This window comes from Henckelia pumila, chromosome 3 (genome assembly GCF_033568475.1).
Source record: "Henckelia pumila isolate YLH828 chromosome 3, ASM3356847v2, whole genome shotgun sequence".
Classification (NCBI taxonomy): Eukaryota; Viridiplantae; Streptophyta; class Magnoliopsida; order Lamiales; family Gesneriaceae; genus Henckelia; species Henckelia pumila.
This window is the reverse complement of record NC_133122.1, coordinates 33712945-33785033: the sequence shown is the minus strand read 5'-3', so window position 1 is coordinate 33785033 and position 72089 is coordinate 33712945. Positions and strand designations below refer to the sequence as shown.

The following is a 72089-nucleotide window of genomic DNA, read 5'->3' as shown; positions in this document are numbered from 1 at the left end:
TTAATATGTTTAACAGTAACCTGCAAAGCATCATTCTCAAACAATTTAGAGAAAGAAGCAAAACTTAAAATTTTATTATTCTTTTCAATTTGAAAAGATTGCTGAGGAGGATACAAAGATTTCTGTATAGAACCAGAAGAAAGTTTATAAGTTCTTTCAATAACATTGATATAATCAATCACATAAGTTCTAATAAACCAAGGAACAAAAGGAATTAATTTATTATGCTTTTCGCAGAAAGAATAGAATTCATATCTTATGATATCATATTTTTTTTAGAAAAACTTTGAAAATACCAATTTCTGAAAAGATTCCATTTTGGAAGATAAAATTCAGAATTAATCTTTTGCCTAGCAAAAGATCCTTTAGAAAAATCAAGTTTGAGCGTACTATCCATAAAAACAACTATATAAAATTCATTTCTGATATTGTATCAGTGTCTCTAATGTTTTGAACATTATGAATACCATGAACAATATTATTCTTGTTGATAATTAATTCATCAACTACATCCTCTTTTGAGGATTGAGATCCATAGTCTTCTCTTATTTGAGAAGTGGATGCTCTGTATGATTGAGGTATATCAATCATATAGTCTACAGGAGAAATATGAGAATACATAGATCTCGTTCTGGAAAGTGATCTAGCAGAGGAAGGCAATAATCTTCTTTGTTCATTATGAAAACTGTATTTCTACAGATCCTTCATTATTTTGAACAATATTTTGTAAATCACTATTTATAATAGGATTTCTAGGAACAGCTTGTTCAATTTTCCAATTTTCAGGAAATATAATTTTTTTCCCATTTGATAGATCTACGAGTAGTGATCTTAGATCTACTAAAATTTGTCTCTATAAGAATTGTTTCATTCAAATCTTTATCTACTCTTTTACACATAGGATTTAAAGTAAATAAAGGTTTAAAATATATTCTATAACAGATACATATAACTTCTGTTCCAGGAATATAATTATAACCATGAGTTTTAAAATTTAATGTCAAAGCATCAAGAATATTTATATCAGATAAAGATAAAGAGAGATTTGGATAAACATCAAAATAGACTGGTCCATGAGCCAGACTAGACTGAATTATTCCCATAAGGGATTGTTTCCAATTCAAATTTCTACCATCACGTAAAGCTGCTAAAAGGCTTTCTGGTAGTCCTTCTAAAGTAAGAGGTTTAAAAGCAATTTGCACTAAACCTATATGTAAAAACTTATGAGTTTTTTGAAAAGGTAAAATATCCTTTTTGTTTAATAAACTAATTACCATCTCATTTCTATGAAGAGGAATAGATTCTTCAGTAGTTTTTACTACTTTTTTTAAACCTAATCGTTCAAAAGTTCCTAATTTATAAACCAATTTTGGTTCTACTTTAGGAATAGTCCATTTGTTCAATAATTCTAAATTATTAGGAATATCATATTCTTCAATAATACTGTTTTGAACAGTATCATTATTGATCTTAGAAAGATTCATTTTTATGAAACTTTTGTACTAAATCAATAACTAAACAATACATTATTTACCACCATGGCTCTGATACCATTATGGAACCAAGAAAACATAGATAAAGCAATATTATAGGATATTATAAATCATACATAGGATATTACCCTTTTAATTGATAACTACCATTCTGGAACCAGGAAAACATAGATAAAGCAATATTATAGGATATTATAAATCATACACAGGATATTACCAAATAATTTGATTATCAATTCTCGAAAAAAATCGCTCGAAAACGCCTAAACGCCTTCACATGGCTAAACGGCTAAAGAGCTAAAAGAGAACTTTTTAATCAAATATTTGAACCTGTGATTTAATCTATAATAACTTGATTTATGTTTTTATGAATCCATAAAAAACATAAGAACCAAGTTATAAATAATTATATTGTCAGATCATGATTTAGTACCAAATAGTTTAGCCTGCCATTCAGGCTAAATACACAAAAATAAAAATTTTAAATAACAAAATAATATTTAAAGAGAACAAGGAAACTTACAATAAAACCAGAAGAAGTTTTATTTTTGAAAGCTTCAAGAGTGTAATTACAAGAGAGATTAAAAGAGAGAGTAGTATTCTACATTGCAGTGTACTTACAAAACTGAAAACTATCCTATAAATAGAGGGAAGAGCCGGACATGAAACCCCGGATTCCAATAAAAAAATACAACTTTTCTTTATAAAAGTAAATAATTCCAAACTACTTTATTAAAGTAGTGCACCAATTTCTTTGTGGTCCTCACCACTTTGAGTGGTCCTTGATGGCCATCATAACCATGCTAATATATTACGTAAGCCATTATTATGGCAATCACATCATGCCATCACATCATGTCTCTTGGTAGTTGTTGATGAATGCATTCAGGAGTTTCCGGATATTTCTTCATACAATGCTGAAATTTAGCATTATGATATTTTATTGATTTCTTGGTGTCTTTGAGAATCCTCTTCCTTTGTAGATAAGAATAGTTTTCTTCAATACTCTTCTGCCTCTTATTATGGCCTTTAATAATGATTTGATCAAAATTCTTTTTCCACTGTATGTAGCAGAAACATCTGGGACAGATATCTTTGTGTTCATCCATTATAATCCACTCTTTTTAATATTCTCTTTTAATGACTCTTTTAAAGAATCAAAGACTTTATCAATGGAAAAGTCTATAATTTCTTCCTCAAGATCTTGTGCATCCTGTAACATTTGTCGATGGAATTTTGTATCACTTGATTCCGATGTCATAGAAGTGTCTGATTTTGAATCTGGGTATGAAAGATTTCTGCAAAGATCTTTCTTCATTTCTTCAAGATATAACTCAACCATTTTTTCTTTGGAATAAATCTCTGAATATTTTTGGGTAATAATTTTGAAAGGACTAGGAGTCTCTTTCTCTTTTTTATTTTCCAAGTCATGCTTATAAGCTTTGATTTTCTCATTAATACTTTGAATGGTTTCATCACCATACACTTTTCTTGTCTCTGGGTCTTCTCTTATCATTTTTTTCCAGAATTTTGTTAAAATTTTTCTCCATAAACAAGGGATTCCTCTGTCTGTATAACCAGCTTGGGGTTTCCATTTCCAAATCCATGGAATACCGAATTCAATAAAGAACATGCAAGATGTCTTGCCTTCAATAGTATTAGAAGATAATTCTTGAATTTTTGGAGAACAGTCAATCCATTCTTCCATTAATCCTTTAAGGATTTCAGAAAAAAATTTTACCGAGGGACCAAATATCTTCCACCAGTCTAAAAACCAGTTAGAAACTGGGTGATGAAAAACATTTTCGCAGACTTTTAAAAACCACGAATGTTTTCTTTTTTGATTTTCATAAAATAAGGTTTTATTAAAACCTTCTACATAATCCCAATAATTGAATTTAAAATTCATTTTATTGTATGAAAATTCTTTTTTAACTAGTGGAGATATTCCCCATTCTTCAATAGATATAATCTTTTTGACAATGAATTTTGAGAAGTTATAAACTTCTTGCTGTTGAGTATTACAAGAAAAATGAGTAATTTCCACGGTATTAGTGGACAAAAGGAGATTTTCATAAAATCCTCTTTGTTTATGAGATCCATTCACATATGATGTGTTGGATAAATATCTTTCCATGATAGTCCACGGAGTTTCCATCCATTGGATGTCTTTTTCTTCTATAAGAAGAATCAAGTCTTGATATTCACTCTCAATATATTGAGAATCATTATCATTTTCTTTTATAATATTAGCATATGATGCCGATGAATCTGGAATATTACCTTCTTTTTCTTTTTTCTGTTTCAAGAATTCTTGAAACTCATCATATAATGGATTATTTTTGTCTGGAGTATTACTCCCCGATTAACTAGCAATATTCTGAGCTATAAGCTTTTTATTGTCATGTTGAGAAATTATTTGAGGAGATGCTCCTCTTCCACCTCTTCCTCTATAAGAGGAATGATTTCCCCTACCAGGATTACTCATACCTGTAAATATGACAAGTATTCTCGAGTTAAGAAATCAGGCAGATTATTATCTTCACCTTTTTTATAAATAATTTCAAAATCAAAAGGCGCTAAATGAGCTTGCCATCTAGCAAACATTTGCTTAGAAACATCATGTTTAAAATCTTTTTGAAACATAAATTTAGCATATCTACAATCTGTTTTAATTATAAATTTTTTATTATATAAATCATCTTGAAATTTTAAAACACATCTAACTATAGCAAGAATTTCTTTAGCTATGATAGCATAATTTTTCTGAGCACCATTCCATTTACCAGAATAAAATCTAACAAGATATTCTTGTTTGGTATCAGGATTAACCTGTTTAAGAATTCCTCCAAAACCTATATCAGAAGCATCTGTTTCAATAATTTTTTCCCATTGGGGATTAGCCAACATAAGACAAGGAATATTTTTAACCTTTTCCTTTATTTTTCTAACAGCCTCAGTATGTTCTATAGTCCAAGGAGGGGGATTCTTCTTGAGTCTATCATATAAAATAGCATAATCATTAGTACGATTTTTAATATAGGAAAATATATAATTAAGACTTCCTAAAAATCTTTGTAACTGAGTTTTATCAGTTATTTCATCAGAAAATTTAGAACCAACTTCTATACTTTTTTGTATAGGAATAATTTTTCCTTTTTCTATCATATGACCAAGGAATCTAATATTGTTCTGAAATAAAGACATTTTTGGTTTTGATATAACAAGACCGTTTTGAATAACTACTTTTCTAAATATTTCTAAGTGTTTAAAATGAGATTCAATGTCTTTAGAAAAGACTAGAATATCATCAATATAAACAATGATAAAATTACTAAAAGGATAAAATATATCATTCATAATTTGTTGAAATTCTGAAGGGGCATTCTTCAGTCCAAATGGCATAACTGTCCATTCGTAATGTCCTATTGGAACATTAAAAGCAGTTTTGTATCTGTCAGATTCTTTTATTTGAATCTGCCAATATCCTGATTTTAAATCAAACTTTGAAAATATTAAAGCATTAAAAAGTCTATCTAATAAATCTTTTTTGTTAGGAATAGGATGTCTAATCCATTTCAAAACTTTATTAAGAGGTTTGTAATTTATTACTAACCTGAGAACTCCTCTTTCCTTCTCTGAATGTTTATTAACATAAAAAGCAGTACAAGACCAAGGAGACTGAGAAGAAGTTATCAACTTCTTATCTAATAAATATTTTATTTCATTCTTACATAATTCTAAATATTCAGAATTCATTTGATAAGGACGAGCCTTGGTAGGAATGGTTTTTTCATCAAAAGTTTTCTCATAAGGAAGAGAAACAATATATTTCTTTCTATCCCAGAAAGCATTGGGATGATCATTATAGATTTTTAAAGAAAATTTATTATGAACAAATTGAATTTTTTCCTGTAATTTAGGATTCTTCAATTTTTCTTCAATAGTTAAGGAACTGACTTCCTCTTTTAAAGAATTTATATGAAAAATCTTTCTATCAATTTTATCCTGCAACTCATTTAAAACTCTATTAATAGGTTTTGTAATGAACTGAAAAGAAATAGGTTTTCCTTCAAAGGTACTTGTGATACCTTTTTCATCTATGTGAGTTAAAGGATAAATTTTATAAATAAAAGGAAGACCAAGTATAAGTTGGCTAGAAATATTTTTAGCAAGTAAGAAGCTAATAACAATACAATTCTTATCCTTACAAATATAAGCTTTAGGTAATTTATAATTTATATCAAGGGGTTCTCCACCTGCATGAGATAAAGAATGAGTAGTCTTATGAAAATATTTTGTAGGTATAAGACCTTCTTGTATAACATTTAAGTCAGCACCACTATCAATCATAACAACAAAATTTTTCTTATAAGAGTTATCAATTAAAAGGGTAATATTAGTATACCACTTTTGAGATATAATCATGCTCAAAACAGAAAGATGATTGTCATCAAATAAAGATAATTTTTGAAAATAATTCTCCTGATCATAATCATTTTCAGTATTCTGAAAATTTCTTTGATCATAAACTTTTTTTTTCCTTTCTCAATTTGATTAATTCTTTTATGAAGAACTAAATTATCATTTTGTAAAATTTTTACTTCTTTCTTGAGATTATTAATCTCATGAACTAAATCCTGAATAGTCACCGGATTTTGGTTCTCATACTTCTGTTTAAGAAGTTTTTTGACTTCTGTCATAGAATAAGTAGGATTAATAAGACTTTCTGTCTTATTATTATCAGATGGATTACTATCCATTTTATCAATGATACTAGAAATTAAACTAGGATCCTTAATCCTCTTAAGAAATTCTAAAATATTATTATTATCGAGAACATTAATATTAATATCCTCAAATTGAGACATAAGTTTATAAAACTCATCATTATCATCTTTCCTAGTGCATACTTGTCCTTGAATATAAGCATTACAATCCTCAGTAACGGAATCTGAGATAATCGAATCATTTTCTAAGGAATTAATATCTTCAGAACTATAAGATTCTTTTTCTGAACTATTTTCAGAATCAGAAGTTAGAAAGATATTAAATAATTTTTCTTTAATACTATTATCTATATCAAGATTTTTAATCTTGTCTTTTGTCCAACACTTATTAGCATAATGACCTTCTTTACCACATTTATGACAAATAACTTTATATTTTTTCTTGGGATATGACTTTTTCTGTCTACGTAACTCTTTACGTTTTTCTTTCTTATCTTTTTGTTTTTCAGATAAGTGACGACGTTTTTTATAAAATCTGTGAGATCTATTAGATCTACTAGTCTCAGGTAAATTATTCTTATCTTTAGGCATATCAATACCAAATTGGTCACAAAATTTACCAAGTTGTCTTTTTTCTAATAAATTTTGTCTTTTTATTTGTTTATCTAGCTTTAATTCATTACAAAGAGCTAGACCTTCTTGGATACAAGTGCTAATAAGTTTTCCATAAGTATAACTATCATAAGAAATAGACAAATTATCTTTTCTTAGAATTTTCTAACTCTTTCAGCAAATAAACCTGGAAGACCATCAATAAATTTGGCTTTCCATTGACTAGTATTACAGTCATGTAATTCATAAATTCTAGATAGAAAAGTATCTTATACCATCTAAAATCAGTAAGAGTTTTGCATCGTAAATTACTAAGCAAAATACGAATATTCTTACTATTATCAGTAAATCGACCTGTAAAATGATCAATCATAGTCATGATTAAAGTATATACTGCATTCTCAGTGGGAATATTATTCTCAATTTTTATAGTTCCTAAAATTTCATCTCTATGAGTTTGAGATAAATAATTATCCCACCAACCTTTAAGTTGGCCAGTAAAGCCTGCTGTAAGCATTTTAGCAATATTTTTATCAGTATTACCATTATTCTTACAAACAGTGCTATACATAAGCATACGGTGAGCAATATTATAAATATGCTTATCTGCAAAACCATCAATATTCCATTCATAAATGCTTTTCCCATTATAATTATTAGAAATAATATATTCTTGTTCTTCATTAAGAACATCCATAGGAGTAGGTCTACTATAATAATATTTATTATGAGTAGGTCTATCAGCCCATTTTAATTTATTTATTTCATTATCTGAGATAGAAGAATTATCATCCATTTTGCCATCTAAAGTGGAAACATTAAAATTTTTAAATTTTTCTTCTATGAATTTTTCTAATTCTGACATGGAAGATTTTATTTTAAAATCTTTGATATCAGGAGGAGGCTGAATAGAAGAAGAAGCTATGGAGACAATGTTGGTCTCTTCCTTCTGTTGTATATGAACATCTGGTTTAATCTGAATTATAGCAGAAATAATCATTTCAATTCTATTATGTAAAGAAGTAATTTCTTCTCCTAAAATAGTCAAATAAAGATTAGTGTAATTTTGTTTTTCCAAAATTTGGTTAATATGTTTAACAGTAACCTGCAAAGCATCATTCTCAAACAATTTAGAAAAAGAAGCAAAACTTAAAATTTTATTATTCTTTTCAATTTGAAAAGATTGCTGAGGAGGATACAAAGATTTCTGTATAGAACCAGAAGAAAGTTTATAAGTTCTTTCAATAACATTGATATAATCAATCACATAAGTTCTAATAAATCAAGGAACAAAATGAATTAATTTATTATGTTTTTCGCAGAAAGAATAGAATTCATATCTTATGATATCATATTTTTTTTCAGAAAAACTTTGAAAATACCAATTTCTGAAAAGATTCCATTTTGGAAGATAAAATTCAGAATTAATCTTTTGCCTAGCAAAAGATCCTTTAGAAAAATCAAGTTTGAGCGTACTATCCATAAAAACAACTATATAAAATTCATTTCTGATATTTTATCAGTGTCTCTAATGTTTTGAACATTATGAATACCATGAACAATATTATTCTTGTTGATAATTAATTCATCAACTACATCCTCTTTTGAGGATTGAGATCCATAGTCTTCTCTTATTTGAGAAGTGGATGCTCTGTATGATTGAGGTATATCAATCATATAGTCTACAGGAGAAATATGAGAATACATAGATCTCGTTCTGGAAAGTGATCTAGCAGAGGAAGGCAATAATCTTCTTTGTTCATTATGAAAACTGTATTTCTACAGATCCTTCATTATTTTGAACAATATTTTGTAAATCACTATTTATAATAGGATTTCTAGGAACAGCTTGTTCAATTTTCCAATTTTCAGGAAATATAATTTTTTCCCATTTGATAGATCTACGAGTAGTGATCTTAGATCTACTAAAATTTGTCTCTATAAGAATTGTTTCATTCAAATCTTTATCTACTCTTTTACACATAGGATTTAAAGTAAATAAAGGTTTAAAATATATTCTATAGCAGATACATATAACTTTTGTTCCAGGAATATAATTATAACCATGAGTTTTAACATTTAATGTCAAAGCATCAAGAATATTTATATCAGATAAAGATAAAGAGAGATTTGGATAAACATCAAAATATACTGGTCCATGAGCCAGACTTGACTGAATTATTCCCATAAGAGATTGTTTCCAATTCAAATTTCTACCATCACGTAAAGCTGCTAAAAAACTTTCTGGTAGTCCTTCTAAAGTAAGAGGTTTAAATGCAATTTGCACTAAACCTATATGTAAAAACTTATGAGTTTTTTGAAAAGGTAAAATATCCTTTTTGTTTAATAAACTAATTACCATCTCATTTCTATGAAGATGAATAGATTCTTCAGTAGTTTTTACTACTTGTTTTAAAACTAATCGTTCAAAAGTTTCTAATTTATAAACCAATTTTGGTTCTACTTTAGGAATATCATATTCTTCAATAATAATGGCAGGCTAAACTATTTTGTACTAAATCATGATCTGACAATATAATTATTTATAACTTGGTTCTTATGTTGTTTATGGATTCATAAAAACATAAATCAAGTTATTATAGGTTAAATCACAGGTTCAAATATTTGATTAAAAAGTTCTCTTTTAGCTCTTTAGCCGTTTAGCCGTGTGAAGGCGTTTAGGCGTTTTCGAGCGATTTTTTTTTTAGAATTGATAATCAAATTATTTGGTAATATCCTATGTATGATTTATAATATCCTATAATATTGCTTTATCTATGTTTTCAATAAAATATTATATTATGTAGGTTTAGATAGGTTAAAGTAAACTAAATTCCTGTAGCGTTTATTTATTGTTTTCATAAATCGTAACATGCAGTTGACCAACAACCAATTCTATGGTGATTAAAATTATATTTCTGGATTATTTTTTTTATTTTAATTACTGTTGTTTTCTGGATTATTTGATAGCTCATGTGAATTTTATTTCATCACAAACCAATATTATTTTAAGTTGCTTTCAAAAAAAAAAGTTATTTTAAGTTAATAAATCATTATAATAAATATTATGCAGGAATAAGAGTTCGAAAATCTAATTAGTCCATACTATTTTATTAATTACACGGAATCTTGTGAGACGATTTCACAAGTCAATTTTATAACACTGATTTCTTATTTGGTTTATTCATACAAAGATATTTTTTATTGTAATATGAACAGAGTTGACTCGTCTTATTATAAAAATTCGTGAGACCATCTCACAATAGACATACTATTTACTAATTTACCCAGATGAAATTAAAATCATTACCTACCTATACATTCCTTTATCCTATTAAAATTTTTATTAAATAAAAGCAAAATGAGAAAATATTTTATATAAAATTTACCCTTCCAAACATTTTTTAAATTTGTGTGAAAACACACACCGAACCTAAATAAATTGGAAAAATTAAAAGAGAGTAAGCCTTTTTACACTTAGAAGAGAAGAGAAGAGAATTTTGGTCAAAAATTAAGAAACGTAAGGGCTAAGGCACCGAGGATAATTTCAAAAATCATCATCCATTGAATCATTTCTCAAATCAAATCTCTAGTCGAAACCGCAAACATTGATTTTCTTGGATATTTACCACTCCCCAACTTTTTAAAAAAAAATAAAAAACATTTTCTCGATAAATAAGCAAGCATAACATCTATATATTTGAACATTTGAAGAAGCATTTACTGATAGTTGATTTATTTATTTGAAATTTTCGAATAAGAATATTTAGCTATCGCATATTTTATTTTGCTTTTAGTCCATGCCCTTTGATATTTTATGGCTAGTTTTTTCGTTCATTTTTAAACCATAACTGATAAATTTTGAGCAGAGTAAACAAATTGATATTAATATCGTGCCCTTAAATCTTATTGAAGGACCAAGTCTTATCTTAATTGCTAAGAATCGAATCTTATATTTAAAAAAAAATTGGTAAGAATTGAAGGGACAGCTCTTGCTACATTAACAAGGTACAAACTACAAAGTCTTATAATAAAGTTGATTTCCCACTGCTTTTGTTAGAAAAATGAATAAAAGTTGACATCAAATTGACTAAAACAAAAAAAGAAAAAGAAAAGACCAACAAAAAAGAGATAATAATAGCAGAGAGAGAGGGAAAGAAGGCCACGTCACAATCACCATGTTATAGTTCTGTGCATCCTGCACACTATGCATGCATTGAGATAAAATCATGTACTAATTTTTTTACATGTTCCTTTTTCAAAAATAAATTTCAAACTATGTATTTAAAAAATTATATATATATATATATTCAAAAAAGGATCATTTTTAATATTTATAAGTTTTCGTGGTTTTTTTTATATAGAAAGTGAAGAAATTTCAAACTATGTATTTAAAAAATTATATATATATTGAAAAAATGATCATTTTTAATATTTAAAAGTTTTCGTGGCTTTTTTTATATAGAAAGTGAAGATAATATGAAGTCATCTATATATATAGGCTGCGTTTACTTGCCTTGATAAATGAAGGATAACATAGATAATACCAACTAATCCTATGTTTACTTGCAAAATTGAAAAATGGTATAAATCTTTAGGCCCGTTAATGATAGGATTGAGAGATGATTTTTAGTTCTAAATTTTTAATGGGATTATAAATATTATGGAGTGAGAGAATGAAAAAAATCAATTATGTCCTTCCTTTTTATTTTCCACCTTCTTTCCTTCTTTGCCGAACATATGATTATTATGATAGCTAAAGGGTGAAATCGTAATTTGTTCTTAATTATCATTTCAATCCCAAAATTAATACATCCAACTATACATATTATTATTTATCCATAATCACTCTCTATCATATCAAATTATATTAATAATCATACTTTAATCTATCATTGTTCAATTCCATTATTCAAAGTAAACGTAGCCATACTATACTATATATATAAAGCAATAACACCTTAGTAGTATCTTGGTATGCTCACTTTTAAAATATTTTTTTCAAAAAAAAAAACCCCACAAAATTATCAACTTGCAAAAAAAAAAAAAAAAAGTTAAAAAAATAAATTTATATTATATACACACAGAACATAATATATATATATATATATATATTATATAAAAGTCGAGACTAATTTAGAAACTGTTTTGATGTGTCTAATTGCACCAATGTAAATTTATAAATACAACTTTCAAACATACATTATACTTCACAAGCCACCGTGACACACACGATGCGTATCCCGTAAATATATAATTTGATAAAAACTCCAATTTGATAAAGTGGCTACAGATAAAATTTTAATTTGACAGTGAAGAAAAAATGAAAGAGAAAGAAGGAGGTTAGAAGAAAAACCGAAGAAAAAATAGGAGGAAATGAGACATTATAGTTTTTTTAGTAGTGTGGGGGTATAATCGAAAAATTTAAGAAAATTTATCATGACACCAAAAGCAGTTTTTTTAAGATACACACACTTAATAATATAGTAAAGATATAGATAATTATTTGAAAAAATAATAGAAAATACAATTGCATTTATCATCTGTACTATAAAAAATCACCTACTGTCTCTGTCATGCTAAAGTTAATGATTTATTTCAATTAATTTATTGTAGTTTTCTTTAATACTCAACAAACCCACATATATATTATTTGCAAAACATAAAAAAATTTCATATTTATTATAACTGTAATTAAATTATTTATATACACAAAAAAAATACGTTCATAGATTGCTAGTATTTATAAAAGATCAGAGAATCACCAATTTTTTCGATTTAATTTAATAACATTCATATATTTTTGACGAGATAAATCTACTTTAAAATTGATTGCATCAACCGACTTTTTTTAAAAAATTTGAAGAAGAGTTTGTTACAATCGAGTCTCAACATCTATATACCATTCTAACAAAATAAATCTAATTTAAAATTGATTGCATCAACCAAATGTTTTTTTGAATTTGAAGGAGAGTTTATAACAATAGAATCTCGAAGTCTAGATACCATTCTAAACTTGAGATGATACTATCAGATAAATTGTAAAGTTTTCGACATTGCACAAGCCAATTTAATTGCGCAATTTGATATTACCACAAAAATCTTGTATATTCTCATCTAAACAAAAAATACTCTTGAATATTCTTATTAATAAGAAGATATATATTAAATAGTTCAAATGTTCCCAATATATATTAAAGTAGTTCAAATATTTCCATTATAATCGATCTTTAGCTTTCGTTTGGACATGTACTTCAAAAATATTTTTATCGTTTTATAAGTTAAAAAAATTTGAAGTATGTGTTTGGACAAATTTTTTGTAAAATATTTTTGAAAAATGTTTTTAAAAAAGTGTTCTCCAAGTATAGTTTTTAAAAAATATTCGAGAGATATTTTTAATGTTTTTAGATGAAATTATGGAAGACAAAGAAGAAGAACATTACTTTTGAAATGTTAAAATATTTTTATAGACTAATTGTCCAAACACATATTATTGTTAAAATAATTTTAAAAATATTTTATAATTTTTTTAAAAAACACTTTTACATAAACATTTTACAAGTATATATCCAAACGAAACCTTAATAATTAGCACACATTTGTTGTACATAAAATGATTCTCCAAAATTCAGTAAACAACAAAGCAAATTTTTAAAAAATAAAAAGAGAAAAGTAAATAAAAGAAAAAAAGAAAAAAAATTCAATCAAATTATTTTACATAATATGTTTCGTAAACACATCCAACAACTAAATCCAATATACTACTAACACATTATTAAATATTAGATTATTATAATAATTACTTTTATTTCCAACAATTTTTGTCATTTTTTCCACACACACAAAAAAAAACCCTCCCTATAATTGTTTCTTTAATAAAAAAAAATACGATATATATAATAAAATAAAATCGAATACAATTGTTGTCAATTGTTTTTTTTTTTAAAAAATTTGAGTTGCTTTTATTTTACTCTCTCTCACACGAATCCCCAAAAACTCACTTTCTTACGCCAACTCTCGAGACTCTGGTCAGACTTTGGTTCACTACAGGTCAATCTACTGTCCGACGGCGATCACCACCGCCGGCACCGCTTGTATGGACGGCGGCTGCGGCAGTCCGCTCCACCGAAGACCGGATGTAGCAGACGGGATTTCGGAGCAGCTATCATCTCTTTCTCTCGAGGGTGATGAGGAACAGAAAAATACAAATAAGTCGGAGAAAGACCCCAGAACAATCGCCAGAAAGTAAGCTTTTTTATCTCGTAAAAGTTATAGTTTCTTCATAGTGCTGCTGCATTTCCTTTGTGGGTGTTGTTTGATTTTTTTTTTTTTGGTCCTTTTGATTTTGTTTGTCTCTGTTTTTTTTAATTTTAATTGTTGTGTATGGGAAAGTAGGAGAAGAGGGAAAATGAATAGAAGGGAGATGATAATGCTGGTAGGTTTTTTTGGCATGTCAGAGTCATGTGCGATCAGTACAGCATGCTGCACTGGATTTTGTCGAGAATGAAGCTGGCTGGACTTTTGCATGCTTGTGGAAAATCCGTCTCTTTATCAGCATTCTCAATTGTAGTGTAAATAATATAACATATTGGGATGTTACCTCGTTAATTATGTGAACTAGTTAAATAAAGGTTCAGGTACATATGTTCTTACGTGCAAAATCCAACCTTTGTACTTACAAAATTGGAAAGCTGCTTCTTGCAAGGTTAATTTTTGGATAAATTATCTGTTAATCCCACCCTGATATTGTGGAGATCCTTAAATATATGCTCTTGGCGCAATAAAACTGGTTAAATCCATCAAGCATGTGCAGTAAAGCACAAGCCTGCTAACTGCCAACTGTGTGTCGGCTCATGGTTTGGCCCTGAGAGATACCAAGCCAGCTATTCATTCTTCTCAGCGTGCTTGTACATGTTTACATACAACCTTTGTACTTACAAAATTGGAAAGCTGCTTCTTGCAAGGTTAATTTTTGGATAAATTATCTGTTAGTCCACCCTGACATTGTGGAGATCCTTAAATATATGCTCTTGGCGCAATATAACTTGTTAAATCCATCAAGCATGTGCAGTAAAGCACAAGCCTGCTAACTGCCAACTGTGTGTCGGCTCATGGTTTGGCCCTGAGAGATACCAAGCCAGCTGCTTGTACATGTTTATATACTTATCAATGGCATGCCAATATTTTTTTCACAGGCTAGTTAACCTTTTATAGATCGAGGTATCGATAACATCATCGTAATTGATGTCAAATTCGCCTGAGCGATCACTTTTTTTTTTGGGGTCCACCTGATAATTTGCTGACATAAAAGAAGAATACCAAAGGAATTTACTTCTTGTTGTTCCTTGCTCAGTAATCAGTATAATGGAGAAAGGCGATTTGTTGACCACAAAGATTGGAGTGTTATATCTTCTTGATATTTAGTGGGTACTAAGTGTTCCGTCTGCGGATATCTTATCCGCCTTTTGTAATTATCACATGATCCTTTTTATATATATATAATATGATCTCGATTCTTATTAAAAAAAAAATCTGCTGACTATTTTCCATTGTAAGGTTGTTTTTTACTTAAAATTTTAGATTTTTTTTCTTTGTTCTTTCACAATCTTTTTATCTTCCTTTTCTGGTTCAAGTAAGAGGTATTGTTATCATCACCTATAAGGAATGAAAGAAAGAAACGATTTTAATGTTTGTTTTACATGTTGCTTGATGTCATCTTAGTGACAGTCTATGACATTAGAACTCGAATGAATAATTACCCTCTTTGATGTATGTCTGAATTCTGACTCCGAATAGGTTGAGACAGAAAATCAAATCTAATTGATGTTTTGAAATACTCACAGGTACCAGATAGACCTTTGTATGAAAGCCGTGGAGGAGAATGTAATCATCTATCTAGGAACAGGCTGTGGGAAAACTCATATTGCTGTTTTACTAATATATGAGATGGGACACCTGATTAAAAAGCCTCAAAAGAATGTATGCATTTTTCTAGCTCCTACAGTTGCTCTGGTCCAGCAGGTTTTTCCCCATCCCTTTCTGCAGTCTCCATTATTTTTGGGTGTTATTGTAGATATTGTATCTACTCGTGCGCTGATATTAGCGGGACCATGGGCTGATATTAATGTGTGTGGGCCTTTGCTATTTCATTCAAGGATCAACATTACCAACATTACCATGAATCATTAGCCTTCAATAGTGAAAGTAGCTCTCTGTCCTCCCATATATGACGAATTCAAATTTTGTGCCTGCATTGTACATTTGATTTTCGAGAACAAAGAATGGTAAATTATGCTGGTGGTGGGGAGAAGAGAGAAATGGGGACTAGTTAAATTTTCTATGGCTTCTGCCAATCATCCAAAAGTTGCGTGTCACAAGATTTTTAAGACTCCCCAAAGTATCTTTTCTTGCAAAGCTGGATCCAAATTATTCTGACTGCCTATGATTACAAAAATTAGGTGCATAATTGCACATGCACCTGCGGTTTAAGTCCTTCCTCAAATTATGTTTGCACATTTCTGTCTCACATCCCCACAGCTTCTCTGCTGATAGCCTAATACCATCCCCCAGCCCTCAGTGAACTCTATCGAGTGGTTCCATGAAGCATTAACAATGCCTAAGAGATAAGGCAATATGCTGAGGCATGGTCAAAGAGAATAATTGCATGTGAGGAGAACACACAGGAAAGTAAAATTGGGCAGAAATTTAGAGGAGACGTTTCTGTAAACAAATATACTGAACACGGAAATTAAAGTAAATGATTTGAAATAAAGAGGGAAAAGACTAAATAAATTTGGAGGATGTGTATTAGAAGAAGGATTACAGACGTTTTCTTATGTTATATTTTCAAAATGAAACACATTTGTAAGTCTCGTAGGACTCGTACACCGTGTCTCGGTGCAATACTTGAACATTAGAACATATTAAATTGTTAGATCAAGGTTTGTTAGGCAGCATAGCATGATGTTTCTGTGAAAGTAATGATGCTTTTTTTCCCTTTTCGACAAAGTGAAATTAATAATGTCAGGAACATTTTATCATGTATTTTTAGGTTGACCTCTTCCTTTTCCTTTTAAACTTTCCCAATCACTTTCCTCAACTGGTGAGCCTTTGTCGAATGTGATGTAACTTTTTCAAACCACCTTAGAGAGTTAGATTTGAGTGCTCCGAGGATTTAATTTTATTAAAACAGGTTTCAGCTTGTGTACATAAACAGTGTCTTTGTTAGAGGAACAGTTGCTCCTTAAAGAAGTTCATCTGGAGTTTGTGATAATTTATCGAAATCTTAATGATTATTTTTTCTTTTGGAAATTAAAAGCAAGCCAAGGTCATAACAAAATCTGTTGATTTCAAAGTTGGCGCATATTGTGGGAGTTCAACGACTTTAAGGAGCAGATGTAACTGGGAAAAAGAACTAGAGGAACATGAGGTTAGTTTAGTAATTTGTCAATTTCTAAACATGTATATCAATATGTTAGAACTGTTTCTTTAATACGTTTATAGTTCATTAAACATGCTTGCAGTAAGTCTCCCTCTGGCTTGCCTTGGGAAATTATGTTCCTCTGGCTTGTGAAGGAAAATAGTTGAAGTGTTTTTGATTGTTTTGATTTCCAGATTGTACATGTCTTCCTTTTCCAGGTCCTTGTTATGACACCTCAGGTATTGTTGCATAATCTTTCACACTGCTTCATTAAGATTGAGCTGATTGCCCTTCTGATATTTGATGAGTGTCATTATGCTCAAGTTGAAAGCAATCACCCTTATGCTGAAATTATGAAGGTGGGTAAATTGAATTAATGAGTTAATCAGCATGCAGTGGTTGACAATTTATCCTTGTAGTTATAATAAGTGACATGCATTAATTTTGAAAATGTTACAGATCTTTTACAAAATGGATTCTGTGAAACTTCCACGTATTTTTGGAATGACAGCATCTCCAATATTAGGGAAAGGTAAGCTGTCCAAGTAACTTTTGAAGAACATTTCTGTTTGAGCAGGCTAAGAAACATCTTTCTTTTTTCCCCCTTGATATAACATATTTTGATTGCATTGTTGTTGAAGTTTTCATATCAAGCATGCTGTGTTGTAAACCAAAATGATGTATTTTATAGTGCTTCATTTACTGGGGAAAATGTTGTAGTTGGGGTGAGATATCTAACTGTGGCCGTCAATTAAAGCATTATCAATCTTCAGTCGCAAGAATAAAATGGTTGGATACAATAATCTTTGGATAAATAAATGTTATGTAAGAATTATGGCCTGATATCTTATGATTATGTTGGCTAAACCTCAATCATTCGTAGTTTTGTGATGTAACACATTCTATTGTGCTTTAATTCAAAGTGGTAGGATTAAAAAATAAACCAAACACGGTTGTTAGTATTGAGGGTCAAACTTTAAATATTTAGTGAGGTAAGTTGGATTTCCGATGCGTACATTTAGTTCCTATAATATTTTCAGAGGTGGGAAGGGTTAGCTGATTAGCTTGCAAACCAAGAGCATGCTGCTAAGTGAGATGAGCACTGTGAGGACATTTATTCTGATGGTGCCATAAGGTGAGTCTGAAAATGGACAAGCTGGAATTTCCTCCTTGGGGTTTAAATGAGTTCTCTTGTGTCTTTTTAGTTTCAGAAATCAAGCTTTTGCACTTTCACTTTGCAATCAATATTTTCTTGCGTTTCTTCTTCCATTACTCCTGTGATTTCCATATTTTTACTTTTATTTCTGAATTCTGAGCATCTGTATTTATTACGAAGTACTGGAAATTTTGTTGAATTTTGCACCCAATAGATTGTACCTTGATTTATTGACTTGTTTCCTGACATGGTTTCTTGTGTTTTCAGGAGGCTCAATTGATAGTCTCGAGGCTTTGTTGCGAGCAAGGGTGTGTTCCGAAGGATGAATATACGAATACCCATTTTTTTATACTTCAGTTTCATAAATTATAGGGTTCACTGCTGGGAGATGAGGTTTAGGGTTCCTTGGTGACTTCAGTTGTCTGCAGACTTTAAATCTTTTACAGTGTCAGACATGTATAGGGATTGGAGCATTATTATATATATATATACATATATATTACTTTTATAGGAAACTCGAATATTATAAATAAAAATATGGAAGATAATTACTAGTGTGAACCAGGGGACAACACACTACGATTAAATTTTGCACACTAGGTTGCGTGAGATCAAACTTTATACACACACACATTTTGTAGTACAAACTATACAAATTTAAAGTTCAGAGGAGTGGCAGATGAAGCAAGTCTCGCTCACTCTCTTCTTTTGAAATCAGTTTTCTAGATGTTATGGGATTAGCATCACGATGTTGTAGCTCTGGTGGCTGTGACTTAAATTTTTGATCATTTGACTTTCTTGTTGATAGGTTTATTCCGTTCAAGACAAAGATGAACTGGAACAATTTGTAACATCCCCCAAAGTAAATGTATATTATTATGGTTCTACAGAGAATGGCTACTCTTGCACTCACTCGATGTTCATTAGGAAACTTGAGGAGATAAAGAACCAGGTATTGTGTAATGATACATTTTAGTTGGTGAATTCGTCGCATTTAAAACACTGAGTTGATCCCTCCACGGTACCACAGAGTATGTCTACCCTTCGGATGAGCACTCTTGATCAGAATATTCTGAGGATCACCAAAAAGTCACTTCAAAAGAAGCATTCTGATTTAGTATTCTGTCTACAAAACCTAGGACTATGGGGGGCATTACAGGTAAGGTCAAAATATTTAGAGCACTGAGTTCTTTCCCATTCACAATTATTTCTGTTTATACTTAAATGCAATATCACTTAGTTGGTCCTCGACACTATTGCTTTTATGATAAAAGTAAAGAGTTGTTCTCTGTTTTTCCAAACTCAGTGGCATTATTGTTATTCTTTCTATTACATTGTGCCAATCCTCCAATTTTTTTAAACTTTTTGTGTTTCTAACTTTTGTGTTTCTAATTGTTAGACCTAATTTCTATTAAAATATCAAACCAATGCCCAAAGTGCTTTTGCATGCTGGATTTTTTAGAAGACATCCTGATCAACAAGGCCATTAATGTAAATTGACTTGACTGGTTGAATTGTCATGTCATGTCACAAACCATTAAATGTTTTATAAAATCAAAATAATTCAAAATTGGATCTATCTCATCAAATTCCACTGTCATTGTGGGATACCCCTGTCCCACATGGTAAAAAACCAAGGATTTAAAATGAGTTTATAATGGGCTACAATGATCTTCTATAGCAACTTGGGTTGATCATTTTCGTAACTCGAGGACGGATACGAAGTAGCTGCAATAGGAGCCTATTGTGCAGTCGGGGGCCTGGGCTCGGGGCGTGACAGAATGGTATCAGAGACGGTCACCAGCCGGCTAACCCTGGGAAATAAGTGTTATGCAGCGCAAAGTGCTACGTGCGAGGGAGCCACCTCTTGAACCTGCGGGGGAAAGTGCTACATGACAGGAGCCACCTCTTGAACCTGAAGGAGCCACCTCTAGATTCCCGGTGCTGGTGGATCGAGGGATGAGGTCGCGACGTCCTCGTCGCGTTCTGAAGGAAGGGTGATTGTGATATCCTGTCCCACATGGGAAAAAACAAAAGATTTAAAATGAGTTTATAATGGGCTACAATGGACTTTTATAGCAACTTTGGTTAATCATTTTCGTAAAGCGAGGACGGATACGAAGTAGTTGCTATAGGAGCCCATTGTGCAGTCGCGCAGGTGTCGGCCTGGGCTCGGGGCGTGACACATTGTGTATGTTTTCATCACTTTGATGGTTGATAATTATCATATGTTGTTGTGCTTGTATGTCCATTGTGACGAGACAGAGTGTGCCTTACATTAGTGCCATTTAGTCTGCATTTGTCAGTGTCATATATGATTTAAACTCATTTCAACTCTCGTTGTCGATATTTGAGAGTGTTATTTTGGCAGCCATTGGCGAAAACAGTTGGTATCATTAGTTTTCAGAAAATGTACAGCACCAACTGCGGGAAAAGGTAAAGATATTTCTAAGAACTTTTAAGGATTGCTGTGCTCATTTCCCTGCCGGAATTTCTTTGGGAGGTTGAGCCCTTGTAGGTTTTCACATCTGTGAATTTTGAAGGACCGATGCAGTCATCTGTGTTGATTTTACTGCTTGATATCTTGATTATTAATTATCCATCTCAATATCACTGGTTTAGGGTGTGTACCGTGTTTCTTAAAATCTGATGGGAGATGGCTAACCTTTTAATTTGCTCTTTCTCTTTTTCAAAGGCCAGCTACATTGCTTCAAAGGGTGATCATTGTGGGAGTACTGAAATGGTGGAGGATGAAAGGAGTTGCCGTGATCACTATTTTTGCAACAAATACTTGCAGCAGGCAGCCTCAGTCCTTGCTTCTGATTGCGCTGGAGGTAGTTTGTTGTTGATACAAAAGGTTTTCATCATTCATCATATGGCTTTTCAATGTTATATATATGTGTGTGCGTGCATGTGTATGTACATATGTGTGTGTGCGTGTATGTATGTGTGCGTGTGTGCATGTGCATGTAACCCACCAATGAGCTCGCATTCATATACATGTGTTGTGTGTCCCTGATGTTAAGCAGTGTGGACACTACCTCTATCACCATCTTTATTTCAGCTTTCCGCGGCACATAATATGCCTATATCTCATTTTGCTATGTTTGAGAATTCGTATTTTGCTCTTTCATGGGATTTGCATTTTTGCAGGGGTTTTGAGGGATGACGAGTTAGATGAGTTTGAGCGCGTTATTAAGTGTATTAAATAGGATTAGATTGTTTAAAGGGTAGATGATATCAGATTGTGGGTTGGGGAGTTGTCTGGTCTCTTTTCAGTTAAGTCTTTCTTCGAGTCATTATTTTCGAGCAGTAGCTTTCCCGTCTTTTCTTTTTTCCACGTTATTTGGAAGGTTCCGGTCCCAACAAAGATTCAAGTTTTTTCGTGGATTGCGATTCTTGGTAAGCTGCCGAATTCGGAGGTGATGCAAAAGAGATGGCCCACGTCTGCTCTGTGCCCAAATTGGTGTGTTGTGTCAGAAAGAGAGGGAGACGCAAGACCATATATTGTACCTTCACGAGTGGTTTGTGGACTAGAGCTTTGGACGAATTGAGACTGGTGTGGGTGGATGCCGAGATCAACGGAAGATTTATTCGCCACAGACTTGGAAATCTTCTTGGCAAGAGGGGCAGAATTTTTTGGAGGGTGGTGGTTCGTGTCATATGTTGGTCGGTGTGGTTAGAGAGAAATATAAATTTTTTTTATAACATTAAAGAGTCGAGTGAAGAATGCTGGGAAAGGATCAAGATTAAAACATCTACTTGGATTGGGTCTCATATAGAGTTTTAAAATGTCGCAATCTCAGATTTATTGAGAGTTTGGGCTTTTGTCTATGGTTGATATGATCAGGGTCTTGTTTAGCCTTTTGTCATCAGCAGACCACTAGTCCGCTTATTGTAATTAATATCTTTTACGTATAGAATAAAGTATCGTTTCTTATTTAAAAAAAACAAATATTACTATCATCTGCATTGCATGACTGCATCGATTGATACGGAGCCTAATATTTTCATCTATTTTGGTACAGATGCTTCTAGATAAACTTTTTGGCATGTGCATTTATCCTACCGTCGATGTATGAAATTGTCCTATTATTTGTGCAGATGGCATGCAAGCCAATATATCCGGTGTAGATGTTTTGAAGGAGCCATTTTTTTCTAAAAAGCTCTTACGGCTGATTGGAATCCTATCAAATTTCAGGTCGGTATTTCACTGGCGCAAAATTATAAAAACACTAGATCAACTTGAATCAATTCTCTAGAAAAGTTTTTTGCCAAAATCGAAGATAAATTAGTCTACATTTTGCTATCGCCACTGGAAAAGGATCATCATGATCTAGAGACAAAACTATTATGTGACAGTAAGGATCTGAAGTATAGATTTGTGGTAATTGCTTTGTGGCTTCTCTGAAATTTGAAGAACTTTTTTTACAGGTTACAACCGAGTATGAAATGTATAATATTTGTCAATCGAATTGTCATTGCAAGATCTCTCACATATATACTTCAAAATCTGAAGTTTTTATCTTCTTGGAAGTGTGGTTTCCTTGTCGGTATTCACTCTGGACTTGTCTCACGTAAAAATACGGACGTCATTCTTGAGAAGTTTCGTTCTGGCGAGGTAATACTTTCGGTGGCATGACATGTTTCTTTTTATTTCTGCTATTTATGCCCTGGAAAAACGGTTATCTTAGTAGGTATTGGGCATCTTTGAGCCTCTCCTTTCTTCACTCAGTATATGGTTATCTGATTGTTTGCAGAAAGAATCATGTTCGCATATCTTTTCAGTTTTTCTGATCAACTTGTTTTTGCAGCTAAATCTCTTAGTTGCAACAAAAGTGGGCGAGGAGGGGCTTGATATTCAAACATGCTGCCTTGTAATACGATTTGATCTTCCCGAAACAGTTGCTAGTTTTATACAATCAAGAGGCCGTGCTCGTATGCCGCAGTCTGAATATGCATTTTTGGTGGACAGGTGCTTTATTCAAATCCATTTCTCAGTTTCACTTTATGAGTACAGTTAAGATCTTATGAAATGCTACAGGGGCAACCCGAGGGAACTTGATTTGATTGAACATTTTAAGAAAGATGAAGATCGGATGAATGAAGAAATTTCCTCTCGAAAATCTCATGTGACTCCAACTGATTTTGAGGAAAGAACCTACAAAGTTGATAGTACGGGAGCAACTATAAGTACTGTTTCGAGTATTGCATTACTGCACCACTATTGTTCCAAGCTTCCACATGATGAGTATGATATTCTAGTTATTCAGTCTCTATTAGGCTCTCTGGTATTGAGTATTTACGTTATTCCATTTAGTTTCACGATCTTTTGTCCATTTACTTTTTGTCCTGATTAGGTACTTCAAGCCAAAGCCAGAGTTCTTTTACTATGATGATGCAGATGGAGTGGTTTGCAACATAATCCTCCCAGCCAATGCTCCAATTCATCAAATTGTCAGTGCACCACAATTGTCGACTGAGTTATCTAAAAGAGATGCCTGCTTGAAGGCATGCAAGGAATTGCATGAAGTCGGAGCATTGACTGATTACCTTTTGCCAGATCAAGATGATAAGTATGATGAGATGACTCAGGACTTATCAGACTCCGACAGCTGCGATGGTGAGGGGATGTTGGTACTCTTGAGTTTCACAATCTTTTCTTTGACAGTAGTTTCATTGTTTAATGAACGTGTTCATTGCAGATGAGGATTCGCGAGCAGAACTCCATGAGATGCTTGTTCCTGCTGCTCTAAGAGGACCGTGGAAAAAAGTGGGTCATTCCACTTATTTTAGCTCTTATTACGTCAAGTTTTCTCCTAATCCAAAGGATAGGATGTACAGACAGTTTGGTCTTTTTGTGAAAGAGCCACTACCCCAAGAAGCTGGGAACATGCAACTGGATCTTTGTCTGGCTCGTGGTAGAATGGTGACTACAAAATTTATTCCATCTGGAGTTGCCATATTTAATGAAGATGAGGTCAATTTCAACTTTCTATTTAAAATAGTTAAGCACACTAGCATAATTTATTATGCTTCAGAATTTGGAATTTATATTGCACAGGTTGCATCTGCGGAGAAGTTCCAGCAAATGTGTCTTAATATCATTCTTGACCGGTCTAAATTCATACCAGAATATTTTTCATTAGAAGAGAATGATGTCCATGAAGCAAACACTTCAACCTTCTATCTAACACTTCCCATTGTTCAGCATGATGATGACAAAATCTCTGTTGACTGGATGCTGGTGAACAGATGTTTGTCATCACCAATTTTTAGACACCGAGACAATGTTGTGGATGATGAAATTCCTCAACCCAACAGCCGCTTGCATCTTTCTAATGGTGGTAAAGATGCGCGTGATATTGTGAACAGTTTGGTGTATGTCCCATGCAAAGATACATTTTTCTTTATTTCTGATATTTGTCACGAGAAAAATGGGTATAGCTTATATGATGAATCAAAAACTCATGCGGAGCATTACATTAACGTGTAAGTTATTTCATTTCCTTATGACTTTTTATCGCTACTAATTCCTCATTTTTATTCTTACCATTGACTTCATTTAGGAGAAAATAATATTATATGAGTTGATTTGAAGTTCCATCCATGTGAGCATACTTTACTCGCATTTCAGAGTGAACTACAAATTTTTTTTTTTTTTTGATAAGAAACATATTATATTCATTACTATAAAAATGATGTACGATATGCGGACAAGTGATCCGCCAACGCCGAGAAGGCTCTCATGATCCTATCTTTCATGAACCTATCCCAATCAACAAAATGCAAATGCCCAGTCTCGTAATAAATCCGAGATGGACACACTCTGAAAATGTACATGAGATCCTATCCACGTAGAAACTCTAATTTTGATCCTTTCCTAGCATTCGTCGATCGACTCTTCAATTTCTTCAAAAATTCTGAACAGACGCCGTGAACGACCGCCCTCCAAAAGATTATCCCTTTCTCGCCCAAAAGATGTCCGAGATCTATAGCAAATAAGTCTTTCCGGCACATCACACACCAATTGGGGCATAGAGCACAAGTAGGCAACCTTTTTTGCATAATATCTGAGGTCGGCACCTTGCCCAACACTGCGGTCCAAGAGAAAACTTGAACCTTTGTTGGAACCGGAGCCTTTCCAAATGGCATTGAAAAATGAAAAACGGGGAAAACAGTACTCGGAAAGAAGGACTCGAAGAAAGACTTGACTGAAAAGACACCTGAAGAATCCCCATCCCACACTCTTATGTCGTCTACCCCTTCAACCAATCTTACCCTATCTAAAACACCTATCAAAGCATTTAGCTCATCTAATTCATCATCCCTTAGAACCCTTCTAAGATGCAAATCCCATGAAAGAGAGGATGAATGATTTTCAAAGGAGGCAAAAAAAGAGATAGGTAAATTATGAACCGACGAAATCTGAAATAAAGATGGGAACAAATCCCGAAAAGAAGAATCCCCCCACCACCTATCTTCCCAAAACCTGACCTTTGTACCCCCCTTAACCATTGTCCTCACTAATTGGTGAAAAACCAAGTAAGATCGAGAAATGAATTTCCATGGACATCTGAATGTGACATTCTTCGCTAACCCCGCATCCCATCCGTTCTCTTGTAACCCGTATTTACTCAATATGACTCTTTTCCACACCAATTCATCCTCAACATAAAACCTCCACCACCATTTTCCCAACAAAGCCCTATTCCTCAAACAAATATTCCCAATGCCCAGCCCCCCTCTCTCTTTGGGCTTGCAGACCTGCTCCCAAGCAACCCAGTGACAATGTCGGTCGCCATCAGCCCCATCCCAAAGAAAATCCCTCATTATCTTCTCCATCGCCTCCGCTATGCCCTTGGGTATCCGGAATAAAGACATGTAATACATCGGCATCGCACTCAGAACTGCAGCAATCAAGGTTAACCGCCCCCCTTTTGACAAAAACGCCTTCTTCCAACTAGCCAACTTCTTGGATAGCTTAGTTAACCCAGGTTCCCAAAATGATGCTTGTAATGGATTCCCTCCCAATGGAACCCCCAAATATTTGATGGGCCAATTCTTCCTGCTGCACCCAATATGTCGTGATAACTCTTCCACTATTTCCTCTTCACAATTGATGCCTAACAGGGCACTCTTCTCCAAGTTTATTCTTAAACCTGACATGTCGCAAAAAGCTCTGACCATTTCTACCAGAAACCGAAGATGACCCTGGTCTTTAACAAAAAAAAGAGTGTCGTCCGCGAATTGAATATGAGATATTTCTACCTTTTCTCTGCCCACCTCCAATCCCCGTATGAGATCCCTAGATTTAGCCTTATCAATCAATCTCCCCAACACATCAACCACCAAATTAAACAGGAACGGTGATAACAGATCCCCTTGTCTGAGCCCTTTCTGACCTCTAAATTTCCCCCTAGGCCTCCCATTGATCATAACCGAGAATGAGACACTCGAGACACAACCTTTGATCCATCTTCTCCATCTGTTTCCAAACCCCTTCTTCATTAGGACGAAATCCAGAAAGTTCCAATCCACATTGTCGTACGCTTTTTCGAAATCAACCTTGAAAACCCAACACTTGTTTCTTCCCCCTCCCCTCCTCTACTATCTCGTTCGCAATAAGACAACAATCAAGAATTTGTCGCCCATCTATAAAAGCATTCTGAGACTCTGCTATTGTGTAAGACAGACATTTCTTTAGCCGAGCAGAAAGAACCTTGACTATTATCTTGTATAGACTGGTAGTGAGACTGATAGGCCTAAAATCTAAAGGACTCTTGCTTCTTCGGTATTAGACAAATGTAAGTCTCATTCGTGATGCCGTTGATAACACCCCCTTCAAAGAATTCTTTAAACACCCTCAACAAGTCTCCTTTGACAATATCCCAACACCCCTGATAAAATGCCATTGTAAATCCATCCGGTCCCGGAGCCTTGCAATCGTCGCATTCAAACACTGCTTTCTTGATCTCCTGCATGCTATACATTACAATCACCAACAACACTGAAGTAAGAGTGAACTTCAGAAATTTAGTGACCTTCTGGGCATTGAACCCGTATTTTCTCTTCAGTAGTTTTCGTGCACTTTGGATTTTGTTAAGAGTGCATTATAAAATTATTTTACTTGTCTATTAGTTGGCATTATGTTTGATTTAAACACGGTGAGATTCATCTGTAGTTTACGTTTCTATTTCAAAATTTATGTAAAGGAACAACTGAAAAGTCTTTGAACAAGTAGCTTTTCTTTTACATTGATTTTTGTGACAAATATTGATAATCATTTTGTATGTGGATCAAGAAGCTGATTTAGTTCTTGAATAGAATTCTAGGTTGTCTCGTAGCAAATGAGATAGAGGATTTGAGGCTGAATTTCTTCAGTTTCAAATAAAAGGAAGCATCCTCTTCGTTATTCGGCCACCAAACTGCTTTATTTGCTTGGAACGGGAAAATCTCAATCTGCCTCTTAACTGCCTTGCCAAGAACGACGCGCACCAAATCCCAAGAGATATTAACCCTTTCCTTTGTGATAATAAGTGCTTTCTTCCAATCTTTAACTAGACATGGACGAATGTTATCATTAGCATCTATGTTTCCCGAATCTGTAGTATATGGTATAACTTTACCAATCTGCAAAGGCTCCCCAAACCGCTTCCTATCTTCTCTTGGATATGCTCCAATAACCTCCCTGCTCCGGAAAAATTTGAATAAGTGATTGGCCAAACATTTCCAAGACATTGTTTGAGTGTTGTAATAGTTGGGTGAGAATTCTTGGGCTCCCTTGGGATTTGTGGACGAATGATTTGTTCAAAAGTTTAAGGGAGTAGTGTGGTGGTTTGCTGGACATTAGCCAAGACACTATTTTGCTCAAAGATTTGTCCGCAGCCAAAATCAAAGTGGTAGGTCTCGAAGGTGGTTTCATCAACACCTTCATGCAGATTCAGACACATCGTGGCCCCTTGGTTGTCCGTATTGTTATTGATTCTGTCAACATAGCAGCATACGACATCTAGGAAAGACACTCTCATACTCAGGTGGTGGCTAATGGAGCAAGGGTGACGGTTGGGTGGGGTGTGAAGGGCCCCTTGGTAGTTGGCTATGTAGCACGGATACTTCAAAAAAAAATTTCCGAAGTATCGGACACGGATACGGATACGGATACGGCAAAATCCGTGTCGTTGACTTTTTTTAATGTTTGACCAGTCGGATACGTTTTGGACACGGCAAGGACACTTTTTTGGCAAAATTACAAATTATAAAAAGTTTTAGGGGTTAAATTGAAAAAAATTAAATTTCTGAGGACTAATTTATAAATAAATTAAAATGAATTGGGCTTAAAATCCCTAAATTAAATAATTAAAAGTCAGTTTCTGTTCTTTCCTGTTCGGCTTCTCTCATTGTCGATTATCACAACACCACTCTTTTTGAAGTTCGCCGCCCCATCCGCCGTCGTTGCCGCCTGCCGGTTTCTGGAAAAATTATTAAAATATGGTTTTTATCTCTACAATTTTATTTTTAATACTAAATTTATATATAATATTTATATATATTTTAATAATTGTCGTATCCTAGCCGTATCGTGTCTTATATTTTCAAAATTTGCCATATTGCGGTATCCGTGTCGTATTCGATACGATACCCATATCCGTGCAACACAGCTGTGAAGAAGAAGAAGTGGAAGGGTTAGCCAGTGAGATTGGGGGTGGGACAGAGTCTTGGTCTGTTAGATATTTGGAGGTTCCATTGTGTGGAAATCTGTTAAGAAGTCTTGTTTTGGGAGCCTGTCCTTCCCAAGATGTCCAAGAAGTTAGCGAGTTGGAAGGAAGCGTTTTTGTCTAGAGGTGGAAAACTGACTTTGATCTCAGCAGTGTTGAATGCTTTGCCAAGGTACTTCATGTCCCTTTTTAGGATTCCTTGGGGCACAACGGAGGTCATGGAGAGGATTATGAGGGATCTTTTGTGGGATGGAGCCGATGGGGATCTACATTGTCACTTGTTCACTTGGGATCAGGTTTGAAGACAAAAGAAAAGAGGGCCTGGTTATTGGAAACATCTGTCTGAGGAATAGAGCCCTTATAAGAAAGTGGTGGTGGAGATTTTCTTGTGAGAGAGAGCTGTTATGGAAGAAGATTATAATGGGTAAATATGGGTTACATGAAAATGGGTGGGATGCAGGTCTAGCGAGGAATGCTACATTCAGGAGTCTATGCAAGTGTATTTCTAGATTTATCCGGCTTTGCATCGGTTAGTGAGGGTTGTGGTAAAAGGGGATAAAAAGATTAGGTTTTGGGAGGACAGGTTGGCGGAGGGGGGAAATTCATCTTTTTGCGATCTTTATCCATTGTTATTCAGATTTATACGGCTCATTATAAGTATATTTCCTATTTTATTCATTTTGACACTTCTTCAAGTTCCTCCATTCTTTCTTGGGATCTGCACTGTCGTCAGTTTGGTTGATGGAGCTGCAGATGTTAGCAAATGGGTTTGGGATACCTCGGGATATTTTCAGCTAAATATTTCTATGAGTCTTTTATTTTTCAGGCAGTGGTTTTCCCTCGTTTCCTCTTTATCATGTTGTTTGGAAAGTGTCGATCCCATCCAAGGTTCAAGTGTTCTCATGGATTGAAGTGCTGCGAAAACAACCAACTTGAGAGATGATGCAAGAGAGATGGCCCACATGCTTTCTTTTCCCGAATTGGTGTGTGTTATATCAGCAAGAGATGGAAACTCAGGATCACATTTTTATTTGCTGCTCTTTTTCAAGCTACCTTTGGTTCAAAGCATAGAGGAGTTGGGTCTGGTTTGCGCAGCTCCGAGATTAATGAGGTACTCATTTGCGTAGATCTTGGACTCGACCTTGACAGAAGGGGTAGTATTTTTTGGACGGTGGTAGGTCACTGTATTTGTTGGTCAGTTTGCTTGGAGAGGAATAAGAGGATTTTTAACCATCTAGAAAAATTGTTTAAAGCACGCTGAGACAAGATGGGGAAGCATAAGGATTAAGGAGTTTGAGATATTTTCAGTTTCAAATATAGTTAGGGATTGGAGTCTTATTTGTTGTTAGTACGATGGGTTTTTGCTTTGTTTTGCATGATCCACTTGTCCGTTTTTTCTAATTAATATAACATTGTTTCCTATCCAAAAAAAAAGAAGAAAAACTACTTCTGGGATTCACTGCATTTCTCATGCCTAGTTCATGGCTTTTATTTCATTAGATTAATAGTATATTATTAGACTTAGAATATTTGTTTGATAATTTTTGTTGCTTTGTTGCTTATTGATTCTGAGATCGCAGGCCAGCGCATATTATTTGTTGTGCTGTTGCTACACGATTGATGGTGTTTGCATCATGTTTTAATGTCACTTCAGCAGTTGTGATTGTTCATACTTTACTCTGTAGGTTTGATATTCATCTTGCACACCCTGATCAACCACTACTAAAAGCAAAACAACTTTTTATTTTGGACAACTTACTACGAAAGAAAAAACTCTCAGGTATAGTTTGTAGAAGTCCGTGAATCTTTTATAATTATTTTGTTGGATTTTGTGTGCGTGGGTGTAGTGTGAGAAGAAAAGATGATAAAAAACTGTGGTTTGAGGTAAGTTTTTTACGAAGAAAAGAAAGCACTTGTCGCATTCGTTTGTATGTATTTCAACAACTCTAATTTGAGAAGAAATTTAGAATTTCCTCTTTTAAGAAATTTATAATATTCAAGGAAGGGAATTTTGTTTGTTTGTCCATCCTTCAGTTGTGAGGGCAAAATATATTTTTTTTAGTCCTGGCGCCCAAATTGTTTAATAAATGAGTATGAATGGTGGGGCAGCTGAAGTTCGAGCTCAGGACCTATTCCTACCACAGTTCACAATACCATGTTAGTTGACGATTTTAATTTTAAAACTTAAGTAGCTAGGAAATTGAAATTTATTTCTTCTGGTACTTAATGATGACTTTTATACGCCTCTAGAGTTTATTTTCCAATTTTTCTTTGAATTCGACATTTTGGAGTGTTGTTTTCTCAGAAAAATGGAGAGAAAAGGAGGAACACTTTGTTGAATTACCTCCAGAGATATGCCAATTGAAAATTATTGGTTTTTCTAAAGATATTGGAAGTTCATTGTCTCTATTGCCATCTATCATGTGTCGGCTGGAAAGCTTTCTGGTGGCCATCGAGTTGAGGGAGAGACTATTCTTTTCATTCCCTGAGGCAGCAGAAGTTACTGCGGATCGTGTAAGGTTTATTTGGGTTTATGGCTCAGCTTTTGTTTAAGGCCTGCATCAATCTTCTGTTCCACCATTAATTATCCAAGAGCAGGATATTCTGTTATATTCTAACCAGTTTATTATAAATTTATGTGATGAATGATTTAAAATTGGTTCAGATTCTTGAAGCGCTGACTACTGAGAGATGTTGTGAACATTTCTCTCTTGAAAGACTTGAAGTGCTTGGAGACGCATTCCTCAAGTTTGCAGTTGGGAGACATCTTTTCCTCGAGCATGATGCCTTAGATGAAGGGCAACTAACAAGAAAACGTTCCAACACTGTAAACAACAATAATTTACACAAGCTGGCGACACGGAATAATCTACAGGTAACTGATGTTAATTGTATTTTTTGTCATGTTGGGTTTTCTCTGGAATATCTGCCTTTAGAACGTGAATTAAAAAACATTGGGATTGCGCAATTGCCTGATTGTCAATAGCTTTTGTTTCTTATTAGAAAAAGAAATGTCAGGATAAAGATGTTAGAATGGAAAAAGGACATCCTAAAGGTAATAGTGGATCAAAGTTTTTTTATTAAAATAATAATTAAGCTATCAAGTCCATCTTCATTTTAAATCTGTAAAGGCTTCACCATGAAGAATGTGGATCCACGTGTTAATGAGTAGATTTAAAACTGTGGTTACTTTCAGTTGAAAAAAATTGTGGTTACTTCATATTTACTATGTTATTTTGTGCTGTTGGTTCACTGTTACTCAAATAGTTCTTTCTTTAAACTGAAATTTAAAAGGTTTAGTACCTTTCTGTACAAGATTAAAAGGAAAAACCTGAATAAGTGTGTGTTTCTGTTTATTATTTCTCTAGAATAGGCGCTATGTTGTGGGACTAATGAACTAATCATCTGCTTATTGGTGAAACAATATATATGACACTTAACATAATTGACAAATTATTATTCTGTTTTTGGATTTGGAATTTATTTTATTACTTGTTCAAAAGAATATAAGCTTATAGCATATTAAAGAGATAAAGCTGTTGCTCTATAAATCTGTATTTTCCCGCATAATGTACCAGTGCTTTCAAGCTGTACGCCTCTACGTTATTAATTGTTTCCCCAACAGGTTATAATTAGCTGACATAGTGACGTGTTGAATCGTATCCAAATACATTTTCAGGTGTATATTCGTGATCAATCATTAGAGCCAAGCCAGTTCTTTACACTTGGTCATCCTTGTCCTGTAACTTGCAAAAAGGAGACTGAGAAAGACATACATTTTAGATGTCCTGACAAGATAAAAGGTGCAAATACCGACCTTAGGTGTAACAAAGGTCATCACTGGTTACAAAAAAAAGTCATAGCAGATGTTGTTGAGGCACTTATTGGAGCGTTTATTGTTGACTCTGGCTTCAAGGCTGCAACTGCATTTCTTAACTGGGTAGGCATACAAGTAGATTTTTCGCCTTCTCAAATTCATGACATCCGCTCTGCTAGCGCAGCATTCCTCCCACTTGCCGATCAGATTGATGTTAATGCCATTGAAAATATGTTGGGGTACAAATTTTACCAGAAGGGATTACTCATTCAAGCTTTCATTCATCCATCTTTCAACAATCATTTGGGAGGTTGCTACCAGGTATTCCTCATCTGCTTCTCATGTATGAAAATCTGTAAGTTAAATTTTTTATCTCTTCTAACACATAACGGATCTCTTGAATCAGAGACTTGAATTTCTTGGAGATGCTGTCCTGGATTATCTGATCACTTCCTATCTGTATTCAGTGTACCCAAACTTGAAACCTGGCCAGCTAACAGATTTAAGATCGGCTTCGGTGAACAACATTTCATTTGCTGCTGTAGCTGGACGATGGTCCTTGCACAAATTCATTCTTTGTGATTCTAGTCCTCTCCTTGAAGCAATGACTGAATATTTGAACTCCATAAGGACATCAACATCAGCAAAAGGGCACATTGAAGAGCTAACTTGTCCAAAGGTTGAATTTATGCACTTTCTGTGTCCTTACGTGAAGCTTGAGTTTGTTTTCAATTGTATAATTGGATTCCACGAATCTTATTTTTCAACTTAAGTTATGCTTCTTTTTATGGTTTTGATGATTTAGGTGAACAGTTTGAAAAAATTGTCAAGGTAAATGTTGTCTCAATTGACTGCATCTGTTTTGGTCCTAGGTTTTTAATATCGTTGTGAGACGATTTAAGGGGTGATCATAATTCATGATTTTTTAAATTTGAGGCTTATTAGAGAGAACCTCTCGATTTCTTTGTTTTAAAGCTCGTTAGGAGAAAATCTTAGATCTCATAACATAATATTATGAATATTTTCTCGATGATTTTGCTAATGGAATTACACTTTATTTATAATAGAGTACAATGATTCAAATAAAGAAAGTCAAATCCTAATATAAATAAAAGCTCACTCCAACTATGGAATGATCCTATTTATTTAAAATCAAATAAAGGATAAGATAACAACAAATTCTATAAAAGATTATAGGAGAATAATCCTCGGGCTTGAACTTTCCAGTGCAATGGAGGCTCATAAAAGCATCCAATAAATTAAACTTCACTGTCAAAACTATTATACTGCATGATGTCTATGAATTGCTAGGGTCCATCCTATTATTATTGTTATTTATTAACTATACCCATTATCTCTTGCGGCGAAATTTCAGAACTGTTCAAGTTGAAGTTGTCACTGTGACACGACTTTCTCTTGAATTCATTGCTCTATTGAATATTGATGTTTGAGATAATATTTATCGTTCATCTGTATGTTAATTTAATTACTGAAACAATGGTGAACTGATTAAACTTGTATTCAGGTGCTTGGTGATGTGGTGGAGTCTTATGTTGGTGCCTTATTTCTTGATACGGGATTTGATTTGAACTGCGTTTGGAAAGTAGTATTGTCTTTGCTGGATCCTGTTGTTACTTTATCCAAGTTGCAATTTAATCCTCTCAGAGATCTACGAGAACTTTGTCAATTCCATAACTGGGAACTGCAGTTATCTTCAGTGAGGAAAGATGGTAAGTTCTTAGTCGAAGCTAAAGTGGATGAGAAAACGGTTTCGGCAACTGCTCGTGCCACTAACGCAAGCGGAAAAATAGCCAAAAAAGTTGCTGCGAGACAAGTATTTGAATGTTTAAAGGTGATTTTAGAAATCATTTCACTATTTTGTTTTCTCATTTCATTGTTTTCTTTTCTTTCTTTTTTTTTTTTTTTTCTGGATTGTTTCTGTAGCATATTAATCATTAGCATACGGGGTTATGCCTTTTGCTTTTGTTTGTAGGCTCAAGGTTACAGGTCCAAATCAAAATCACTTGAAGAAGTGATTAGAAAATGTGAAAAAAGAGAAGCCAAGTTGATCGGGTATGACGAGACATCCTCATCCTCTCTTGAATCCGTTAAATCTGGAAAGGTGAACATTCAAGAATCTCCTCGAATTGATTGCGATGTGAAACTATATCCTCTTAGTGAGGCATCCACTAGCAAGTATGATATTGTTTCGAGACCCTTGAGGCAGACTTCTTATCGGCACACTGCTTCAGAATTACATGTGACACAAATAATTCACAATAATGGCTTCAATGTTGAATCACCGGCTAGTCAACTAAATATTGACTCCGAGGTTGATCAACAAGGAACAGGTGCGAACCCCGTGTGCCTTGTAAAGTCTTGTTCTCAATTTTCAAGTTTCTTTAACTAAAAACAAATGCTTTAGGTTCTATCTGTAATGGAATGGCAAGGTCGTGCCTGTACGAGATGTGTGCTGCCAACTGCTGGAAACCACCTATATTTGAATGTTGCAATGAGACAGGTCCAAGCCACTCTAAACAGTAAGTTATATTTTCTATATCTGAAGTTCATTTCGTAAGTATATCGAGTAGCTCGAGTTAAAAAGAAAGTAGATATGGTATTGTTTGTTTTTGTTTGGGTTTTAGACATAGAAATTTGGGGAAATGTTTTGAGCTCAAGTTTGATTCATTCTCTGTAAAAAAAATGTTAAAGTCGAACTAATTTGCGCCTGTGAGATTATGAAATTTTCTCAAAAGGTTTCAATTATGGTGTATCCCGTATTTTTTAAACTCGTCACTGCTGAAAGAATCTCATTATGCACATTGGCTCTCGTTTCCTGCAGATTCATCTACAAAATTGTGTTGGACATTGAAGAGATGCCAGATGAAACTTTCGAGTTCTATGGCGAACCTCGAACAAGAAAGAAAGATGCTGCTGAAAATGCTGCACAAGGGGCAATTTGGTTTTTGAAATGCCAAGGCTATTCATGGGATCAAAAATTAAACAAGGGAAAAGCTAAGCAAACAAATTGATATGCTGGTGTTTTGATAGGAAAATATGAAGTGTGATTGATCTTCATAATGTCACATGTAGATATATATACATATATAAAGTTTATTATACGGAAGACAATTATTACCGAGTTTTTTTTTTTTTTTGAGGAAATTATTATTACGGAGTTCTACTTCAATGTTATTGTAATATTATTTTGCACCTGTCATGTGGTGCTGAATTCTTAAAATTCGAGCTGTTTTAGACTTTCTTCTCCAAAGAAGCTAAGATTAAAACACATACTAAACTTTCCTCCCCAAATGAGGCTAAGTAGGCTTAAAACTCACAAGAATACAAGAAAACAATATAGTCTTTGAGAGACAGCAATAAAAATAACTAGAAAAATTAATTATTATAAATTACATTAGTTGGAGTAAATAACATAAAATTCTCTTTATGTTTAAACAACCACATCGGATGCATAACAAATGAGAGATATACATATAGTCTATGGAACGCAATAGTTTCAAGCTCAGGACAATTAAAAAAGAAAAAGGATATCATGTTGAAAAATCCATTATAGTAAAACTTCTTTAAATTAATACTCAATAAATTAATATTTTTTTTAAAATAATATTTTTTTCAATTCCAACTTGGGCCAGTTTATTAAATCATAATTTCGATAAATTAATAAGATAATAAATTTTCGAAAGACCTTAATATAAATATATGGTCCCATCAATATCATAAATTAATAATTCTCTAAAATTACAAAATACAACTAGAACAAATTAGTAAAATGTGATTTTATTGTTATTTGTTTTTTTTTCTTGAAGTTCAAATCTAATTGAACTGTTATTCGAATTAAATTTCATCTCTATATTTTCTCATTTTATTCAAAATCTCTGGTGTTGTATTATCGGACTGTCACAAAAAATTCTGAAGAGTTGTTTTCCTGTGATTGTTTTTCTTTTGGATAACTGGTTTCAAAGATAATGTATTATCATCAACTTTATCATTAATGTGTTTTTCAGTTGCGCGAGATGTAATTTTTTTTAAACTTTGCTATTATTAGCACATTCATTTTCACCTAAATAATATGAAACATTTTTTAGTACATAATACAAAAACTTCTAGTGTTACATCACTTTAATTACTATATATTAATTATATCCAAAATACACTATTTAAAATAATAAATTATTAATTTATCAATTAATTAATACCTCTATAAATTAATAAAATTTCATGACCCAACATTATTAATTTACTGAGGCTTTAGTTTTTACTGTATCACAATTAACAAACAAATCCATCTTCCTCAACTAAAAAAAGTAATTCTTCTAGGCTGCGTTTGGTAGGGAGGATAACCGCGGGATTGTAACATAATTTAATGTTTGTTTCGTTTTTTGCATTTGTTGGGATAACTACGGGCCCGACATTATTCTACTGTATGGGCTGGAAAACATTGGGTAATTAAACTCAACTGGGAGCAAGTATTATGAATCCTTGTTGCTACAGGGCGTGGAAGAATAATATCAATTTACCAATTTGTCCCTTTGCCCCCAACGAAACCCCACATTTCAAAATCCCTCCCATGGACAATACATGCATTCTTCTCTCGTGAAGACTTCTTCAATTCTGCTACATATCTTTGCCGATTTCTTCACATCTCAGGTAGGTCAAGTGTAAAAATTTTGTCCACTGCTTTTGTGTTCAAAATGAAATGCGTCGCCTTCCCAAAATCACACCTCCCGGACAGATTTCCTGATGCGGTGATTTATGGCCTGAGCAGAAATGAATCCCTATCTGTAGCAGTCAAATAAGGTTGCGTTCGACAGTGCAGGTCATACAACACCTGCATTTAGTAAAAAAAAAAAAAATGAAAAAGTCAGATAAAGATTAATAGATCTGGAAATTTTCAAACACGTATACTTGGCAATCTAGGTTTTGGTAGTTATACAAGCAGATGAAAAGGGGAATCGTTGCCTCACATCGGTATTTTTTAGATGATGAGTTTAGGGTGACATACCTGCAATCGGCGTTGCAGATCCATTGAAACAGATCCAGAAAATCAAAGTAGGGATTATATTTGGTAATATTGAGATGGAAGCAGGGGTATTTTGGGAAGTTGAAAACACATACTCATTTTTATCCATCAAATAAAAAACATACCAAACATATTTAACTTTTATCATTTGTAATAATTATCTATACATATCCATAAAATAATCCACCAACTCCCATATTTTACTTATCCTATATCACCGTTACCAAACGGAGCCTAAAGGCTGTGTTTGGTATGGGTGATAGTGTTCGATAAAATAAATTTTATGTCAATGAGGTTCTTTCGCAATTTGATATAAGCCTCAAGTTAAGGTTTATGGCTTGAGTGGAGTTGAAATCGGAGATTACATGGGTTTCAATTTCATGCTACTTTTTCTTCAAACCACAGATCTTGGTCTGGAATCGAGCTAGTTCGGCTCACTCCAACATATATGATCTCTAAGGCCCTCAACTATTCCGCTGCAAATCTTGCTCTGTAACCATGAAGTTGTTTGTGATTTTTTTTTCTCTAAGGATGGAGCTGTTTATGATTTGCAGATATGGAAAAGGTTGAAAAGATATTGTCAGGCTTGGAGAGTATTTTATTTATTTGTCTTTTTTTAAAAAAAAAAATAGGGGTATTTTGATCATATTAGAATACCATATTCACATCATTTTAAACATAAAAATCAAATTAAACATAACAATATTTTATCACACCTATTACACATCCTCATCTATCAATATTTTAGTCACTCATTATTAATTATTCAATAATCCCATCAATCGTACCAAGCGTGATCTTAATTTAATAAAATTTCAGTAAACTGTAAACTGAAACTTGAAAGTATATTTTTCACTTTTAATTTGAATATATATTACATACATACATATATATACACACGAACTCTTAAATAGTGATGAAAATTTTCAATAAAACTTTAAGATTTAATTAATTCATCGTATTCTCATGTATTAAATTGCATAGTCAACATTTGCTGCAAATGAAAAACATTAATTAAATGATGGGTAAGTTTCAAATCAATATCTAAACCTATTATTAACTTACATTTTAATACCTATTACATTAAAACTTATTTTCTACTCCCTGAAGAGAGAAAATTTTGTTTACAAATACCAATTCTACCATTATCCAAATAAATCACTAAAAAAAATAAAATAAAATGAGAGAATGGATACTAAAAACAAAACAAATTCAAATAGCATTTATATAAAAATTCAAATTAAAATTAAAGAACATAAACCATATCATATACATGCTTATGTTGATATAGGATCAAGTATGTGTCTAGCAAGTAAACACATACTCCCAAATCATTATTGAAAGAAATACGATAAATGATTAAAAGTTCGAATAGGAGATGGATCAATAATCATGCTTGATACAGTAGCAGAAAAATTAAAAATAGAAATTGAGGAAACAAAATTTTTAATACCCATTATATACCAAATAAAATCAGGAATTGACATTATAATAGGAAATAACTTTTTAAGAGAATATATTCCTTTTACACAGTTTGAAGATCACATAACTTTAAACAAAGGATCATCAATGATCTACATTCCTAAAATACGAACAGCATTTCGTGTAGGAAATGAAGGATTTACAAAGAATTTTCATAAACGAAATACAAATCCAATAGAACTAAAAATAGAAAATATTTTAATGATTAACCCTGAAAAAGAAATCATGAAGAAATTTTATGATATTTTTCTGAAAATCCTCAGGACAAAATTAAGAAAAGAAAACAATTCATTGCTTCAATAAAACTCAAAGACCCTAATATCACAATTCGTGAATCACCAAAAAGATGTAATATGGATGATGTAAAAATATTTGAAAAAGAGGTTCAAGAATTATTAAAACTTAAGATAATCATCCCTAGTAAGAGTCCACACTCTTCATCAGCCTTTTATGTCAGTAAGAAAGATACTGATAAGAAAAAAAATGGTAATTGATTATCGAAAAATGAATAATGCAACAATTATGGATGGATACTACATCCCAAACAAGAATGATTTACTATCTTATATAAGAGGAATGAAATATTTCTCCGGTCTAGATTGTAAATCAGGATTCTGGCAAATTCAACTAGAATCACAAACACAATTACATACAGCATTCAGTTGTCCAAAAGGACAATATCTGTAGTACCTAAAATCCAATCTACTAAATCGCATGCATTAAATTAAATAAATATTAGGATTATTAATTTTTAAGTTTAATTGATTTAAATTCTTTATTTGAATCTATGCTAATAAAATACTTTATTATTTATTGGAATGATTTTATTTTATTGACTATTTAATTAATATTTTTTATTGTTTAAGTTTATCTGTCTAAATGATTTTATTGTGCAATTTAAATTGTTTGTAATTATTTTAAAGGTTTGAGATTGCTTATTTAAATGATTTTAATTGTTTAATTTATTCTTTTAAATGATTTTAACTGTTTAGTTTAGTTATTTAAATATTTTTTAGTGTCCAACTTATTTATTTTAAATAACTTAAGTTTAGCGGTTAATTATTTTAAATTATTTTAAATGTCTAGATTATTTATTTAAATCTTTTTTAATTGTCCAAATTATTTTAAAGGATTTTTATTTTCGCTTGTGTATTTATTTAAATTGATTTTAAACGTTGGTTTAGTATGTTTAAATTATTTTTTTTAATCGCTTTGCTCGTTAATTAAATATTTTACTCGTTGTCGTGACATCCGAATATTTAAAGTATTTAATTCTTAAATTTTTTTCAAATTTGAGTATTTGCGGAATTTTGGCCTAACACTTATAAATACTGCATATTATATTTTATGTAATATGTTAATTACCAACTTAAAATATGTGCAGACACAGCCCATAGGGTTTTCAGCCGGCCAATTTGCATCGGCCCAATCTCTATTTTTCCTAGCCCAATCTTGGCCCATTTGCATTTCCCCTTCTTCAAGCTTTACCCGATAGAATCGATTTCTTTCATCCCTCTCCATCTTTCTTACTAGCGATCGGCCTCTCCTTCCCTTGCTGTCCCGATCGCCGCCTACACCGCCGAGAGCCACCATTTCCGATCAAAGCTCAAGCTTAGTGAGCTCCTTCGTTCCAGTCACTTCCGAGCTTGTTCCAGCTCGTTCCAGCTTGGATTCGGCCAGCTCAAGCGAGCTCTGGTTCTTCGATTTTCTTTTAACTTAGGCAAGATTATGGTTCATTTGCTCACTTATAGATTATTTATGTGTGTCTTGATTGATGTTAGGATTTGTGCACCTCATTTTTCTGAAAATGGTGTATGCGTGCCCTGTTCATGATTCTTCTTCAAACGGCATTTCTTTTTTTTTGTTTTTCTGTTGTTTTGTTGCTTATGATTTGGGTTCAAAATTTTCCAGAAATCGTTCATGTGTTATGGTTCGAATTTTTCCAGAAATCGTTCATGTGTTATGGTTCGAACTTTTTTTCCAGAAATTGTTCATGGGTTGTGGTTCGATTTATTTGGTGATTGTTTGTGTTGGTTGGGATTGGCGATGTAGGAGCTACCATGGATGATATGTAGTTCACATGGTAGTGTTAGAATGGCTTGAAGATTTGTGGTGATTTGGGAGTGAAGGAACTTTGATTGTGGGAGTTGTTAGGACACGGTTTTGAAGGTTTTTAGGGGCTGCCATCTTTGAGCTAAGTCGAAGTGTTTGGGGTGAGATCATAGGGCTCGGGTTGAGTCTAAGGGTTGGTCTTGGTCCTAGTCTAGTAGCTTGGGACTTGGGAGGCATCGTGCTAAGTTTTTGAAGTGAGTTTGAAACCAGGCTTGAGCAGAATTTTATGGACTTAGCTGCTGTCCAGTAATCGATTTTTAAACCGGGGTTTAACTCGGGTTTTGGTCAAGGGCTCGGGTTTGGGAATGGTTTAGGATGTTAGGAATACGTCGGTTCAAGCGGAAATCAATTCGACTAGGATTTGGTCGAGTTCTAGGCATACAAGTCATGGTGTGCATAATTTTGAGTCTTAGGAGGAGGCTGTCCGGAAACTGTTTTAAAACCGGGGTTTAATTCGGGTTTTGGTTAAGGGCTTGGGTTTAGAAATGTTTTGGAATGTTAGGAATATGTTGGTTCAAGTGGGAATCATTTCGGTTAAGTTTGGGTCGAGTTTTAGATTTTAGTTGATAAGACGCAGAATTATGTTGAAGCTAAGGGGCTGCTGCCCGGAATTCGTTTTGTTGTAAAATGATCGCTTAGGAAATAAATTCCGAGGATGATCTCCGTACTTAGTTCTAAGTGTCATGGAGTCGTGGTTTCAAGCAGAATCTTCTTTGGATAAAAATTGAATGAGTTATGGGTTTTACAGGCGAACCGCTCGTAGTGCCATAAGTGCTAAATGATGGTTTAGAATTTTTCCATCTTTTGGTTTAGTTCCTAAATCACCATCCCGATCATCTATGTGTGAGTCATATGCATGATTATTTATTAACATTTACATGTACGTCATATTTACATATGCATGCTAAGTCTCATATTCAATAAAGGAAAGAAGTATATTTTGAACGAAGTGAGATGGTTGTGACTACATATTCATGTGTTCGTGTGGGGTTGAAAGACGTTTTGGCCTCCCTTACCAATTCATTATGGGTTACCTTACCTTAGCATGTGTTCGTGTGGGGCCGGAGCTATTCTGGTCTCCCTTATTAATTCATTATGGGTTTCCTTACCTTAGCATGTGTTCGTGTGGGGGCGGAGCTATTCTGGTCTTTCTTACCAATAGGGCAAGTACGGGTTGGGTTTCATCTCGACCTTCTTGCGGCATTGTGCACTATAGTCATGATCATGATCGAAATCACAGAGTCACAATCAAGGATCTAAGTTCACAGTTACAGTTACAGATTCAGATACAGTTTATGCAGTTTCTTTGATTATACATGACTTAGCCATGCATATGTTTCATTCATGTTCTCTCATTCATTTTGAAGTTTATTTACTTGTTTAAAGTAAGGGCACAAAACAAAGGTATTTTTAGTATCAGCTATTTTTAATTTGTGTGTGCTTGTATTTACGTAGTACTCGTTATCCCCCCATATTCTTGCTGAGTTTTTTAGACTCACTACACTCATTGTTTTCAGGTGAGGAGTATTTCATTTAGATCGAGGGGCAAGACTATCGAGTGGACTGCGATGCGGGCACGGCACATCTCTCTGACCAATGCTCGTCTTCCGCATAGTTACTAGAATTCTTATGTTAAGAAGCATTTATTTTGCTTAATTGTCAGATGTATATGTAATGTTTTGATAACATTGTTTTTGGGCATGCAAACATTAGATTTCTAATCTTGTGGACACTTGTTATGCCGAACCTCTCTTGGGCCTCGTTCTTGTCTCGGTCTAGTTTTTGTGTCGTCAGTCGTCTATTTCTTTTATTTTATTTTGATTGTTGTATGTTGGTTGTAATATAAACAGAGAGGTCATGCCGAAATTTTTATAAAACTTTTGAAAATCCGTATTTTTATTCAGCTTAATTAATTTAAAAGTTGAGTCTGAGTCGTTTCAATATCAATGGACTGTATTACCTTTCGGACTTAAACAAGCTCCATGTATTTTTCAAAGATACATAAATGAATCTTTTAAACCTTATGTAGATTTTTGTTATGTTTACATAGATGACATATTAATTTATTCAAAAACATTAGATCAACATTATAAAGACCTCATGACAGTACTAAATATTTGTCATAAAGATGGAATTATAATTTTTGAAAAGAAAGCACAATTGTTTAAAACAAAAATAACTTATCTAGGATTACAAATAAAAAACGGAAAACATTGTTTATAACAACATATACTCAAGAAAATTTATGACTTTCCTAGTGAAATCAAAGATAAAGATCAATTAAAAATATTTTTAGGATTATTAACATATTCTGAAAATTATATTAAGAAACTTGCAGAGATAAGAAAACCTCTACAAGTAAAACTTAAACAAGACTATAAATGGAAATGATCGAAAGAAGATACTAGTTACATAGATATTATTAAAAATAAGATAATTAGTAATCTTCCTGAATTATATTTTTCATCAAATAAAGATATAATAATAATTGAAACAGACGCATCAGACGAATATTGGGGAGCATGTTTAAAAGCCTATACAAGAGAAAGAAATTTAGAAGAACTTACTAAAACAGCTACCGGAAATAATGAAGAATTATGTAATTATACATCAGAAACTTTTCAAGGAGCACAACTAAATTATCACTCGAATGAAAAAGAATTATTAGCTTTAATATTTACAATTAGAACTTATGAAATTTATCTTATCTCTAAACCATTTCTAGTAAGAACAGATAATATGATTTAACATATTTCAAGACAAGAAAAATATCAAGAAATGCAGGGAGAAATGCAGCAAGATTAATTAGATGACAATTGGAATTGAACCATTATCAGTTCGAGATCCAGCATGTCAAAGGAACGGATAATTCATTATCCGATGCATTTACCAGAGAACTTCATCCAAATTATACTATCTGTAGTAATTGAATAACAAAGGAGATCATAAGTGATCCAAAAAATGACTACGAGTCATCCGAACATGCCTTAGAAAGCATGATGAATATAAATTGATGAAAATGAGATTTATATTCAGAAACATTAATTACTCTATGAGTAAAACAATCAATCTCATTTATGAAGATTGGTTCAATTCTTGCAAAAGAATTTATAAATGCAATGATACGCATAATAAAACTATCCGAGTTACTCACGATAAAAAGTTAAATTTCTAACCATTTATCTATATATATGTTTTATTGTGCAGGATGGAGCAATTAAATCAATTAGAAGAACAATTGATTGACATAGAAGAAGAAATTCAGATTCTTCAACAAAGGAAAAAAATATAAATGAAAAAATTCAAAAGATAAAAGAAAATATGACAACCTCGTCGTCATCATCCTCACCAAGCACACCAATCAAGTTAACATCTCCATTTGACAAAATAATGGAGATAAATGAGAAACAGTCAGTGGTCACAGCCAACACTGACAAAGAAAAAGAAAAGAAAAAAGAACCGGTGGACACAGCAAGCACCGAGAAAAATAAAAAAGAAGAAAGGACGTTTAAAAGTGCTCTTGAAAAGAAAGAAAGAAAGATGGTCAATTTACGACCACAAAATCCAATTTTTGAAAAAACAAATTTTTCAGAAAAATACATGACTGAATTCTTTGAAACATTAAACTATTTGAGAATGGCCAAACCATCTGCAGGATTATGGCTACAAACTTGTGACACACAGAGCATATCAAGAGCAAGAACACTGCAAGGTGCTCCAGTGCATGAAGTCTCAAGATTCTTTTCAAATGGATTATTAAGCGGATTGGAAGTCAGTCCCAAGAATCAAGAAATAGAACTATTTCCATATCAATTAAGAAATAGTATCATCCAATCCAAGAAAGCAGTCTTTAAGGACGATACAATATTAACATTGAGTATTCACTCAACCCTTCCAGATTGAGATAATAATAAATTCTATCAACCAATGGTATATATTCAATGTCGAAAACAAAAAGACAAGTTCTTATTCGAAGGATCAAATGAAAAGAAACCAGTAATGGATATCTCAACACTTCCTGAGATAAGAATAAAGACATTGATTGACATGATCTCAAAGACGGGAAAGATTGATGTAAACTCAAAGGTTAAAATAAATTTTGCAACCAGTAAAATTTTATTAACCACTGGATACAAGGAGACAATTCAAAAGAAAGATCAAGCCCTGTTAGCTCAATTCGAAGCTCCGATCTACGAAGCAAGAGTTGACATGACCAGAGAAACTCAACTGTAACGACCCACTGTATCAAGACGAGTCTTTTCAGCATGCTTATGTCCTCACTCACACGCACCCTGAGAAACTTTCCAGGGGGTCACCCATCCTATAATTGCCCCAAGTCAAGCACGCTTAACTTTGGAGTTCTTATGTGATGAGCTTCCGAAAAGAAGATGCACCTTCTTGATATGAGTTGTACATATCAAATCTTTTGTACCTCTCATTCCGGTGTGGGATCAGTTCATTCATGTCACCCGTCGCCCATTCTTTGGTGGGGTTTCCATCTTTTAGGTATTAACCACCCATATTGCGGACCATGTACCGCCCTAGGACTTTTTGGCTCCGGGTGTCACATGCCCACCAGCTTCCGCTTGGTTCGTCCCCGAACCACACCGTACTGGGAGAGGCCAGACTTTGATACCATTTGTAACGACCCACTGTATCAAGACGAGTCTTTTCAGCATGCTTATGTCCTCACTCACACGCACCCTGAGAAACTTTCCAGGGGGTCACCCATCCTATAATTGCCCCAAGTCAAGCACGCTTAACTTTGGAGTTCTTATGTGATGAGCTTCCGAAAAGAAGATGCACCTTCTTGATATGAGTTGTACATATCAAATCTTTTGTACCTCTCATTCCGGTGTGGGATCAGTTCATTCATGTCACCCGTCGCCCATTCTTTGGTGGGGTTTCCATCTTTCAGGTATTAACCACCCATATTGCGGACCATGTACCGCCCTAGGACTTTTTGGCTCCGGGTGTCACATCAACAAATGTTATGTCAAAGACTAAGAACAATAATTTCTACTCACAAATGTGGACATTGCCAACCAATTCAGACAGAAGAAGCAGTTGTCAAAGAGGACAAACCAATAAAGAAATGGTCTGAATGTGCCAGTGATTCAGATAGTGACACAATGTAAAAACAAAAGAAATCGTGGACCACACCACATGTGTCCACTCAGATGTAAAATGAGCTGTTTTCCATTATGTAGTGTCGGGTGGTCCCCCTCTTCCTTTATTTTAAAAGTTTGTATGCGTTTCTCCACGCCTATAAAAGGAGACGTTTATGTTGTAAATGAAGAAGTGAAGTTTGAGTATCTCTCTCTTCTTAAGTTTCTTACAATCTGGTTCATACAAGACGTATGAAAACTATCAGAAACTAAGAAACATAAAATCAGAAACAAAATTAAGCCTTATGACTAATAACTAAACAAGCAGGGCGTAAGGAGGATAAGGTTGGAAGCCAACCATTGAAAATTCATGGTTAGAGTAAACCTGGAAATCTATAGAGCAAGTATCAGTTGATCAAGTGATCGTTAAGGGAAAGCAAGAATTTGACCTCTGCTCAAAACCAAGACTCATTCAATCAAGGTAACCTTCCCAAATCTCCTGCAGCCCTTAATTTAAAGAAATAGTCAAAATATATTAATCATGTCATCATCCTTTATAAGAAATGGAAGATTAATAATAAAAAACTGGTTTGAAATAGAAGATGATCATGAATATGATACATTTCATGAATATCGTTTAAATACTTCTGATTTAATCATATTCGAATCAATTTATCAACTAAAATTTGTAATAATAACCTATGAATGGAACCAAATTAATCTGAAATCATTTATCTGTTATAAATGAATCAGATCTGTAAAACATGTATGAGAAATTCATAAGAATTCCGCAACCTGGTATCAGAGCGGTTAAAATAGATTATTAATGCCTAGATTAACTTTAGATATTGAGATTAAAAATTTATTTGATAAAATAATCTTATTAAAAGATTCACGCCAAATAAATGAATATTGGAATAGAATAAAAGATCTACAAATCTTATATTTCAAAAATCATAAAAAGAAATATTTTTCAAGCACCAGGAAAATGATAATACAAATTTCTGAAAATGAAGAAATTGAAAACATAACAATCTGTTATGAATAAGAATAAACTTTGTTATCGAAATCCGATCAACAAAAATAAAATAATAAAAGTAACAATTTTTAATAAATGGAAAATATATGAAAATACAAAAGCAAATATCTTTAATTTATATTCTCAAAATATAAATTTTGATATAGAAAATTGTGAAAACAATTTGAAATATTTCAAGAATTGTCAATCTTCAATTGATAATTTCGAAGATTTTCAGAATCTATTAGAACAAATAGATTCAACAAAAAGACTTCTAATAGCTTTAAGAAAATTAAGAAGTTCTATCATCTGTTAAAATGACAGAAGTAACAATTCCAAATCAAAACAGCCAGATTGATGAATCTGAAGAAAACCAAGAGTATAATTTGAATATTATATTTAATCAAAGTAAGTTTGCTGAAATACAGAAAACATGATTTTCTAGTTCAAAAACTAATCTAATAGATCAACCGGGAATATTAAGTAAGATTTCAAATTTTATTAATCCTAGGAAAAATTTAATTTATTATTCGATTCGTACAAAATAACGATCTTGTAAAATAAACAACGAATTAAGGTCCAATACTCTGAATTTATTAACAACTCAAGATATTGATACCATCATGACAAAATTTAGTGAAAAAGAACGATCTGAACTAAAATATGTTCATATCGGAGGAATTGAAATAATAGTATCAGCTCACTACCGAGAAGGATTAGATACACCAATTGAAATCACAGTTTGAAACATCCTAAAAGTATTACTGATTTTTTTTTTTTATCTCTATCTCTAATTATAAAATAATGAATATAAAAATATATATGCAATACATATATATATATATATATATATATATACATCATACTTAAAAATAACTTTTCTTAATTTAATATGCATCTACACGATAAACATAAATAATAATAAAAGTACAAGCATGCAACTAAATACCTAACATTAATTACTAAATAATCATTTATAAAAATTTTCATAATAAAATTCCTAAATAATATCTCTTTCACAAAAATCCATGGAAACTTAGAAAATAAATACTTAAATCTAAAATCCATGCATATACTAACAATCCAAAATAATAAAACATGTGCGGAAATACATATTTTATATCTCAACATAAATATCGTGATAGAGCTATGGTCACGGGTTCTAGCCGCCTGGATACTCATACGCCCTCGCCGCCAGTCGGGAACACATTAACTTCATTAACATTCCGCTCACCTGTACCATTTAAATCTAGTGAGCCTAGAGGCTCAGCACGTTCTATCCTTATATAACAAAATGAAACCACACACAAGCACACATCATATAAAATACGTGAATATAAATATACGTGCATAATCTTAAAATTATATACATATAAACATGAAATAAAATAATTATACTGATTTATCATAATGCTAAACATGTATCATCATATTTAATAAATCTCATAAACTAACTTATCATGATTTCTTAGCCATGTAGCAGCAGGCTTTATGGCCTGCTGTCAGCCAGCTCCGGCAGCCGAATGGCCGGAACTCCACCGCCCAGACGTAGCCCACGTCTGGGCGGTTCCAACGAATCAAGTCTCGCCTTGAACCGATCCCTACACCGCCCTAGCGACACACTATTCGGGAATCCCGAAACCGCCGCGATTTGCTATACTATCAACCCTTAACCATATGCTGCTTGACTCACGCCCAGCCCCTTCTCCTGCCTTCTCCAAGACCGATCCACCCTCTAGACCATCCCCTAAGGACCCTAACTCGAACCCTTAGCCCTCGGTCCATCCCTGGTCCGATCAAGGACCAACATGTAGAACCCGATTCCAAGTTCTCCCAACCTGCTGCTGCGTGGCCTGCACATCCGAGGAGCCACGCCCAGCCATGGTTCCAGGCCTCTACAAGGTCGAAACCCCACACCAAACCAACCCTAAGGACTCTAGATAGGACTCCAAACCAGTAGGTAGCAGTCTCGAACAACCATGCAAGAAAATCAAGTCAAAAATTGTGTCATCTCACTCAAAAACGTGAATCATGCATGACTATGAAAAAATATGATTCAAATGTGAATAACACATACATTAACAGATCACTCATGCTTAAAACAGTGTATATGATTTAAACGGTGGCCAAGAATGGATTCGAAGCGTGCCTTGTTGAAGATTTGGACAAAACGAAGAAATTGACGCGTATCGGGCTCGCCGGGACGAACGGCTTGAAAATTCCTTGCCGAAAAACCTCAAGAAAAATCGTGTGTTGTGTTCTCTGACATAGAACATGAGAGATGGGGAAGAAGGATGAGGGAGGCGGCTTAGAGAGTTTAAGCGTGAGATAGGGTAAATCTTTTTTTTTAAAAAAGATAATCTGGGTTTAATAAATAAATAGATAATTAAGATAAATATATACTCTAAACATATAGAATTTTAAAACTCTTAAATACAATATAAATTTGATATTTAACCTTAAATCCCGAAATTATAATTAATGGGATTTTTAAAGCTTAATAAAAGTCATTAAAATGACTTATCTTGGGTAAAAACGGACCTATAAATATATATATATATATATAAACACTATAATTTTCTTGAAATAATACCTTAAAATAGTATTTTAAGGCTACTAAAAATCTCATAAAATATTTTGGATGAAAACAACATCTCGTCCGTCCACTGTCCAGCCTACGCGATCATAAAATAATTTTTCTCAAATAAATTCATAGATCATATCATATAAATTTAAATGCCGAAACAATATTTAAAGCATGCAAATAAATCACATAATTCACATACTAACTCATAAAAACAATTCAACATATTTTCACATTATTTTAAAATTATTAAATCTCCTAGTTATGCATGCGGATTTACGTGACGAATTTTCGGGCGTTACAATTCATTTGTAACGACCCACTGTATCAAAACGGGTCTTTTCAGCGTGCTTTTGTCCTCACTCACACGCACCCTGAGAAACTTCCCAGGAGATCACCCATCCTATAATTTCCCCAAGTCAAGCACGCTTAACTTTGGAGTTCTTATGTGATGAGCTTCCGAAAAAAAGATGCACCTTCTTGATATGAGTAGCAAATATGAAATCTTTTAAGCTCTCCTCAACTATGCAGTTCCATACCTACACAGTCTCAGAATCCCTCTCATTCCGACAGAATCTGTTCATTCATGTCTCCCTCCGCCTAGAAGCCTTTCAGGAGCCGCTCATTGTCCGTGCAACCTCTTGGCACCGGCGATCACTCCCCGCTTCCTCAGCCCCGGGCGTCACATGCCCACCAGCTTCCGCTTGGTTCATCCCCGAACCATATCGTACTAAGAGAGGTCGGCTTTGATACCATTTGTATCGACCCACTATATCAAGACGGGTCTTTTTAGCGTGCTTTTGTCCTCACTCACACGCACCCTGAGAAACTTCCCAGGGGGTCACCCATCCTATAAACTTCCCAGGGGGTCACCCATCCTATAATTTTTCCAAGTCAAGCACGCTTAACTTTGGAGTTCTTATGTGATGAGCTTCCGAAAAAAAAATGCACCTTCTTGATATGAGTAGCACATATGAAATCTTTTAAGCTCTCCTCAACTATGCAGTCCCATACATACACAGTCTCAGAATCCCTCTCATTCCGGCAGAATCGGTTCATTCATGTCTCCCTCCTCCTAGAAGCCTTTCAGGAGCCGCTTATTGTCCGTGCAACCTCTTGGCACCGGGGATCACTCCCCGTCTCCTCAGCCCCGGGCGTCACACAGTTCGTGACAAAAGGATACGTAATTTTGAGGATTCTATCCTTGAAAAAATTGAAGGAAACTTATGTTACAAAAAGATGAAATTTTGTATTTATCCACAATACAATATATCTTTTTTTGATAAAAACATAAATGACGTTTTAACATTAGATTATTACTTTTATAGAAATAATTTTATGTTAACAGGAAACCATCCGATCAATATAAACTATGTTGTCGGTTTAGCAATAAGTAATAATTCTCAAAGATGAATAATTTCAACAAAACCAACTATTTCTGTTGAAAGAATGTTTGAAAATATTACAAGAATTGAACACCATCGAAAAGCATTTATTGAAGAAATAAATCCATATAAAAGATGGAGTTCAGATGACCTCCAAATCACAAAACAGTCTGTACCAAGAAGATCATTATCATTTGCTAGAAATGATGAAGATATTCTTGAAAAGATTGGAACCATGAATCAAAATATTTTTAAAATTAAACAAGCTATTGTTAATGAGTCAACCTCATCGCAATGACGTCCTTAATAAAATTAGAAAAAAAATCTAGGAGATTTAGAAAATAATATTAATAAGATCAATCTATCAATACAAGAATTAGAAAAAAATTTCAAAGAATATATTGATTTAGCAACGACTAAATTAATAATTGAACAAGAAAGACATAGTAATGAAATATTAAACTATCTTAAAGAAGTTCTTCCAATAGATAAAGGAAAAAGGAAAATGGAAGAAGAACCACCATTCAAAATTAAATCATGGTATAGAAATCCCCTTAGTTATGGCAAACATAAGTATGGAGATGTTTAGTGAAACAGACCAATCTGATTTTGAACAAATAAGAGTAAATACAGAAGAATTATATCATTCACATCAGGAATCAGAACAATACAGAGATATGGATATTTCAAAATCAGAATCTGAAGATGATTCTAGACCACGATTAAATCTACGAACGAATGTAGAAGGTAGTGGTGGAAGAGATGATGAAGAATTTAAATATAACAGAGACCAATACTCTGGATCTTATAAAGATGTTAGAGATATTCTTAGAGAATCAAAAACATCAGGGTTTGTGAAACAGAATATCTTAGATTTAGGTTGTTCAACAGCCAAAGAAAGAAAATCAAAGATAGATCATTGGGCAAATGAACTATCAGTACAAATTCAATTAACATAATTATTAGATAAAAGTGAGAATATTCAAGTCTTAACTCATGGGATGATAAAAATGACATCGGTAGGAGCAGTAAGAACTTGGGCTGAAAACCTAGTAATTACTAATCTACCACAAGGAATGACATGACATCGATATTTCGAACTATTTGTTAATGCCTTGTACCAAGAATTTTTAGGAGTTTCTAATAATGACGCTAATTTAGTAGCCAAAAATATAGAACAAAATAGAGCAATCTTTATTCTAGATAATATAAAATTATGTAATTTATGTTATCTAGAAGAATTTATGTGTGATTATGAAACAAACTATTATTAGTTAATAGATGCTGATAAAAAAAACATTATAAATTAAGTATTTTTAATAAAATACCTAATATACCAATAAATAGTAAAGATGAATTCTTAACTAGCGCTTATGCTAAAACACTAGGAGGAGCTATTAAATTTATTAAAGACGTTATAACAAAGAAATGTCATGAAGTAACATTAAATAAAAGAATATTCAAATCTTACAAACAAAACAATAAACTTTGTTGTGACAAAATGGAATTCACATTAAAAGAATACGGTTGTAAAACAAACGTGTCACACAAATATTTAAAACGACAGAAACAAAATAAATTTAATAAACCTTATAAATCTTTTAACAGGAAATTTATTCCCTATAAGAAAAAGAAGTTTAGAAGGAATTTCTTCAGAAAACCTTATAAAAGAAAATTTTATAAAAAGTTTGATAATAAAAAATCACCTTGCCCAAAAGGTAAATGAAAGAACTGCACATGTTGGTTGTGCAATGAAGAAGGTCATTATGCAAATGAATGTCCAAAACGAAATGAAAAAAAAAAAAAACAAAGTTAAACTATTAGAAGAAATATACACTATTGGATTTTATCCAGTAGAAACAGTTGAATTTTAATCAGATGATGAAAATATTTATTATCTTGATGAATTAAATGAATCAGATTCCGAATCCGACTCTACACTTGATAATTTCGAATTCAAGATAAGACAAAAGCATTTTTGGAAAATGCAACTTTATGTACTAAACTCAAACTTTTGTTTGGCTTGAGTACCTATTTCCAAGTTGCCCTTAAATGATTACACATATTTATCCCATTGACAATTCAAATTTTACAAATGATTAGAGTCATAATTCATTATGTTATCTGTGTATGTATAGACGTATTTGCTCTAAATTAAACATTCTTCATCATCTATGTTATATTATGAATACATATTTTCTATTTTTTTACGACCTTTAAAACAAGTATAACAAAATCTATTCCAAGATCTTCATTTCAAATTGAGATCAGCATAAAAATTTATTGGTTCCATAATTCCATTAAATATTACACATATATCAGTACCCAACTGTATAATAAAATATATCATATGTGCATGTATACACTCTAATCTAAAATATAACCATGATATTACGTAGCATTATAAATTATTTTCATACTATTATTTACGTGATTGTATGTAAGACCAATTCTTGGCCGTAGAGCCGAAATTTCACCGTTTTGATATTTTAACTATTAATTCTACAATATTTTCTGGCATTGTATTTTAATTGTTCAATGGCTCTCCATATTTGAAGGCCAAAACCCAAAAAGCCTTTAATTAGGTATATTACACAAAAGTTTAAGGTTCAAAAAAATTTTCCGAAACAAGAAGTTGAAAATGTGTGATCCTCCACAATTTTAGAGAGCTCAAAGGGCACAAGAATTGGCTAAATATAAAGAGGAAAAAGGCCTCTAAATAGCCAAGGCTTCCCCTTCTACATTGTGTACTCGTTGCATGGAGGCCTAGGGAAAGTTGATAGGTGTGTGGAAGAAAAAGTGAGAGTAAGAGGGAGGGAGATTGAGAGAGATTCTGAGTTCTCAATCTTTCTTCCTTGATCCATTTTTTTTAATTTTCTTTGATTGTTTTCCCTCTTCTAGTGAAGAAAAAAGAAAAATCATGGCTTCGGATATTTCACTTGAGGAGATCAAGAATGAGACCGTTGACCTTGTAAGTATCGTTTTTCGTCCCAAAAGCTCGTGAACTGGCTCGCGAGTTTTTAACTACTAGTGCTATTTATTTGTATATTCTTACATGTATAATATATCATTTCTATAATTAATGAAGTTCATTTGATATTCAAGAATTGATTCAATCTTCTCTTCATGACGCAATGCATGCTGTAATAATATATATTGCTCAATTCGACTCGTTTCCACACCTATGTCTAATATATGTTTGTTGATCAAATATGAATCTTGAACAATATGGTTTTGGATTCAAGAGAGAGGAGACGAATGATGGTAATCTTGTTATTCATACAGGAGAATATACCCGTGGAGGAAGTGTTTACACAGCTGAAATGTTCAAGAGAAGGTTTGACATCAGAAGAAGGGCAGAAAAGGCTCGAAATTTTTGGCCCCAACAAACTTGAGGAGAAAAAAGAGAGCAAGTTCCTTAAATTCTTGGGATTTATGTGGAATCCTCTCTCATGGGTCATGGAGTGTGCTGCCATCATGGCCATTGTTTTGGCAAATGGAGGGGTAAAATTGTTTCAGGCCTCTAGATTTTCTTCATATACTTCGAAATATTAGTGCATGAACTCAAGTTTTTGGATAAATGCAGGGCAAGCCTCCAGATTGGCAAGACTTTGTCGGTATCATCGTGCTGCTCATTATCAATTCGACTATTAGTTTCATCGAAGAGAACAATGCAGGAAATGCAGCAGCTGCCCTTATGGCCGGCCTTGCTCCCAAAACCAAGGTACTACACTTTGCATTTCACTAGGAGAAAAAGGATTCTAGCTTTGATGTTTGTTCCATACCTGGCTAATTGCATGATTTATTTGTCGAAGGTTTTGAGAGATGGTGCCTGGTCCGAGCAAGATGCTGCAATCTTGGTTCCTGGTGATTTGATCAGTGTCAAGTTGGGAGATATTATCCCCGCTGATGCTCGTCTTTTGGAGGGCGATCCTCTCAAGATTGATCAATCGGCCCTCACTGGTGAGTCCCTTCCTGTAACCAAGCACCCAGGTGATGGAGTCTACTCTGGTTCTACCTGCAAGCAAGGTGAGATTGAGGCTGTTGTGATCGCCACCGGTGTCCACACCTTCTTTGGCAAAGCCGCTCATCTTGTCGACAGCACTAACAATGTTGGACACTTCCAAAAGGTATAATTTCATAAATAAAACATGAAAATGGACACTTTGAAAAGCTGTCATCTCTTGAATGAAAACATGAAAAACTTACTAGTTTGGGATGGGTGCTACTAACAAAGACTTGAACCGATAAGGGTTATCAAGATTCTCGTTTCATCCCTGCTGCTAATTCATGTTTCTTGAAATGACAGGTGCTGACTGCTATTGGAAACTTCTGCATCTGCTCCATTGCCGTGGGAATGGTGATTGAGATCCTAGTAATGTTCCCAATCCAAGGCAGGAATTACAGGGAAGGAATTGACAATCTTCTCGTGTTGCTCATTGGAGGTATCCCAATTGCCATGCCGACAGTTCTGTCCGTAACCATGGCCATTGGATCTCACAGGCTGTCGCAGCAGGGAGCCATCACCAAGAGAATGACTGCCATCGAGGAAATGGCTGGCATGGATGTTCTCTGCAGTGACAAGACAGGAACACTCACCCTTAACAAGCTCACAGTCGATAAAAGTTTAATCGAGGTTTTCCCAAAGAACCTCGATAAGGATAGTGCTGTCTTGTTGGCTGCCAGAGCTTCCAGGGTTGAGAACCAGGATGCCATTGACGCTTCGATTGTTAACATGCTCGGTGATCCAAAGGAGGTGAGTTTTGAATATTCATCATTTTGCCCTCGCTCGTTAGACTTGTACTCCTGGTTATAAAAATGAATGGTTTACTGTTATGTTCAAAATTGTGTAAAACTTTTCTTTTGAACACTTTAGGCAAGAGCAGGAATCACAGAGGTGCATTTCTTGCCCTTCAATCCAGTTGACAAGCGCACTGCAATCACATACTATGACTCGGATGGAAACTGGCATCGATGCAGCAAGGGTGCTCCTGAGCAAGTAACGATGATATCAAATTTGTGCAGTAACTAATAAATGGTCTTCATCCATTCAATAATCTTGGACTTAACTTTTTCATTTCTATGATTTGACAGATAATCGAACTTTGTGAACTCACTGGAGAAGCAAGCAAGAAAGCCCATGAGATCATTGACAACTTTGCAAACCGTGGTCTTCGTTCTCTTGGGGTTGCACGACAGGTGAGATATAAAACATCATTATACAAAGGAACTGGTATGAAATAAATTTTTTAAATACTGAACAGTGTGTAAACTTGGTGCCTTCACAGGCAGTCCCCGAGAAAACCAAAGAGAGTGATGGTGGACCATGGGAGTTTGTTGGATTGTTGCCGTTGTTTGACCCTCCAAGACACGACAGTGCAGAGACTATCAGAAAAGCTCTCGATCTTGGTGTCAATGTCAAGATGATCACTGGTGATCAACTAGCCATAGGCAAAGAGACTGGTCGTAGACTCGGAATGGGAACCAACATGTATCCATCATCTTCTCTTCTTGGACAGAGCAAAGATGAGTCCATTGCTTCAATCCCAGTAGATGAGCTCATTGAAAAGGCCGATGGCTTCGCTGGAGTCTTCCCAGAACACAAATACGAGATTGTGAAGAAACTGCAGGAAAGGAAGCACATTTGCGGCATGACTGGAGATGGTGTTAATGATGCTCCAGCACTCAAGAAAGCAGACATTGGTATTGCTGTTGCAGATGCAACTGATGCTGCCAGGAGCGCATCGGACATTGTTTTGACAGAGCCAGGACTTAGTGTGATAGTCAGTGCCGTGCTGACCAGCCGAGCCATCTTCCAGAGAATGAAAAACTACACCATTTACGCAGTTTCCATCACAATCCGTATTGTCATGGGATTCATGCTCATTGCACTGATCTGGAAGTTTGACTTCTCACCATTCATGGTTCTCATAATTGCAATCCTGAATGATGGAACCATCATGACCATTTCAAAAGACAGAGTGAAGCCATCTCCATTGCCTGACTCATGGAAGCTTAAGGAAATCTTTGCCACAGGCATTGTCCTTGGAACGTACATGGCTATCATGACTGTTATCTTCTTCTACCTCGCAGCTGACACCGATTTCTTCTCTGTAAGCTCATTAAAACTCAAGTGTCATTATTTTCTTGTTTGAACCTTAGGAACATAAATAAAAATTTGCTTATTGACAAAATATTTATTGTTAATAGGAAATCTTTAAAGTAAAACCTATAAGAGACAGTCCAGATGAGCTTACTGCTGCCCTGTACCTTCAAGTTAGCATAGTCAGTCAGGCACTCATCTTTGTCACAAGGTCACGAAGCTGGTCATTTGTCGAGCGCCCTGGTCTCTTGCTTGTGAGCGCATTCCTGATAGCTCAACTGGTATGGTACAAGGAAACCAAAATTCATCAGTTTCATTAGAAATCACAGCTGATCAGATCATTCTCCTACTCAAGTTTTAGAAGTTTTAACTAACTGTAAGTTGTGGGATTTCAGTTGGCTACAGTTATTGCCGTATACGCATCATGGGAATTTGCAAGAATTCAAGGCATCGGATGGGGATGGGCAGGAGTCATCTGGATCTACAGCATTATTACTTACTTCCCACTTGACATTCTCAAGTTCATCATTCGATATGCACTGAGTGGAAAAGCATGGGATTCCATGATCCAGAACAAGGTATGTACGTGAAGCAATAAATCATATCTATATCATACCAGGAATACGAAATAAATAAGTTTGCCTGCTCTCAAATATTTAATTTCATGTTTTTTTCCCCTTGAACAAATTAGACCGCATTCACAACCAAGAAAGACTACGGAAAGGGTGAAAGAGAAGCACAGTGGGCAGTGGCACAACGCACTCTTCATGGTCTCTCGACCACAACCGACACTTCTGGGCTGTTCAACGACAAAAACTACCGTGAATTGTCTGAGATAGCTGAGCAAGCCAAGAAAAGAGCCGAAGTTGCAAGGTATCCATATATGATTTACAGAAAAAGTTCCACTTTTGAGCATGTTTTCTTGAACTTTCTTGATTAAAATATATTTTCCTTGATCAGTTTTACCCTTCTGACTTCATTTGCTTTTATGAAAAAACATATTGCAGGCTGAGGGAGCTTCACACTCTTAAAGGGCACGTCGAATCCGTTGTCAAGCTAAAGGGATTGGACATTGAAACCATACAACAACACTACACTGTCTAAGGTCGAATGAGTTGAACTGGGCGACCAAATTCACCGTCAAACAGGAAAAAATGGAGAATATAGATTCACAGAGAACATGTTCGTGACGTGTGAACATTCTTTTGTATATCAAGGCAGATGTCTTCGCTAAAAATCACATCTATTTTGCACAATTACATTAATTGTACCATTAAACTTACATTTTTAGTAATTACTGTATTTCAAAATATGCTTTGAAGTGGTCATCAGGGAAAGAGCATACAAAAAATTTTGGTTGATAAAGCATTCTTTTGGTTGAATGTGTGTTATTTCACAGGGTAGGGGCAATTACAGTAGGACATTATTTTCACCATTATCAGGGAAAATAAAAAATATTTAACCATGTATCATGTGTCCGGGTTATCCACAATGTAAATGTTGAAAACAAAATAAGATTAAAGTTAATTCTTATAGATGGTCCAACAAGTTAAGCATAGCTGCCGTACAATATTTCAAACAACAAAAGGGGAGCAAAGAAATGTTCAAATAAATTTGAAATGTGTTGATTAGGTATTGTTGGTGTCTTAATTTGTGTCCCACATCGATCTAAATAACTTGGGAGCCCTTTTATATAAACAAGGGGTAACCTACTTTCGCTAGCTTTTGGAGTGAGTTAGATCGAAGTCTCATTTCTTAACATGATATCAGAGCCCGGGTTCCACCGTTATGTGTTGGACGACCTATAGTTGATCTCACCCGTCCCATAGTTGATCACCCGTTAATATCTTCACGGTACTTTCATTCTTAAGTGTGAAAGGAATGCATTGGTATCTTAGTTTGTGCTCTTTATATGAACAAGGGAAAAACCTATCCTCTTGAACCATCTTTTTAAGGAATGCATTGGTATCTTAGTTTGTGCTCTTTATATGAACAAGGAGAAAACCTATCCTCTTGAACCATCTTTTGAAGTGAGTTACGTATAAATTTATTTTTTAACAAGTATTAATCGTGCTAATGGAATTTCAAAGTATTCATTCAACCATGTTGAGCACATGGAATGATTTTGCAAATAATTTACTTGAAAATATGCTTGTACGCGAAAAATCCTGTTCTTCGGATTGCGTAAAGTTTATAAAAGCCAACTTTTGGGATTTCCTACAGCGTACGTTGAAAATTCAAAGCTGGGCTCAAGCCTCAAAAGTTACAGCAACAATGATTCCTTAGTCCTTACAAGAAAGGGGATGACCGGTCCTCTGTAACTCAGGTCCTCTCAAATCAATGGAGAAGGTTCACTGTCGCGCCGAGCTTCAGCACTTTGTATCAGAAGCACAGGACAGAAAAGCTTCATCGCTTTCGTGCTAGGGAATGCTGCAACTTCATGCCATCTTCACAGTTCCGGTTTTTTCAACTTGAGATTATTTGGGATTTTCAAAGCATTATCTCAGACGATTGCTTGTGCGATTTATTCTTCCAAGAAGTTAATTCAGAAGGAAGTAAATCTTCATTACAAGATAGGACAGCCTGCGCCATTAATTTGCCTAGCCAACCATGGAACAACAGACCTCTTGCACCAAGGCCTGTGAACAGCCAATACTTGCAAGCATGAGTCCCATTCACAAATTCATCCACAGAACCAAGAAGCGGAAGTGATCCTTCGGCAGTCAGTGGGGGCATCGCTCTCAGTCCTGCAACTGCTCCAGTGACAGTCCAACGTTTAATAGCCGGATATACTGCAGATGCCTTTGAAAGAAGCAGTTTCATTGCCTCGGAAGCTTCCCCCGCGGCAACTTCCCTTGAATAATTCCTTGATCTCCAATCCCATGTTGAGCCAAGGTCAAGACGTCGAGCTCCTTGCACAGAAAGCCAGGCATCTGACAAGATCGAGGGACTGTGTTCTGGATATGCTTCTCTAAAAGGTTCAGTCACAAACATCAACAAATGAAAAACATAAGAGGTAAAAAAAATTTTAAAACACGCGAATAATAAATCCAGAAAAATCCTTCAAAGCATAAGAGGTAAAAAAAACTTTAAAACACGCGAATGATAAATCCAGAAAAATCCTTCAAGGGATCAAATAAAACAGGATTAAATGTGAATCCTGATAAAATAAATACAAGAGCTCATATGAAATCCTAAATATGTTGAACACTAATTTCAGAATCTTAACAATTAAAATCAATGACCTGCAGATGTGCTTCTTTTGGTAGAAAAATATTTTTATTCCGGCGTAATTACCAAGAGCCAAAGTAGCAGTAAACCGATCTAAATTAACCTGATATCATCTCCAAGTTGTAGGTGCGAGATGATTCCTCTACACGTCCTCAGAGGCAGCTTTCCAGACAGCTCCGGCAGAAAAGCTGCTCTAGCTCCAATGCAAATAATCACACCATCATAGTACCCTGTACAAACGTTGAAAGAAAGAATTTGCAGGGAATAATTATTCTCTATTATTGATCATCCTTTTATAAGATTTACAACCTAAAGAGCATATGTAATGCTACAAATCAGGGATGTCAATCACTAATATTAGGCAAAGAATATTTCCTAATTAGTTACTTTCCTATAATACAAAGATCTTAGCTAATTTACATATTTACAACAATTATTCCTAAATTAATTTCAATCTTCCAACACTCCCCTCAAGCTGGTTTGAAGATATCTTCCATAGCCAGCTTGCTTACAAAGATATCAAACTGTTTTTTGTGTAGTCCTTTGGTGAACACATCAGCCACTTGTTCCGTTGTGGGGATATATGTCACGCACACCTCTCCATTGTCTATTTTCTCCTTAATAAAATGCTTGTCCACTTCCACATGTTTTGTACGATCGTGGAGAACTAGATTTGTGAGAAATAGAAATTGCAGCCTTATTATCACAATATAACTTCATAGGAGATGATCCCGACACCTTTAACTCCTTCAAAAAACTTTTAATCCACATAATTTCACAAATGCCATGAGCTACTGCTCTAAATTCTGCCTCAGCACTGCTTCTAGCAACTACATTTTGCTTTTTACTTCGCCAAGTAACCAAGTTGCCCCCTACAAATGAGCAGTACCCCGAAGTAGACCTTCGATCCGCCATACTTCCAGCCCAATCCGCATCAGTGTAGGCTTCAATTTGTAGATTTCCTCTTGACTTAAACAAGAGTCTTCTTCCCGGTGTTCCCTTTAAGTATCTTAGTATTCTGTAAACAGCTTCAAAATGCTCTGAGCTAGGTGCATGCATAAACTGACTAACCATGCTTACTGCGAATGCTATGTTAGCCTTCCAACAAGCCTTTGGTAGCGCTCACGATCCTTTACATTCTCGGCCTTAGCAATCTGCAGCTTTGCATTAGGTTCTGTAGGTATTTCAGCGGGCTTACAACCTAACATACCAGCCTCATTAAGCAAGTCAAGTGCATACTTTCGCTGGTTTACGAAAATACCTCCTTTGGATCTAGCAAACTCCATTCCAAGAAAGTATTTTAATGCTCCCAAGTCCTTGATCTCGAATTCCTTGGCAAGTTCTCCTTTCAGCTTCTCTAATTGAATAGTCATTCCCAGTTATCACAATATCATCCACATAAACAATCAGGACAGACACCTTTCCTCCTTATGAATGTTTGTAAAACATAGTATGATCTGCAGAACTTTGAGTATATCCATAACCCTTTATCACCTTCCCAAAGCGTTCAAACCAGGCTCGAGGGGATTGCTTGAGTCTGTACAAGGACTTTTTTGGTTTGCACACTTTCCCAACTCCAATGCTTTCTTCAAAACCTGGAGGAGAGCTCATAAATACTTCCTCCTCTAAATCTCCATTAAGGAAGGCATTTTTTACATCCAATTGGTGTAAAGGCCAATTGAAATTTACTGCAAGAGACAACAAAATTCTGATGGAGTTTATTTTAGCTACCGGAGCAAACGTCTCTTGGTAGTCTATCCCAGTGTTTTAAAAACACCGCGAACCGGCCGGTCCGGTCCGGAATACCCCTAAAACCCGTTTTAACTGTTCAAACGCTCAGAACCGGTCAAGAACCGGTCAAAATCGGTCGAACCGGTCAAGAACCGGTCCCAAGAACCGGCCAAAAAACCGGTTGAACCGGTTTTCGAATTTTTTTTATTTTTTTAAAATTGTTTTTTTTTATTTTAAAATCTTAATTTAATATTTTATTATATATATACACATGATTATTTGAAATTTGTACTTCGTTAAAAATATTATTTTTTTATTATTATATTTTTTTAATTAATTTATTTATTTTTAAAAATATAGTATATATAACTATAATTAATATTTTGAATATATTTATATAGTTATTTATTTTTTAAACTATAATAAATATATTTTTGTTTATTTATATACATCTTTTAGATTTTTAAAATTTAAAAGATTTTATTAATTATATTATATTATATAAACGGTTTTCCGGTCCGACCGTCCGGTTAAAACGGTCGAACCGGTTGAACCGTTATTTTAAGGTAGACCGGTTCGATCACCGGTCCGATTATGAAAACATTGGTCTATCCCATAGGTTTGAGTGAAACCTTTTGCTACAAGTCTGGCTTTGTATCTCTCAACACTTCCATCAGCTTTGCTCTTTATTGTGAACACCCATTTGCAGCCTACAACCTTTTTTCCTTTTGGTAATTCAACAACCTTCCAAGTATCATTTTTTTTCAGCGCATTCATTTCCTCAAACACTGCCAATTTCCAATTCGGCTCATCTAGTGCTTCCTGAATGTTTCTGGGTATCGCAAGTTCTGAAATTTTTGTTGTGAATGCTCTATAATTGCTGGACAGATTGTTGTATGAGATGTATTTAGCAATAGGATATCTAGTGCATGTTCGGACCCCCTTTCTAAGTGCAATAGGAAGGTCATGGGCTGGTTCTAAGACAGGTTCTGATGCAGATTTTTTTCGTTCATTATGAGGGGCTGTTGATGAATTTGGGCTGATAACAATGGGGGGAAGAGAGTGTATAGATGCAGAAGTATCACCTGAAACATTTTGGAGAAGACCGTCGGTCAGGGATTCTGTTTGGCCATGCGTTGGAGTGATCAAATGGTCTTTACTTTGTCCAGGAAGTTTCCTCCGTGAATAAACCAGTGGCTCAAGATTTTCTCGATTTTTTATCAATCGTAGTATTTCTTTACAGATCAAATGCTGATCCGGATTCAGTAGATTGGAGTTCCTGATTCTCCTTTTCTATATCTAAAATCACAGCAGGTAAAGGTTCAACGATTTCCCAAAAATTTTGTTCCCCTAATTTCTCCCCCTGAATTAAATTTTTAGGGAAATATGGAGTATTTTCCAAAAAAGAAACATCCATACTTGTGTGAACCCTTTTTGTAAGAGGATTAAAACATTTGTAACCATTTTGGTTAGAAGTATATCCTGTGAAAATGCATTTTTCTGCCCTAGGATCCAACTTTGACCGTGATCCCTTGTGAATATGCACATAGGCAGTGCATCCAAATATTCGCAAAGGCAATTCTGAATTAATTATCAGGAAAAATCTTTTTTAAACATTCCAATGGGGTGCTGTATTGCATCACTTTTGTAGGCATTCTATTGATTAGGTAAGATGCAGTAAGTATGGCATCCCCCAAAAATATTTTGGAACATTCATGTGAAACATCATAGCCCTTGCTACTTCTAGCAAGTGCTTATTTTTACGTTCAGCTGTTCCATTTTGTTCAGGAGTACGAGGACACGAGGATTGGTGTAGAATGCCTTTTTCTTTCAAAAATGTTGCTAAGATTGTATTAAAATATTATGTCCCATTATCAGATCGTAAAATGCTAATTTTTGCATGAAATTGATTTTCAATCATTTGATAAAATTCTTTAAAAAAAATTTCAACTTCAGATTTTCCCTCATTAAATATACCCAACAAAGACGAGTATGATCATCTATAAATGTTACAAACCATTTTTTTCCCGAAACAGTGGTAACTTTTGAGGGTCCCCAAACGTCACTGTGAAAGAGTTAAAAAGGCCTTGATGCACGATAAGGTTTTGAAATGTAAGACGTGCGTTGGCTTTTTGCCAAAAAACAACTTTCACATTGGAATGATAAAGGTCTGCTTTTTGAAATAAAGATGGGAACAAATATTTTAGATAAGAAAATCTAGGATGCCCTAATCTATAATGCCAAATCATTATTTGATCACGAACAGAGAGAGAACTAATACTACTAAGTCCTTGAGCCATTTTAGTACTTTGTAAATCACCCTCGAAGTAGTAGAGACCATTGATCAACCTAGCATTGCCAATCGTCTTCCTCGAGCTCCGGTCCTGAATAACACAATGAGATTCATAAAAGATAACAAGCTAGCCTAGGGACATGGAGAACAGGTTTAAGATCTATTCTTTTAGAAATTTTTACTAGGCCCTTTCCTGCAATCGAAGAGAAGTTGCCATCAGCTATTCTAACCTTTTCATTTCCAGGACACAATGAATAGGATTCGAATATATTTGAGGAATTGGTCATATGGTCAGATGCTCCAGAATCAATGATCCATGGAGTAGAAGATTTGAGATGGCAAGATAGAGCATTTAATTCATTACCTGTGTGTACCACAGAAGCACTAGGAAAACCAGATGGTGAATTGGTCTTTAGCAATGCAAGAAGATGTTCCATCTGCTCCTTAGTGAAGGGGCTGGTCTAGACTTCATTAGCAGTGGAGAATACTCGCCCTTGTTTGTCAACTGCTTTTCCTTTCCAATTTTCAGGTTTTCCATGAATCTTCCAACAATTGCCACGTGTATGGCGAGGTTTATTGCAGAAATCACACCAAACACGTGGCTTTTCATCATATTTTCGCTGATTTATGGTGGTTTTATTGATGCCTCCACCCATGGTTATCAGCGCTGAACTTTCAGCGGCATTTTCTTGCACTTTTTTCCCAACATCACTTTCCTACGACTTTCTTCTCTTCTAACTTCTGAGAACACTTCCCCGATTGGAGGCAGGGGCTGTCTTCCAATGATTCTGCCCCTGACCTCATCAAATTCGACGTTGAGGCCGGCCAAAAACTTGAAGATGTGATTATCTTCCACGGTTTTCTTATGATGGCGTCCATCCTCAGCAGATTTCCACTCGTAGGTATTGAAGAGATCTAAATCTTGCCATATACGCTTCAAGGAGTTGAAGTATTTTGTAACATTATCCTCCCCCTGTCGCATCTCTCCGAGTTTAAGATTTAACTCGAAGATCTGAGATTGATTCCCCAAATCAGAATACATCTGATTTACATTCTCCCAAAGCTCTTGTGCCGTTGGATAGCACATATAATTAGAGCTAATGTCTTCTTCCATAGAGTTCACAAGCCATGTCATCACCATGGAATTCTCAGCATCCCATGTAGCATAACTCGTATCACCTACTGCCGGTGCCTTCTTTTCCCCAGTTAGGTAACCCATTTTTCCTCGCCCTCTGATGTACAACCGAACTGATTGAGACCATCTCAGAAAATTGTCACCATTCAACGAATTGTAGTGATTTGAACAGGGTGAGATTCTGAGGTAGGTGCGTTAGTTTTTGAGAGATCTGAGATGATGGGATTTTTGACAGGAACTGAAGATTCCTTGGTAGATTCATCATAAACATCCGACATGGTGTTAGGAGGAAGGAGACGTGATTTTTTGCCTGCCTTCTATGATACCACGTTGAAAGAAAGAATTTGCAGGGAATAATTATTCTCTATTATTGATCATCCTTTTATAAGATTTACAACCTAAAGAGCATATGTAATGCTACAAATCAGGGATGTCAATCACTGATATTAGTTAAAGAATATTTCCTAATTAGTTACTTTCCTATAATACAAAGATCTTAGCTAATTTACAGATTTACAACAATTATTCCTAAATTAATTTCAATCTTCCAACAACAAATGATGCCACTGTCCCCTATTAGCTTAAGAATTCAACCAAATCATAGGACAAACTGTAAGTTGGACAGTACAAGGGAGTGAGGATGATTAGTAAACACCATCAAGTTCAGCCTATTGTTTACAAAAGTAGGTTCATTGACCTCTCTAGTTTAACTCTCTATCCCATAAGACTGAATATTTCAAAATTAAAAAGGATTGTATGCATTGTGGGGAAACTAAATAATTGTGGGATCATGAGCTGGTACCTAATAAACACTCATTTAAGTGATGCCGAAATAGTGAGGGCTGACAACTCACCTGGCAGTTCCTGGAGGCTCTGGATAGATTTCTTGTGAATATTCAACTCTCTATGCACAAAACCAAATGCAGTCATGTCACTTGCTATACTTTGACATGCTAAGTAAAGACCCTGCGAGGAGATGGAACAGTTTTAAAAGGAACTAGAAAAATATGACAACTCTCAAACTTTTAGCCTTTACCTCTAACCTGAAGGTAGCGTTGAGCATTGATATTCAAAGCTTCAGGCATATAAAATGCTAAATTTAGAGGTACAGTCAAATTAGGAACAAGATTTTGAGCAGCTTCTTTGTGGATGGACTCTATTACGCAATCAGCAAGGCAGTTCTGAGCATTCTACTAAATGAAAAGAGATGCTTTGCATCAGTAAGAGTTCATATCAGGCTTGTCGTTAATTTGGTCAGTTATGGGCTTACTTCAGTCATTATATCCACGTTCTTCAAACTGACTGCTGGTCTCAATATCCCTCTGAAGTAAACAACTTAATTTCAGATCCAGGTGCAGCAACTAACTGTAAAATTAGATATCCCATACATTGAATATGAAGATATCAGAAGAACAATACAATAGGTACAAAGATTTGTTTCAGGACAAGAAGGAAAATATTAAGATCATGAAATCCTTCTTTGTGGAAGGGGAAAATATAAAACTCAAAACAAGAAAAAAATTCACAATCCACGTGATTGTTGAAATGACGAACTTCTAGTTATAAACCAGAGACCATAAAGAGTAGTTCAATCGAAACTTTTAAGTAAGTAATATTAGTCCATGAAGTGAAAGTTGTGAAGGCGCTAGAGGAAATTTAGGTAGAGAAATACTGTTAATCATGCACCACATGAGAATGAAGAAACAAAAAGGCAAGACCTGTAAAAAGAACATACTTTCTCCTGACTATTCGGGTTTCACAGTTTTGAGGAGTTTCTCGCCCTCCCTTATTTGCTAGCTTAAGAAATGCATCTTCAGCAATCTTTAATAGATTTAAACTCTCTTTCCAACACTCGGCACCACGCCACAGAAGCTTGACTGCAAACATGAAGATTCAAACAAATCACCGAGAAAAATATTGTGTTAACTATAATTTCTGTTTCTCAAAATTTATATCCATCTATCAAATGCTTAAAATAAATCAAAAGGAATGCCAAAAAAAATATTATAAAAGAGAGAAATATCGACCTTTTGGAGAGTATGGATGCAGAAGTCCACCAGCAACTCCAGATGCACCTCCACCAACGCCAACTTCATCATAAATGTCAACACAAAGATGTATTTCCTTGGATTCATGCTAAAAAAGAATACTTTCAACAATTAACAGAAAAAAAAATAAATGAAAGACCAATTGTAAGGTATTTTTCAACTGATTAATAATAATACAGGAAAAGTGCAAAATGCAAGCAAGATAATTTGACCGAATATATAAATCCACTAGTGTCAATTGTCATCCTTTGGGTTTTATTATCTTAATAATCTATCAGTGAAGCACCAAGCTCTAGCAATGATGTTAAATATCACTTTCTAAAAGACTAAAATATTATCTTAAACCACCTATGCAACTTTTACACTGTTTTATTATCGATATGATTAAAAAACAAACAAACAAACAACTGCTGAATGCGAAAAAAAATCAATCTTTTACAGACAAGTTCCTCCAGACATTCTTTAGTTCGAACTGCCCCGTGGTTTCACTGTCAAAGAGTTGGTACATAAAAAAATTTCTTTCTCCCACAAAATACATAAAAATTACTCTAAAGCCAGAAAATCAGTAATCTTGACTCTCAGTGCTTCCTGTTTCCCATGTTTACAAGTAAAAACTCACAAGAATAATAAAACACAATAAAAAGAAAGTTATTTGATACAAAGAATGAGAGAGTACTTGAAGTAAATGCCAGGCAACAGACAACCCAGCAAACCCAGCGCCAAGAACCGCATATCTACAACGGCACACCAACGATTAAAACAAAAACAGAGAAAGGGCTGTTGACAAAACTACATTGCATAGTCCAGACGCACCTTAGGGGTCGTTTGGGTACAGAAGTAGAAAACGAACAACACGCAGAAAAGGAAGAAGATGAACAGCGCCAACTAGAATTTGAGTTTGCTAGTAATGGAGGAACTGCCGTTTTGTGCCATTTCCGAGGGATCAATGCGGGTTCTTGGCTGAAAATGGCGACCATTTTTTGTTTTCCTTTGTGTCACTCTTATCTGCTCGCTTTGTTTTGAGAAGGATAAGCGCAATAAATTGGAAAAATTAGCATTTTGGTCCACAAAGTTGGCTTCTTTTTTGTTTTGATCATTTATGTGGTTTTTATTGAAAAAAATCCAGTAACTCGATTTTTTTTTGGATTTAGTCCTATATGTTGGCTTATTTTGGTTTTGGTCCTATAAGTTAGTTTGTTTTTTATTTTCGTCATGTATGTTATCATGTTTTGGAATTTAAAAGTTGATCTCTAACTATTTTTGTAATAAATATTTTTTATTATTTCATGTTTTATCATCTTTTGGTTTGAGATAATTACAACTAACTAATAAAAAAATATTTTTTTACGTTTAAACTTTTTTTAATCTAAATAATTTAATAAATTTTAAAATATGTTAATTTAATATATTAAATATAACATACTTTTATTCTTTTAAAAAGTAACAAACAAACATTTGGCTGAGCATTTATATCGTTCTCAACTGTAACTTCGATTTTTTTATTTATTTGGCACTAAGTGTTCGCCCACTTAGCACCTATTAATGATCATATAAATAAGTTCCAAAATTAACAAAATTAGCTAAAAAAACTAAAAATATATTTAAAACATACTTTCGTTCTTTTAAAAAATACCACTCTAATATATTTTTTTATCGTTTTTAACTATGGTTGACTTTTTTTGTTCTGCTTTTCTCGAAAGCAAAGCTTTTTAGGTATGTTTCACTTTTATCACGCTTAATCGCCGCTTAAGCGTGCTTTTTAGAACACTGCAAATAAGCAAAATTTTGCTGCTCCCTCCGGTTTTGGCGACGGAGGAAAAATACAAAAAAAAAATCAAGTTATTGTACCTTTTAGAACATAATTATTATTTTAAAAAATAATTAGAAGGTCAACATCTAAATTTTAAACCTAATTTATTTGATTATAAAATCATTAAAAAATATTTATTATAAAAACTTAAGCGGTGAAGTTGGAAAGTCAACTTTTAAATTCTAAATTTAATTTATTATTTTAAAATAAAAAACATAGACGCTTATTCTAACTTAACCGAGCTTAATTTGGTCAAAACCGTATCTTTTCCATGACCAAAATAAAAAAACAAGTCAACTAATATGACCAAATCCAAAAAAAATCCAAATTCCTGTACTTTTTTTCAAAACATAACTTTGTATAGGACCAAAATCAAAAAGTAAATCAACTTATAGGACCAAAATCAAAACAATCAACATGTAGGACTAAATCCAAAATAAAAACAAAGTTACAGGATCTTTTACAAAACATGCTTATATACAGGACCAAAACCAAAATGAAGCCAATATACAGGACTAAAATGCTAATTTTTTAAAGTGTGTTGAAATTAGGGATAACAATGCGAAGATTTGTATCCGCCAATTGCTAACCCATCTCATTTTAAGATTTCCCTCTCTTGCAAACCCAGTATTCAACCTACAAACCCGTTAAATATTAAAAATACTTTTAATTCTAGTAAATATATAATAAAAGTTCAAAAATTAACATACTCATAAAAATATATACAAACAATAATATTTTTAAAAAGATTGATACCGAAAAGGACTTCATCCCACATGAGTCAAAAACTCATTAGAGTTTGTGAAGATTAAATCGAGAGATGTACACGAGCGACACAAACAATAATATTTAATGTCAATATTGTGAATTAAGATTATAGATTAAGATATTTATTATTTAATTTAATATTATTATTATTATTATATATGCTGGGACGAGTCTATTAAAAATAGTTGCTAATGGCAAATTCACGTTTAACCGGATTTAAATCTATCCCGAACAAACGAGTTTAATATGAGGTTGAGTTTAAACCCACTCATTACCTTAAATTTAGGTCCCGTTTGATATCAAAATTCGGACAAAAAAAGTAATTTTTTAAAATAAAAAAAAATTTAGTTTATAAAATGTTTGAATGATCATTTAAATGCTTAAAAAATCACTTTTTAAAGTCAAATTTAAAGCTATTTCAAAAGTTCTAAAATTAAAGCTTAAAAAAATATTTTTTTAAAAACGACTTTATGATATCCAAATGGACTCTTAGGTGTTGTTGGGGAGAATTTTTAGAAAGCACTTCTCAAATTTTCGTTAACAAAATTTTAAATTTTTGTTAAAGTAAAAAGTTGAGAAATACTTTAAAAAAGCTCTGCCAAACACTACTTTAGTCATTAGTCTATCCTTGGGTCAGTTTAGAATCTTTACATACACACGTTCTTAGTTAAAAAATGAGCAAATTGGTGATAAATCCCCAAATCCAAACTTGACTTTGCGCTAGCTCCCTACCCATAAGATTCTTTGCAATAGCTCCCTAGGACCACAAAACTTGAATATTTAATTGTTTAATTCTTGTACTAGATTTATGTTTTTTATGCTTAAAATCTAAAGACTTTATGCTAAAATCTGAAGATTTTGTGCTTATTCATGGTACAAAGAATTATCCGTAACAATGGTATCAGAGTCTTAGGTTAATTATTCAGACATAATATTATTCGTTAATTCATGCTTTTCTTTGTTGAAGAGAAGATTTTTTTAAAAAAAATGACTTCAAACGAAGGTTTGAATCAAGAGGATTTTATTCATATGAAATCCTATAAACAAGTTAATCTATTCACAATAGATTACTTACAACAGGTTATGATTAATGCTCTTAATTTTGAAGAGATAAAGAAAAATAATTTTTAACTCTCAATTTTTAGAGATTACCCCAGATTTCCTCTAAACTCTTCGGAGATCTTTGAGAAATTCAAAAGACGGTACAATAATACAGCAATCAGCTATATGAAATACCTCGGCAAATTGAAGAAATCCTTAAAAAACAAGAAGAAATTCTTGGAAACCTAAAGGA

General features: G+C 33.9%; 3 protein-coding genes across 6 annotated transcripts; 2 read left to right on the top strand and 1 right to left on the bottom strand.

Annotated features, from left to right (window-relative positions):
- The first annotated feature begins 13789 nt into the window (after window positions 1-13789).
- LOC140887017 (dicer-like protein 4) lies at window positions 13790-36127 on the top strand. 3 transcript variants are annotated; one of them, XM_073294012.1, is made up of 25 exons: window positions 13790-14080; window positions 15679-15856; window positions 17154-17264; window positions 17474-17614; window positions 17715-17787; window positions 18679-18719; window positions 19220-19363; window positions 19442-19570; window positions 21107-21245; window positions 22516-22612; window positions 22846-23032; window positions 23226-23386; window positions 23456-23662; window positions 23772-24034; window positions 24117-24391; window positions 24476-24903; window positions 30815-30909; window positions 31435-31643; window positions 31795-32004; window positions 32809-33267; window positions 33353-33625; window positions 34472-34798; window positions 34940-35297; window positions 35372-35486; window positions 35789-36127. In XM_073294012.1, the coding sequence occupies exons 1-25, from the start codon at window positions 13932-13934 to the stop codon at window positions 35976-35978; spliced, it is 4959 nt and encodes a 1652-aa protein (XP_073150113.1). In that variant the 5' UTR covers window positions 13790-13931; the 3' UTR covers window positions 35979-36127. The 3 variants fall into 3 exon arrangements, with proteins under 3 accessions (XP_073150113.1, XP_073150112.1, XP_073150114.1); XM_073294011.1 differs by having other exon boundaries at window positions 17450-17614; XM_073294013.1 differs by lacking the exons at window positions 13790-14080; window positions 15679-15856; window positions 17154-17264; window positions 17474-17614; window positions 17715-17787 and adding an exon at window positions 18322-18390.
- An 18290-nt stretch (window positions 36128-54417) lies between these two features.
- LOC140886987 (ATPase 8, plasma membrane-type-like) lies at window positions 54418-59091 on the top strand. The gene is made up of 12 exons (XM_073293961.1): window positions 54418-54647; window positions 54962-55180; window positions 55263-55400; window positions 55492-55806; window positions 55986-56432; window positions 56553-56675; window positions 56771-56875; window positions 56965-57789; window positions 57887-58060; window positions 58175-58357; window positions 58471-58652; window positions 58787-59091. The coding sequence occupies exons 1-12, from the start codon at window positions 54597-54599 to the stop codon at window positions 58881-58883; spliced, it is 2859 nt and encodes a 952-aa protein (XP_073150062.1). The 5' UTR covers window positions 54418-54596; the 3' UTR covers window positions 58884-59091.
- An 820-nt stretch (window positions 59092-59911) lies between these two features.
- On the bottom strand, window positions 59912-69239 carry LOC140886988 (uncharacterized). Of its 2 annotated transcripts, XM_073293962.1 has the most exons (9): window positions 69031-69239; window positions 68894-68951; window positions 68197-68305; window positions 67905-68046; window positions 67440-67491; window positions 67213-67359; window positions 67024-67135; window positions 61114-61240; window positions 59912-60750 (listed from the first exon to the last, which is right to left on the bottom strand). In XM_073293962.1, exons 1-9 carry the CDS (start codon window positions 69192-69194, stop codon window positions 60270-60272), a joined length of 1392 nt encoding a protein of 463 aa, XP_073150063.1. In that variant the 5' UTR covers window positions 69195-69239; the 3' UTR covers window positions 59912-60269. The 2 variants fall into 2 exon arrangements, with proteins under 2 accessions (XP_073150063.1, XP_073150064.1); XM_073293963.1 differs by lacking the exons at window positions 68197-68305; window positions 68894-68951; window positions 69031-69239 and having other exon boundaries at window positions 67440-67534; window positions 67905-67949.
- Window positions 69240-72089: the final 2850 nt, after the last annotated feature.

Coding starts and splice junctions, on each gene's coding strand:
- LOC140887017 (XM_073294011.1), top strand. CDS start 13,932: ATGGACGGCGGCTGCGGCAGTCCGCTCCACCGAAGACCGGATGTAGCA. Junction 18,720..19,219: donor AGGCTTTGTTGCGAGCAAGG/GTGTGTTCCGAA, acceptor TCTTGTTGATAG/GTTTATTCCGTTCAAGACAA. Junction 24,392..24,475: donor CCATATTTAATGAAGATGAG/GTCAATTTCAAC, acceptor TATATTGCACAG/GTTGCATCTGCGGAGAAGTT.
- LOC140886988 (XM_073293962.1), bottom strand. CDS start 69,194: ATGGTCGCCATTTTCAGCCAAGAACCCGCATTGATCCCTCGGAAATGG. Junction 68,047..68,196: donor GCATCCATACTCTCCAAAAG/GTCGATATTTCT, acceptor TCATGTTTGCAG/TCAAGCTTCTGTGGCGTGGT. Junction 60,751..61,113: donor CAACTTGGAGATGATATCAG/GTTAATTTAGAT, acceptor TGAACCTTTTAG/AGAAGCATATCCAGAACACA.
- LOC140886987 (XM_073293961.1), top strand. CDS start 54,597: ATGGCTTCGGATATTTCACTTGAGGAGATCAAGAATGAGACCGTTGAC. Junction 56,433..56,552: donor TGCTCGGTGATCCAAAGGAG/GTGAGTTTTGAA, acceptor TGAACACTTTAG/GCAAGAGCAGGAATCACAGA. Junction 56,876..56,964: donor CTCTTGGGGTTGCACGACAG/GTGAGATATAAA, acceptor GTGCCTTCACAG/GCAGTCCCCGAGAAAACCAA.